General features: G+C 37.6%; 1 protein-coding gene and 1 long non-coding RNA gene across 4 annotated transcripts; both read right to left on the bottom strand.

The window, feature by feature from the left end:
- Positions 1-35,889: 35,889 nt before the first annotated feature.
- On the bottom strand, positions 35,890-41,899 carry LOC129451196 (uncharacterized). 3 transcript variants are annotated; one of them, XR_012357684.1, is made up of 5 exons: positions 41,717-41,899; positions 38,564-39,000; positions 37,184-37,333; positions 37,004-37,092; positions 35,890-36,917 (listed from the first exon to the last, which is right to left on the bottom strand). It is a non-coding gene; the product is annotated as an uncharacterized lncRNA (long non-coding RNA). The 3 variants fall into 3 exon arrangements; XR_008646660.2 differs by lacking the exon at positions 38,564-39,000 and having other exon boundaries at positions 37,168-37,333; positions 41,717-41,877; XR_008646661.2 differs by lacking the exon at positions 38,564-39,000 and having other exon boundaries at positions 41,717-41,874.
- A 24,980-nt stretch (positions 41,900-66,879) lies between these two features.
- Positions 66,880-67,803, bottom strand: rap2b (RAP2B, member of RAS oncogene family). The gene has a single exon (XM_055174455.2). The coding sequence runs from the start codon at positions 67,460-67,462 to the stop codon at positions 66,911-66,913; it is 552 nt and encodes a 183-aa protein (XP_055030430.1). The 5' UTR covers positions 67,463-67,803; the 3' UTR covers positions 66,880-66,910.
- Positions 67,804-72,089: the final 4,286 nt, after the last annotated feature.

Here is a 72,089-nt window from a genome sequence, read left to right as displayed (position 1 = left end):
ACAAATCTTTACAATGCCAGGGCAACACCAGTGCCATGTGGTTCGTATTATGTTGGCACAGTATTTGGTTGCTAGGGTGTTCTGGGTGGTTGCTAAGTGGTTACTTTTTGGCCTAAGGCAAAGGAGCTATTACAGTCTGTTCATCTCTACAATGAAAAAATGGCCAAAATATTTGGGGAAGTACCCCTTAAAAAGGTCCTAATACATACATTTGATGTGCCAATATGTACCCCCGAGGTACAAATATAAACCTTTTAGCTTTTGAAAGGGTACCACACCAGTGACTGCTGGGGTATATATTTTGACCTTTTTTTGCCGGTGTATGGGTTGGTTTCTATCTTTAATGTAAATGAAAATTATCTTCTTTATTGCCCACGAGGCTAAAATGTAGTAGCAGAAAAATAGCTTCCCACATGTCTTCATCACAGTTCTAGCTTTAATACTTTCATACTTAAGGATTCTGAGAAACATCCAATGAGCAATTGTGCTTTAGCAAGCATCATACTATCAATGTTATTTTGTTGTTCGCTTTGTAAGTCTCCTCTGCTCTTTTTTCACTCCCTTCTCGGTATATCATTACCCAGAATTCCTCAAACCCTTCCCATGTTTTACACCTCATTCTTTTATACAGTGTGATGTCTAATTGCTATAATTAAAATGCAATCTTTGCTCATTTTAACCCTATTTTGAGGATAAAACTGGCTTTATTTTTAAGCAATTACAGTCAGGAGCTTTAACACATCCCCCACTCGCGCCAGGCAGGGTTGCAGTGCACATTAGTGCCATGTGCCCCATGCCCTTTAGTGCCAAGCATGACTGCACACTGTACGACACACCAGCTTCAGCTGAAAACATATTGCAGAAACCATGGTAACGATTAATGTGCCATCTGGAAGTTGGTTAACATTATTTCACTGACCTGCGGTTGACATTTGGCACCCAAGTTGCTGCTACAAAAATGTCATATTCCCATACAGGAAAGCTTGACTGCACACGCATGATTATGACATTATTATTACAGATGATCGGTCAGCTTGTGTGTGTGCGTGTGTGTGTGTTTCTTAAACATGCATATGCTCAGGAATGCTATGTATTTTATTATATGCCTAATAAAGGCCTATAAATTGCCTTCAGAGGTAGCACACAATGAAAGATGCAATGACCTTAGAGATACAGCATGCAATGCACCACAGTTTAAAGGCCAGCAGGGGGCGTACTCACCTCTGGACTCTCACCCTGAAACATTACAGAGGATGTGAATTTTGGGACTTGTGGTGCAAATGAGCAAAAACTGCTGCTGATCTTTTAATAAACATAAATGATATTGAAACCTGAGTTGGAATAACTAAAAAAAAAAATAATAATCTAGCTTAATGTGTGAGACAACACAGGTTAATTTCTATAGAAAATATGAAAAATGTGATTCTTTATGTTCAAGTATCCTAACCAGCCCAACACATCAACATTGGCTAAACCAAAAACATACATTTGATAGAGTAATATGTGTTTGTGGAAGACAAATGGAGCATTCTTTATTGTTGCTATTCTGATTTGTGACACTAGTTGTACAAAAGTTGCACACTTCAACTTTAAAGGTCAGTAATTGCACTTCTGCAATCTCTCTATGCCTCTCATTCACCATTTTTCTCTCTAAGTGCCAATAATCATGTGTGATAAATTTGTAATACTGGAACAGAAACGTGTGTGCGTTTGTATAGCTAGTTATAGATAGTTATTTTTTCATTTGTTTTAAACTGACTAAAAAACATCTCTTCTCTTTTTCAGCTTCACATCTTTCAGTTTCTGGTGAAGACAAAGACTCTCAGAAACTAAAATATATATTAGGCTGTTGGAGAAGACGACTGAAGTGTGAGAAATCATGTATATGTTAAGCCAAGCACACAGGAAGTAGGCTTTGAGACAAGTTGGGTACGACTTATGGATAAGACTATTGCAACATGTACAACTCTTCTTTGCAAATGAATGACCTCTGATCTTCGTATGTTGTTTTGGGGTAAAGCTTCAGTGAATTGTGAATTATGAAATCTGTCTGACAAGAAAATTGCCAAAGATTTGGACATGTGCGTTTTTACATATTTTCATGGAACAACATTTTGTAGTCTTATAGCTTCAGGGGGAAGGGAAGTGAATGAGTCGGGTGAGAGAGTTCATAATACTGGTATCAGTTAAGGTTGCTGGGGGCTGAAGCTACCAAGTTTTCATCATAACAATAGCAGAGTGTGTTTGCAAATGATCAGTCAGTGTGGCTAAACTCAATAAAACAACCGCACTGTGGTCAGAGACCGTGCCTTAACACATCCTGAAGCATATTCACTGTAATCGATAACAGTTTTTTTCTCCTCAAGTTCCTGTTATTGTGCAGAACAGTGGCATCTTTCAGAACAAAGCATTACTGTAATGTCCTGCCAGTGAGACTTACAAAAATGCATAAAAACTGAGTGCCTTTTCAGCATACTGTGGCAATACCCATGGGTTTCTTGTTTATGGGAGAAAGGCCTGCTCATTGCCCACGTCCTTCCCTCCCTCTGCTTTACAATAATTACAGTTCTTTCAATCCTCTTAAAAACACTCTTAATTACCCCCCAAAACTTGCCTGCTGCCACACTTCACCACCCCCATCTGCTCAAAGTCAGTCACTCCTTCCACTCCACAAAACAATATATCACACTTACATATAGCTGCTTCTTCAACGATGCATGCATACATTTGTATTTAGATTTTTTTTGCTCTGTGCCTTCTTTATTACATTTTAGATGTGTTTTATATATAAGTTTGATTGTTTTCCCTGTTCCAGAACTTTGGCTTGAACAACCTGTCAAATTATGGAAAAAAGTGTTAAAATATTATTAGTGTTCTTTTTGCGATACAGTACACTGGCTTAAAAAATGGTGATAAATGGTCCTTACCCTTTCAAAAAGTACACCTTTGCACTGAAAGAGTTCATATTAGTAACTCAAAGATACTGTACTGTACACCAATATATACATATTTGTTTCTACATAATTATCCTATATAACAAATATATATAATATAATTTGTGCCCCAGTGCAGTGACAGCGTGGGACCGTTTTTATTGACACAAAAATAATCCCATAGCAAACACGTGTTTCAAAACAGCCCAGTCTCACAAAGTTATGTACCTACAGTCGCATACATTTCTTATTCTTTTTCGTGACCGTATCACGAATTTCTGTTTACATGTCATTGTCACGTATTGGTTATACAACTGTTTTGTCCTATTTTCTTACCATTTTTGCTTTGGTTTAGGGTTAGATTTACATAAAATGACATACTTACCCAAACCCAACTCTAACCCCAATGACAGGCGACGATGGTTTAAAAATCAGAAAATAATAAATCAGAAAAATAGTATAAACCAATACTTAAAGTGACATCTTAACGGAAACACCAAATCTAACCCTAAACCAAAGCGACAATGGTTTGAAAATAGGAAAAAGTAACCAATACGTGACAATGCAACCCAGTCTCACGGCAAGTCGTGTTATAGTAACAAAAATTTTGATTATTTATTTGTGTTCGATGACACGAATTTCCGCAGTTTTTCGTGTCTCTGAAGACAAATGTCTTTTTCGTCCTTTCTAGCACAAATTTCTATCAATGTCTGTGGCACGGCTTTCTTTTTCGTGTCATTTTATATTTTGTTTTCTCATTGTTGTTTTCTATTTTTTGACCATTGTCGCTTGGGATTAGAATCACTTTCTGCGACTTCCTAACCCAAACCCCAACTCTAACCCCAACTCCAGGCAAGAATAGTTTTAAAAGCGGAAGAAAATTTTTTAGAAACCAATACATAAAATTACATCCTAATGCAAACCCCGAATCTAACCCTAACCCCAAGCGACAATGATTAAAAAATAGGAAAGAATGATGAGAAAACAAAATATAAAATCACACAATAAAGAAAGTCGTGCCACAGACATGAATAGCCATTAATAGAAATTTGTGCTGGGAAGGACGAAAAAGACATTCGTCTCCAGAGACACGAAAAACAGCGGAAATTTGTGTTTTCAAACACGAATAAATTAATCAAAATTTTCGTTACTATAACACAACTTGACATGTTGGACAATGACACGTAAACAGAAATTCTTTATATGGACACAAAAAAACATGATAATCAAATTTATGTGACTACAGATACGTAGATTCGTGAAACGGGTTATTCAAAATGTTTAAAATTTAATTTCCATATATTTAACACCCATGTATTTATGCCTACACTATCTACTAAGAAGAAAAGGCCAGATAAACGCAGCATTCAAGTTAATTTTATCAAAGCTTCTACTTTTGTTTGCTTAAATAGATCTTGGCAGTTGCATGCTTGGCGGACATGTATTTGGTTTGCTGGTAAGAGAAAAAATAAAAGAGGAACATTTCAACAAAGCACTTCTTTTATTCCTGCCAGTCATAAGACTTTTGCTCTGGACATGACATATTGTGAAAAAATTGTTTAGCTCCACAGGCAGCGTTCAAACTCAAAGTCTGTTGTAAGTGTTTTTAGTGAGTGGAAAGAAAATTATTAATGGTTTATGATTTAGTGACCTACACTTTGATCTCTATGTTTCCACGAGGCTGACCAGAACGCGTTCCAGTGTGTCCACCAGTTGTAGTATTTCAGACCTATTTTCAAGTCATGTTGTTTCTTGGCATGCAGTTTTTTCACAACAAAGAGGGCAGTTATGGATAAACTGGAGATGCACTTTTAACTGTCACCCAAACATAACGCACATAAACACACGCTGTTTGTAATACCAACACCCAAGGCGTTGCTTAGAAGCTTGACTGTTAACTGAATAACCTCAACATACAAGCCTATCCCAAGGGTTAAAGTTCACAGTAATAAAGATGTCGCGAGTTTAACAGCCATGAACAGATGAAAGCATTTGTGTTAGCAGGAAAGGAATTTTTCTACTGTATGTTGCTTTCAAAATCAAACTACACTTAAAGCTAAACAAGCAGTTTACCATAAAGCAACCTGACAAAAACAAAACCTATTTAAAGAGTTCAGATATAGTAGATTCAAAGTTATGACAGTCATCTGCAGTATAACCCCTGGTTCACATCAGACGCTTGACCTGAAGTTTTTTTCGAGGTTACACTTGGGGTCAAAGTGGGTGCTGTGAAGCATGATCGGGTGTCTATTTCTGCTTGGTTGCTTTTCACAGACAGACAGGAAAGAGGAAGATGAGAGGGCATAAAAGACTAAAGGCCAAAAGTTAATATACTTTAGAAATATTTGATTAGTGCTTTTCACATTCATTATATAGCTTTATAGTCTGACTGTATGTTATCTTTAGGAACTTTAAGAGATGCATCTGAGACAAAGTTGACACTTAAATGAATCACTGAAAAATCTGAGAAAAGCTTCTACAGTTTTCTTCAGAGATATAGGCGAAAGGAGGTCTGCAGGAACATTACTGAGATCATCTTCTTACATTAACACTACAGGAGCAGGGACCTGCATTGCTGCATCAGATGTAAGATACAAATTGATATCATCTTATCTGTGCCACAGGGATTATCGTGTAAATCTCAGTATTATCAGAGCTCTCCTTTTCATTGGCGTGTTCCTACTGGCGCGATTCATTATTTTATTTATAGTGGTGCTTTGTTCAAATGAGTGTGTGGGAGTGTTTGATCTCTCAGTTCTGAATGCTTTAGATGAACAGTCGCTGTTGAGTTTGCAGAAGACAGAGAAGTTCACGCATCATGGGGTGACGGTTACAGAGGAAGAATCTCAGGGGTGAGAAAAAAATGTTTGAGAATGAGTAAATTAAAAAAGAAAGAGGGAATCTCAGGGGGCAGATGGTTTCCTTTTAAAAGGTTTACCACAAGATTCCTGAAACAAGCTGTGTCTGCACTGAATGTAAAACTGTAAAACTTTTTTGAAAATATGCTAATTTTCCAGCTCCCTAATGATATTACGCAGCAACCGAAAATAGTCTACTTAGTATCTTTCAATAGCAGGGGACTATTTTCAGGCACTACGTAATATCATTGAGCCTCCTGCAGCAATGTTACGGCAGCAAAGTCCTTTATTATTACGCCTGAATGAGAGTATAGTTTCTAGCCATAACTTTATATTTTCCATCAGTCTTACTACACGATAGCCTGGGTTTCCCCATGATGCCTTGCGTGCAAATTTATTCACGCTGCAAGTCTAGCATGGAAACGATGGCGCTTTTTTGCCCCTGAAATAGGGAACCAATCACAGAACGTGGAGGGGGCAGCAAGACAATGATGATGTCTATGCGACACACCGAACAGTTTTGTTATTTGTTATCACACGGCAACAGACGCAAAGTTACTTTTCAATGCAGCCTTAGATAATGTTCGAAGTAGTTTTGATAGCAAGTTTATTTAAAAAAAGAGCAACTTTTGGTGTTAAAGAATTTCATATCCAAGAAGGATGTTTGTATATGGCAAGACATGATAACCACAGAGTTTGATAGGACCAACCTGCTAGGCATCGTCGTCGACGAAGTACAATTAACTTATAAATGTGGTATTTATTAATATCATATTGTCATTATGCCTGTACTGTGGTTGTCATAGTGCCACTAAAATGTTTTGCTTTTCAATACAATATACAGCTACCGGTTTAGTCGCATAGCTTTCAGCTGCACTCTTACCCAATAAAAGTCGTTTACTTTTAAAATTATTTCGCTCTACATACGTCATCTGTTATAATTGAAAAGACTATGAGCTACGTACAGACGTATTTGATAGACATTCGTAGGGCCCAATAAAAGGCTCTGAGCATTCGTAAACCACGCCTCAAATACAAGAAAATGAGCATATGGTTCCCAGACGTCTCATTCTCTATGAGACTGGTCTGGTGTTAGGCTACACAATGTAATTACATAAGAATCAAGTTTTAAATAGGAAAAATATCGAAACTCTTTGGTTAGTTTTAGGTGCGATGCTAATGGTCTAATCAGATTCAATGTATTGTGCTAAGCTATGCTAAAAGTGCTAGCGCCAGACCCAGAGATCGGCTGAATGGATTTCAAAACGGTAAAAATCAAATGTTTAACTCTAGGGGAGCTGGAAAATGAGCATATTTTCAAAAAAAGTGGAGTGTCCCTTTTAAAACTTTTACAGTAGCCTCATGTAAAATAGTGTCCATAGTGTAAAATATGATGTAACATCCTACTACACAGTATTCACTTGTATTTTATTAAAGATGCATAAAATGCATGTTGTATTGGTGTATTTGGAGTATAAACTGAAGTTCAGCTTTGAGAATAATTTAAGGAGGCACTTTTGCAAAGTTTATAAAGACATAGCCCAGAACAATGCCTACAAAATATTACCACAAAAGACGATCAACAAATATTACTAATAACAGACTATTACGTTATTTAAAAAAAGTTGTAGTCCATTAGTCCATACAGAAACATTTGGACCAATGAGATAGTGGGGAACGGTATCAAACATTATGCCACAGAAAATGAAACCAAGCGATTGACAAAATGTCACATTGCTTTACCAATGCAAAGATTGTAGGTTTGATTCCAAGGGGACAATTAAAGAAAATGTGTACATTAAATGTAATATAACTTTGAACAAAAGCATCTGTCAAAATGTAAATTAAAAAATCTGATTTACATAGAAAGTCCCAGTGACATAACATGGATCACAAGCTGTTGACTGCAACTACATGTATGCATTCCTACTAAACGGTGGTGGTTCTCTGGTTGGTTCACTGTACGCACCTCCACTTGTTTTTATAACATTACAGTTGTGTCATACGTGGTTAAGATGTTATCCTCTTCTGTAAATCAAAAGATGCTAAGATACAGTATGACTGAGAAGTTGCCTGCCACCACATGCAAACGCACTTTGTTATTTCCTACGAGCAAAGATGTTTCGGCTTCTCATGCAATCAAATTTCTTAAAAGTGCAATTTGGAAGTGGGAGAAATCTGAGATGTCACACCATTAGTCTACAGGATTTCAGAAAAATGCTTTAACAAAATAACAAACACATAACAAGCGAGAGAAAGAGATCTATTATTGCCTGACCCACATACTTCCAATAAAAACACATAAACTCAAAAAGAGTATACTCTGGAAAAAGTGTATTAACAATCACTAGTTAAAAAAGGCACCACATAGGAAAACAGGATGTCATGATAACATCACTTCCTCCTTGATAGCTACGTGGTGGGGCAGTAATGGAGTGTGACTGTGGGAAAACAGTCCAGAAAGACAGAACATTACAGATAAACAAAGTGAGAGAATTATGCACTTTATATCACTACTCACTAGATTTCACATCACTGCAGTTCTCCCAAATGTGACTGGGTGTTTGCTAACAAACACAATCTCAATTGTAAACCTTTATGGCATAGCTGCATTCCTAGGATTTCCCTTGGTGCAATTCTTCAGCTTCTCTTAATTGCACCTTTAAATTCCTCCCCTCCCTTTCAAACTCATGGTGACTCCCTCAAATCTGCCCATTTGCTTCAACAGCAGATAAGCAATGTTCTTAGTTGAATATCTCTCTAAGTGAGAATATCTACATTTAAGTGTTTCAACCTTTTGGCTGGGCCAAACACACACACGCCGGATACTTTTTCTATGATTACAGACAGAAATTACATCTCATTAGCACAATCACATGAGCTATCAGCATGCACAGTCTTTACAGAGATAGGCTGTTGTATGTCTTACTATAGCTCACACACACGCATCTACAAATAAACATGTCATGTTTCAATATCACACTGGTATGCATAAACACTTTAGTGTAGTATTTTTTTGTGAAGTGACATCTGCAAACTCATTTTGCTTGGCAACTAGAGATTTCACTAAGTGTGAGAAGCAGAAAGTGTTTTAAGGATTTATGATATTACTTTTAAATGGCCACTTTACACTGTCAAAAATAAAGGTACAAAAGCTGTCACTGGGGCAGTACCCTGTAAAAAAGGTCCTAATATGTATCATTTAGGTACAAATACAGTATGTATCTTTGAACTACAAATATGTACCTTTAAAGTACTAATATGCACTCTTTGGGTACAATTGTGTACATTTTTGAAAGGGTACTGTCCCAGTGACAACTTTTGTACCTTTATTTCTGAGAGTGTATTATTCAATGCATTACCAGTCAAACTAAAAGCCTGTTCACATCAAGAACAATAACTATAATGTAACTATAACACATACTACATTGCACTTTTAAATGTTAAATGGCCTTTAAATTGAAATGGATTTTGTTTGGCTGTCAATGTTTTTTCTTTCATTATCTTCGATATCTATTAATGTGTGATTTATCATTCATCAGTTGGGAAAAACTCTTAAAGTAATCCCAATGATACACTTTAGACTTTTTATTGTATATATGCGGTAAGTCACTGGCAACACGTGTAACTGCCCCATTACAGTACCATAACTGTACATGTTTTTTACAGTATGATGCTTTACCGCAGTTCCATTTTTCAGTATTATACCCTTTCTGTAAACTAGTTTAAAAAAATATATTGCCTTGAAGGGAAATCAAACCCCGGTCACCAATGTCGTAGGTCTGTAACACTACCACAGTGCCACAGGGTCACTTGATAAAAACTTGATTCAAATCTGACGGTCAAGCATTTATCCATAATCTCTTTCTTGTTTCTATCTACAATTCTCAATAAATTATTTACACTGCTGAAAAACAATTAACATTTTGAAATTTGCTTCACTGCTAAAAGGATAACAAATCAAATGTATTTCATTTCATAGATATATTTTATTTTATATGCTTTTATAACACTGTCTGTTTTATTCGACTACAGTAGCACTACTGCTGTTGTTTTACAGCAGTCTACCGCAAATTCAAAACATACAGTAAATTACTGTGAATTAAATGTTAATACCCATAATGCAATGCATATTACAGTAATGAACCGGAAAAGAACATGATGGTATTTTACTGGGCATTTTGTGGTAACTGTAGAAATTACAGTTAAGTCTAACAGTGTACCATTCCTCTGTATCTTTATTGTTACATTAAAATAAGAAAAAAAATCTAAATATTCAAAAATATATTAAAATTCTTAATAATATATTAAAAGTCTTTTTTACTTTCAATTTTAAATACATTTTTTTTTGGTGATTTAAAATATCTCTTATTTGTACAAGTTATTTAATGTACCTTATCTTTTTCCTTTTTGATTTTTTCCCTTAAAGGTCCACTGTGTAGATTTTAAGTGGCATACAGCAGTTAGATTAAGAGTGTCTTGGCTTTATATTCCGTGTTGGATAAATAAATAGACTTACACTTTATAGCCGGCCTTTATTTTTTCAAGTCAAAGTCCACACATTTGGTCAATATTGATTGTAAAGTGCATTACTCAACACCCTTTTCAAGAACCAATGCTTTGTCCAATATCACAACTTTATTTTTTTACGATTTGGCACTTTTATAGGCCTATGTTATTTGCCATTTCATCTAAAGACAGGAAAAGATTAATACTTTGAGATAAACTGTGGGAGAGAAAGGACTTTAGTCTGTGATGCTCTGTATCTGCAAAGTTAAAAACCCCTTTGCATATTAACAGGAAACTCTGGTCATTAAGGTAATTATGAGCCCACTGAGAATGTGATGTGAGGGTGGGAGGGAGATAAAGAGAAAAAGAGAGGAAGGAGCAGAGGTGAGATATGCAGTAATGGAGAATCTAATTGTGAAATTTAATAAGATGTAACCTGAACCATACATTTGTTTCAATAGCTGACAAAGTGTGTTTGTGTATGTGCTGTAGATGTAAATGAGTCACACAGTCAGTTTACAGCTCTATGAGTACAGCACACTGCAGGCTAAATTACTCACGGTTTGTGACACCTCTTCCTCCATCACTCCAAAGAAACAACCCCCAAACAAGTTTTGTACAATGTTATAAAAAAAAATCTATTTTTTTTACTTCACAAGATGATATTGTAGTAGTGTAGTCAGATATTTACCATATCTTTGAGAATTACAAAAACACAGAAGGGAGGATGCTACCATACCTTTACAGCTATGTGATTTTGGGATGTGTGCCATGGTAATAACACAGGTATGATATTATTTAAATTAAATATGAATATTGTGACATTTCAGGCATATATTAAAATATTATGATTTTCCATATCCTGTACCATGGTACCACCACAGTTTTGGTAATAGTGAGGATGCAGGACTGATACTGCTTCCATGGTGCTGTAGACTCATTTAAAGGTCACATTCTTCCTGATCTCATTATTTAAACCCTAGTTAGTGTGTAATGTTGCTATAATAGCATAAATAATACCTGTATGTAATTTGCCTTTCAAAGCCTACAGCGAAGGGCCGGTTTGGACTACAGCCCTCTACTTCCTGCTTTAATGATGTCACCAGAACAGTTTTTTGACTAACCTCTGCCCACAGGAATATGTTAGTTGCCAGCTGAGCTAAAGGCAAGCTAAGCTGCTATCGAATCACAACACACTAAACAAGCTACACAATAGCCCTTTTCACACAGATATTCCGTAAGATACACGGGACAGGCATCCTGGAATTTTCCGGGACCGTTTGATATTTTATTCATTCACATTGACATGATTACCCGGTCCCGGAAAGACACGTGACCTGTTGAAAGTCCCGCCCTCTCTTCTACGCAGCGTCTGAAGTTTGCATATTATTTATTATTTCTCTCTCCAGAAACAACTCGCATGCATTTTTGTTTATGATAAGACTACAAAGGATCGCGTGAACGCACAGTTCTATTCTGGTGAATGATCTCAGCTTCAGAGGATATTTGACGAGCTCCCTGATTTCTGCTTTGATACAGTTTTCAGACATTTCTCATCGTGATTGTTTATATGCATTTAAAACCCGCATTTTGAGGAGCTGAACGATATATCTTGTTGAGATGACGCGCGGGTATTTTCGTTTATTATAGCTCAAATGAGCACGTGACGTGATATTCTTTTATGCTGCTGAATGATCTCTGTTTCAACGCAGTAAGTAACGAGCTAACTTACCTGATATCTGCTTCAGTCCAGTTTGCTGACATTTCTCGTAGTGAATGTTGTAAATCCCTAATTTTAAACAGTTGAACCAACTTCATGTTGCCATGACACGCGCTTCCTCACTACGGCACGTGCGTCATTGTTTATGCGTCTCATTTTTAATTTCCTGATAACTGCTTCAATCTAGTTTGCAACATTTCTCGTGGTGAATGTTTATATGCATGTTATCTCTCATTGTAAGGAGCTGAACCATAACTTGTGTTGTGATGACGCGCGCGTCCTCACTTCGACACGCCCATTACGGCATTCGTCCGGCTTCTTGTTCACACAGAGGGTTACCCGCGTATCTTACTAGGTCCTCTTTCCGGCAACGATCCCAGAAGATTAACGGAACGAGTTTTTGTTCACACAGACGCTTGTCTGGCAACCAGAGGTCTGTGTGAATGGGGTTAATGAGAACTCATTACGTATTTCTGAAGGAGGGACTTCATAGAACAAGGAAGACATCAGCCCATTTTGAGGACAGTGAAAACAGCGCTATATATACGTTTTTTACACGTGAAACATGAACACGTGTTATATTGCGCACTGTAAACACAATCAAAGCTTCAATAACACAGAAAGAACGGGACCTTTAAACTTTAAGCTTACTTTGGACAGCACAAGCTAAAACAACAACCTTCATGAACAGGCTATGGCTTGATGCCTGCATACCTGATTGGGGTAAATGATTGACATATTGAAGTAGAAAGGTTTTCTGATTGGCTAGAAACAGAATGGGCAACTCCCCTAATTCATACAGAACCGAGGTCACAGAAAGATCATATGTAAGGGCTTTATCTACAGTATGAAAAAATGTGCTCACAGTATTCCAGATTTTATGCAGGTGCAGAATTTCTGGGGCAATGAAGTGGAGGTAACCCCTTCCCATATTTACACAATGATTTATGAAAACATATCAGTGCTTTAAGTGGCCCAAAAGAGGTGCCGGTACTCTATTATTTTCTTTTTTCTTTTTTAATTTTTTGCTGACGTGACTCCTCCCCTAAGGTACCAACAACTATATTGAAGGGGTTTTATATACAGCAGTCAACAGACGACCTTGTTAAAAATAATAAATCCTTATATAAGTTTGTGGATTTGTTAAGCTAGAAATAGCTAGTGAACATAAATAAAATGTGCAAAAGGTATGCAAGTAAAATTTTCAACATGGTTAAATGCTAAAACTAGTTGTTCAGATAGAAAAAGCTTGAAAAAAAAAAACTTTACAATGACACCAAGACCATGTCTATGGGTTCAAGAATAACAAAATACGGTCCATTTGAAACTCCAAAGTCATCACTTTATTTTGTCCCATTGTTTTCCATTTGGCAGGTGATAAAACTCCTGTGCGTGTCGTTCAAATTCATTGAAATTTCGTCTACTTGTAGTTTAGCAATTAAACTAAAAATATAAATATATTACAATTTCAATAATGTTTTTACTCCGCACATCGCCTGAGGAAATCCGAAGTTGCGTCAAGGGAAACCAAACTGACAGCTGCCACAGTAGAGATTGTCACGTACCTACAAAAGGGTATCGGAAAAAACTTGCGTCTGACCTGCAACGATATTGTTCTGGCTTGATGGGATGTCAGCCAGCGAGTCCTCTGATTCTGACCTTGTTCTTTTACTACTCATAGTCTAAAACCAGGAGGGCATATTAAGTGTTCATTGTATTTTCATTTTAACCGAGCAGCAATGGTTGCGCATTTCACACACAAACACACACCTCTCCAGACCAGTTGTTGAGTTGTTGACATTGACATCAGCAAAAGCGACGCATGCGTCTTTAACTTGTAAAACTCAAGGGTGTATGGGTAATGTAGTCTCTGCTCTCGGTGGGACAAATTAGGAAGTGTGCATTGTGAAGGGCGCTCTGAAAAGCGGCAGCACAGCCAGAGAATTAAATTAAACCTCTGATTTAAACAGATGTGCAAATGAGCGTTCCGGTACACTAAAAGCACGTTCTGGATGCACGGAGAGGTGGTGGTACGCTCAAGAGCTATATTTGGAAGTAGCGGTACTATACCGGCGCATACCGGCTCACTTAATGCACTGAAACATATGTACAGTTGACACATTAACTCCCCCAATGTTCAAACCAAATCTATACCCTTCATTTTCTGCTTTTCCATCCTTCTTTTTTTCAGTAAAAAATAGACAGAGATAAAAGAAGCCTTTTCTCAGTTGAGAGTCAGTGTAGCAGGTACGGGACTGAATGCAGCTGGCCAGGAGACAGACTGACTTATCAAAAGAGAATCTCTTTTATTAACCTCAGAGATTGACTATCAGCATTGGTGCAATGGGGCCTAAGGCCTGACCCACTGAAACCCTCAAACACAGCACATCACACACCCTGAAACAACCCTAAGGGCTCTGTTGCTGTCTGATTGTAAGTGAAGAGATTAGACGATGGGGAGACAGTCAAACCCAGAGAGCACTTGATTAAGTCTGTGAAGTAATCAGAGAAGTAAACGTATTTTTTCAGTCTTTTAAAGCAAACAGTGGACTCTTGGGAATATATCTTCAGAGTCACGTAAGTCACATCAGAGTCAAATAGGCACACTCACCTACACAAAGCCTCTCTCTATGCTTGCTGCAGGGCAGATGGTATTTCTTACAAAGCTGACAGGTATAAATGGAAATAATCATGACGTTCATTCTTGAAAAACCTGTTTTGTCAGCATAAATTCTTTACTGTATCACACATACACACATGGCTGCTGTAAGGGACACATAATAGGTGCTTTATGACTCAACAGAAACTCCTTTACTTGAAAGTTAAATCAACACATTAGGTTAATTAACACATACACTGAAATCCTGGTTGTCTTCGATTTTAATCAACTTGGAACTCAATAATCTTTTATCTTGACTAGCGATGAGCTGCTGTAACTTAAAAATAGTAAAACAAATTTAAATTAGCTCAATAAAAAAGTTAAAAAGCTGAATTAGCTCAATGTTCAGTTTTATTTGATAAGTTACAGCAACTCCTAACTGGTCAAGATAAAGAAAACGTTAATTTAAAATGACTTCAAGTTGATAAAAGTTAAAAATTTGAGGCAACCAGGAATTTTTACTGTGTAAATAAAATGATAAAAAAAGAGAGAGAGAATAAGGTACACAACAGGAGAGATGTTTTAATAAGCACATATCTAAGTGAATTCTCAATCATATTTTTCATATCCTACCTCAAATTTGCACTTTGATAGGGCATTATATGAGGCATTGCATTATGTATTTTTAAAGTCGTCATGAAAATAAAATGAAAAACTGTAATTTGTTTAGAATATTGTGGAATTTTTTACAAATGACTGTGAGAATAGAGGGTATGCACGTGACGTCACCTTCTGCGAAAGTGCCTGCGGTTACGTCCACTGTGTGGCAGAAAACAGAGCGGCAGCATTTGTACAGTGTGAAATCAGCGAAAACACTGGGAAAACGTGTCTAAATGGAAAAAAGCTGTTGTGCTATAGACTGTAGATTTAACAAGAATTTGGAGCTATCGTTTTACAGCCAAAAAACACCGAAAGGAGAAATAAATAGATCGTTCATGCCAACGTCCAGACCACAGGTGGGTTGACAAGTTGCTAGGGTCACTATCAAGCAGAGGTTTTACTTTCAACTTAAAAGTTTTTTTTCAAGTATTTGTATTATATCAGTGTTTTTCTTTGGAAAACATACATTCCAAAACCTATTATCATAAGTTTTACTCTATTACAATTTCATTTCATAAATACAAGTTTTTTACTTACATTTAATATTTAAGTACATTAACGTACTTCTACTAAAGTAAAAGTACACAATTTTAATGTAATTAGGTATTAAATACATTTTAATATGCAATATAAAAGAATACACAGTATGATTCTATGTTTTAGAATAGTGAAATACATTTTTTTCCCAATCTTGGGAAATGTAATTAATGTAACTAAGTATTGTCCACCTCTGCTATCAAGTCCAACTAAATTCAATTTAAGCTGATAATAGTCAGTTTGACTGCCATTTTCGCAGCAGCCGTTATGAAAAGCAGCCATTTTGTTGAACATTTGCCACTCGACGGGGCGAGATCCGGCGTGGTCACATGGAAAAGCGACGTCAATGCATACCCTCTATATCGCTGCGATTAGCAATTAGCAACACAACCCAACTTCAAATGATCCAATCAGATCTCAATGGACAATTTCAAATCCAGCCCTACCTTATTTAATTTCAGAAGCCGGTTTCACTCGGATATGTCACCGTGTGGCAATCACTACTTCCGTTTCATAGCGACTTTAAACACTTTGAATATTTTAATAATTTTTCGGTTACACTTTATTTTATGGGGTCACTGTTACATTTCTATAATACTTATAATTAACAACATCCAAATGGGTTTGGTTTAGTCGCATGTAATTATACATAATTTACTATATATATATAATATTTACACGTAATGTGTGTAACAAAGGCACTAAAAAAAGTTTTTATGATGGTGTAATAATAGTTTGTTACTGCATAGTTGTCATGACCATCTTTGCTTCCTTCTTGTGACAATAATTTATGTCATTTTGTTCTCAAATTTTTGTCGCTTTCAATTTCAATGTTTTTTTATGTGGTGAATGTACAGTATTTTCAAAAATTACATTCAATGTGGTTGAAAAGGAAAATGATTTATCACTGTGTGTAGTTTTGACACCACAATTGCAATTTACTTAAAACTATAAAGCAGACATAAAGTTTCCATTTTAGTGGGTGGAAATTTGTTACAATGTGCTCTGCTCTCTTAATTGGAATGTTGTGGAATAAAAAAATGATGTAATGCTGAAAAAAGTTTCAGTCTGCTATTTCTTTCTTATAATTTTAACTCAAATCTACTCTCTGTAATAAGCAGGACAACATTAAGTCAACATTAACCCAAAAAATTTACTTTTATTCAAATTAACTTATACTGTATTCAATCCCTTTTTATGTCCTTTCCCTAGGGATCGAACCTATGACCAGTGTGTTGCCAAACATGATACAATTTCACTGTAATAATCACTCTCTTTGGTGTATTGTGTCACGACCAGCTAATTGCACCATTTACTTATCTAATTTTCTGTTAACAAGTTTTTTTCCACTGAGATAATATATGTCAAAATACAAAACATACAGAGAGAAACATTAATGTGAATTGAACCAAAATGGTCAGAATGCTACAAATTCAGAGTGTATTTTTCGTTTACACTTGTGTGCAGATTATTAACATCTGAGCAATGCGTGCAGTTTCATAGTCTTACTATAAACTGTGCCAGACTCTGCATTCCAGCTCTAAACAACAGCAGAAACACACACACACCAACAAAGTTAACTGATTATGGTACATAAGCAATCGCACACCCATACAAACCTCTTCACACATATGGTGAAAGTTTCATAAAATCTAAACGATACAGAGCAGAGCCATTAAGCTCTTGTGTACAAATGAGAAAGTCTTCTAATGACAGGTCTGTTAAGAAGCAGCCCACATGCGCTCACACATGCAGTGGGGAACTGAACACATGTTTGCTCACATAAAACACCAGATTTAGAGAACGCTTTTATCCCGGGGAGAAATGACGATATGGAAAAGACTATAGTAAGAAGGAATGCTGAATGTGCTTATGGGAAATGTCCTCATGAGCAGGGGTTAAATTGGGCTGGAATGATCCTGAATGGAATTTTAGCACCTTGGATTCAAAAAAAGAAGGACTATCATTGGCTGTTTGTCAGTCTGCTATGATGCAGTTTGATAAAGAACACAAATTCCATAGCCATTTAGTAAGAAAAAAAAAAACATTACATTGTTTCCCTTTAGTTTATGGCTAACTCATTTTTTGTTTCCTAGCAAATATACTAGTGCACTTCAACAAAAGGATTTCAACAGTTAAGTAACGTATTGCCTCAGGATCAGCACCAGATTTTAAGATTCTCCCACCTCCATATCCCAGATAAGGCACTGCTCATGATGGATCAGAGGACTGAACATACTGTGCTGGTTTGGATCTTGTGGAGTCGTGTGCTGTTTTTTATTACTGCATGTTAGAATGCTGTTCCACTGCAATTAGCATCTTAGTCACACTGCGACAGTCTATTTTGGTCTGCATCCCCCGTTCTCTGCTCTTCTCTCCATCCATCTCTCTTCTGATGTCCTTCATTACTAATGCCAACCTTCATTCTTTTCTCTACATTACATTTCTATAATTATTGTAATCAGTTTTACTTTCTAACGATAAATCTTTGTCCTGATCTCTTACATTTTACAGTAAATCCTGCACCTCATAATGACATTAAATATTACATATGTGCTTTCTGATTGGCTGATTGTGCAGCAGATTCACATACAGTTTGGACAGATGTCTTTACCGCTGGAAACTTGCACATGTTAGGACACAGTGGTACAAGTTTATACAGGAATGGTGGATCATCATAAAAAATCTGAAATTACATAAGTTGTATTTCTGACTAGGGACAATCCAAAAGTGGAGAGGAGGACACAAAATAAATGTAACAGGCCTCTCTTCGGTATTTTATATGTAACCCTGGACCACAAAACCATAAGAAGATTTATACATACATCATCAAGATTATTAAATAAGTTTGTTATGACAATAATACTATTTGAAAATCTGGAATCTGAGGGTGCAAAAAAAATCTAATATTAAGAAGATCGCCTTTAAGGGAATTCAACCAAAAATGAAATTAAATTCTGTCATCATTTACTACCCCTCATGTTGTTACAAACCTGTATGAGTTTTTATATTTTAATGAACACAAAAGAAGATATTTTGAAAAATGATGGTAAGCACACAGCTGCTGTCACCATTGACTTCCATAGTAGGAAAAACAAATATCATAGAAGTATTGTGATAAATGATGAAAAATATATTTTGATAAATGATGGTGAGCACACAGTTGATGGTACCCATTGAATTCGGTCTAATTGTTTTTCCTATTATGGAAGTCAATGGTTACAATCAGGTGTGTGCTTACCATCATTTATTAAAATATCTTCTTTTGTGTTCATCAGAAAAAAGAAATTCATATGGTTTAGAACAACATGAGGATGAGTATATGATGACAGAATTTTCATTTTTGGGTGAACTGTCCCTTTAAAATTGTCCAAATGAAGGAACTGCATCCACTTCCAAAAATAAAAGTTTTGATTATAGAAAATTTATAGAACATGGTATTTACATAATATATTAAAGCAATAAGCCCCAAGAAGCACCCAAGAAGACGCTTTGCGTCGTGCCTAACAATGCCCCTTAGCTGTTATAAAATGCACTGTAACCCCACTGCTTCACGGGGGTTATTGCTTTTATAAAACGGTTACTTCATATGCATAACTTTAGCGGGATTTTATAACATAAAACACAAATAAGCTGTAATTATACACAAATATTACTCTTCCGCCAAACAAAGTAGTTCCTCAGAATCAAGTGTGACTGAAACAGAGCGCAGTTCCCAACCAACACAGATGCAGCAAAGACACAATGAATGTCTTGATTTAAGACTGTGGTGTTTATTTTTATAAATCAACATTCATCTAATTCATACATTAACATTTATATTGTGCAACTGTTGAAGTGATGATCAAATATGCTTGGAAGCATGATGAACTCTTTCCCCGTCAGCGTTTTTTTTTTAAGTTGCCACCCAGTTTAAGTTTAATGCCTTGCAGAAAAATTATCTTCTTTAAGTAAACATAAAATATTAAATGAAAGAACAGACCATCCGCTTTCAAACAACAACAAAAAACCTGTTTCATCCTACCTTCATTTGTTCTCTTATCACCTCTCAGATTTTTTAGCTAAAAGCGGAGATAATTTCATTTATGTGAAAAACTTTAGTAAGAGATCAGATTCAGAGCCTGATCAAAACACGCTGATTTTGGTGTTGAGTGAATGCGTCAGTGTTTAAGTTGGGTAAGATCGCCACCCAGTGGATAGCGGAAATTTGAATTTGAGGTATAAACTCCTCAGGGAGCGTTTCTCTTTATTGATTAGATGACTCAACAATATTTATTGACATTTATCTGGATATCGCCATAATTGTCCAAATGATTTTAAAAATATGATTAAAGACTGTGGTGTTTATTTTCATAAATCAGTACGCAGCAACACTGGCGCAGTGATACACGATCAGAACTCGATACGTTTTTCTGAAGAAGGGACTTCATAGAACAAGCAAGACATCAGACCGTTTTGAGGACAGTGAAAACAGCGCTATACAGATAAGTAAATTGTGTGAAAAATACAGCGTTTTTTACACGTGAAACATGAACACATGAAATATTGCCCACTGTAAACACAATCAAAGCTTCAAAACCACAGAAAGAACAGGACCTTTAAATGGCTAGTTGTTGCTTAAAACTAAAACATAACATTACAGAAACATAAGTCGCAAAACCATTTTTGACATAATACTTGAATACTTGACCTAAACATTGAATAGATAGATGCTTGGGTATGTGCATGTGTAAGTGTAATACATAAATCTGATCACCACATGTTAACTGCGGAATGTCACGATTCCAATAACATTTGGTTTCCATAAGTAAGCTAACATAAGATGCAACACACATTCGTACAGTGTGTGGAATGCTTTTTATCACAAGAACACTAACACAAATAGTCCCACACAAACCACGGTTCATCCAAAACACTGAGTGGGCTTTAGATGAAACCGGGTCTTTTTCTTTATGAACAGACAACAGGCTGTTGTATCAGCTTATGTGTGAGGCTGCGATGAGCTGCTGTACAGAAAAAAATCCACGGCATACAAAAGGTCAGCCATGAAAATAAGTATTAACTTGACAATAATTGTGACTGACGTAAAGTGGCCGGTGTTGTCACGGTAACTGTACTGTGAATCTCTCATTTGTGAGTTTGTGTGCGTGCAGTTGACTCTGGTCATCTTGGTAATGAGACAAATGTGTGTGTGTGGTGCTGAGAAGTCAGCCCACCCATATGCCAGTGATCATATTATGGGTCAAAACACGGTCATTCAGGGTCAAGTCTTGGTTAGCCTCTGTTAAACACACACCATCACAGATTGAGAAATACATTTACAGTAGTAGGCTATTTGTTTACACCCTTGTTTTTCTATCATAGACTTTCATTTGATTGTTCTATTGCCCTAACATACACATTTTAATTAGGACATTTAATTAGTATGTGTTGTTTCCTAATGGCCTGTACCTAATGTTTAGGTTTATCTGTGCAGGATGACATGTGGCTCCACTGTTTCTTCACTGCATGACAAACAAATCACAGTTGGAAATGGACACTGTGGAAAGATGGACCAACTTATTCTCCTCAGAGAAATATTTCGCACGCCTACAGAGTCTCACACATACATATCAACACCTAGTGTATTTTATGATCCAAACACCACCACACACACCTCTTGTCATTGACGCTGAGTCATGCTATTGGAAAATTCTTCGGAAACCTTGGAAATTCTCTCTCAGCCCCTCCGGGTTCTCACTTACTGTTTAACTTCCTCACTAACAAACCCAAATGAGTAATTCACATCACTCAGAGAACCAGTTCTGTCCATTTCTCTCCTCATTTTATCCATTAGTGCTGCTTGCTAAAGCTATTACTGTTTTAAAGGACCAGACTTACGATTTTGCCTGACAGAATGTAGAGTAGTGGAGATCCTATGCCATTTCCAGGGACAAGAATTTAGATATGGGGTGCGTTTGTTGGATTTTGGCCAGAAATATTCATTCAACATCCTAGATACCACATAGCGACCAGCAACATGCTAAAACAACACCTTAGGAACCTACACTCAAAAAAATGTTGGATAATGTTCAACCCAATGTTGGGTTAAAAAGGGATGAACTCACTTCGGTCGGTTGTGATTTAACATACACTTTAAATTCTGCTGAGTTATTTTTAACCCAATGCTGGGTAAATATTGGACAGAACACATGTTGGGTTATATGCTGGGTTGTTCTTAACTCAACCATGAGTTGAAACAACCCAGCACTGCATTGAAACAACACAGCACTGGTTTATTTAATAACCCAGCAGAATTTAGAGTGTATGGGTAATTTCAACTCAAAATGCTTGGTTTTTTTAATCCGTTGTTGAGTCAAATATAAAAAAAAATCTGTGTGACTTTAACCTAACGGCTAGGTTGTCCCTTTCTGACCCAGCGCAGGGTTGAAAATAACCCAGGATTTTTTAGAGTGCAGTTACCTATAGCACCCTAGTCTCATGTTGCCTGACCTTCATACTGAATGTCTGGCTCCCAATGCAACTTACAGTGCATTATAAGGTATACATTTATTATCAGTATGTGTTTGGTTTGAACTCATAACCTTTGCACTATTAATGCAACGCTTTAACTGGTCACAGTTAAATATATTTTCATGTTACCAATGTTTTGTATTATTGGTAAAAAAAATACTGTCACACAATATTTAAAAAGTGGGTAAAACATGGATAAAACCAACCACTTGGCTGAATTAACTTTTTTTAAGTTTAAACAATTTAAAGTAAATATCCAGACAGAAGACGACCTTTAGGTCAGAGTTTAAAAAAATAATATGGCAGGGTACTGATTACCAGCTTATCCGTTTCAAATGGTCTGAAAGTCTTATACTGTAGGAAAAGACTCATTGGCATCCTTAACACTAGGAATGTGCATCTCCATAACTGAGTCCGATGCGATACGCATCTTGATGCATAGCCCAGGTACGATACATTAAAGATAGATATGAAGCAGCCAGCTACCGATGCGATTCACCCCTTTACAGTGCAGTGCAGTCAGATGCAATGATAAAAATATGATGCTATGCTATTTAATATGGTACACTGTTAAAACGGTTGTTTTAAAACAACACATTTTGTGTCGAGTTAAGCACAACACATTTAATGTGTTGTCCCTAAACACATCTTTAGCAACAAAATCAACACACAATGACACACACCGTGTAAAAAATAACAAATAATCTGTTAAATAGTATAACACCAAACAATGTGTAAAAAATATCCCTTTCTTAGAGTGTACAGATTGTTTCATAAGATTTGTACACGAGTGTCAGACCACTTTTTAAGACTAATAATATTAAATATTGGACTCACTCACTTTTCCTCTAATTTAGTGCATTTTTCTGTTCACTTGTCAGAGTGCCGTCAATCAAATCCATTCCACTACAGGAATGCCTTAATAAATTAAACTCTGTTCTGCGTTTCAGCTACAGCCTTGAATTTCCCACTGCTGCTTCCTCATATCCATTCCACTTGACTCATTTAGAGTCCATATAATCTAAACTCCATCTTATGTTTTTACTACTTTTGCCAACTGTAGGCCTACTCCCGCGACACAACAAGGTAAGCAAAGCTTTTGGCTACAAAAGCAATTGTTTACTTAAAAGGCACCAGAATACAAGAAAATGGCTACTACCAGTAACTGCTTTGGACCCACCCACATTATTTTTTGCTGCCGACGTGGATTTGTAATTACTTGGTGGAGGATAGCTCCATGATAACGCCTCGGTTTCTGTAGTGTTGTGATGCACCGAGCAAATCAGGGAATCTTTTTTCCCTAATTAACACACAAAACTGTGACTCAAAATACTTTATAAGTACAAACTTCGTACAAACGAAGACGTACATATATCAAAGGAAATGAAACTCAGCAGTCAACGAGTAATTCCCGCACATGCCTTAAGCAATATATTACACAATTTTCTTTTAAAATGAGCTTCATGCTCACTTGCGCAATAATAAGGTCCGTCTTTAAAAAGCATACAATATACAGAAATAAGGTTTTTCAAAGAGAGGATTTAGCAGACTCAGTGGAACTGTATTACTCATCCTGACATCATCACTGAAGTGCCGGCACTGTTGTCAAGCACCTTTAGACAAGATCACCATCAACCAATGAGAGAACAACAACCTGGAGGACTGTTTGGAGATCTCTGTAATGTCACTGGATTTGACACGACATATCTGCTCTGATCAAAATTGGCAGTCATATTTTACAGCAAGTAAAGATTTCCTAGTATTTATGATTATTGGCTGCAATAAAAAATTTGTTACTGTCAGTTTATTCAGTATATACAAAGTATATATTGACGAACGGTCAAGTTAGTCAAAATATTAACACACTGTGGTGGCATCAATATACACTCACATATATTATGTTAACTTATACGGTAACACTTTACTTGAGGGGTTGTTCATAAGACTGACACGACACCATAATCATGACATGACAAGTGCTATGAACATGAAGGAGAGATTATGCACATTTATGACAACTGTCATTAAGTGTCATTTGTTCAATTATGTCATTTTTAATGCAATACTTACTTACTAATTATTAGTGTTATGATAACTTGACATGAACCAATCATAACTCGACTTCACAACATATATTTTTTTTAAATACATAAAAACTGACAACTAACAGAACTTGTTCTTCCTCACATAGAGGCTACTGAAATAAAAAAGTAATTAATTTAAATTATGTAACATTAAATTAACGTTTTTGCAGCGATATGGACCAAACGCTGCATGGCTTAACCCACCATTGTTCTGTTTTCATTTAATTCTCCAAATGCAATAAATTATAATTGTATAAATTTTAATAATAATAATAATAATTATTATTATTATTATTATTATTATTATTATTATTATTGGATGATTGATTTTATTTCTCTAACACCTGGTGGAAACAAAAAAATATGAAATAAAGAATATTCATGAAGCTGTTTGTAAAACTATTTGACAGGGTATTAACCCTTAATGACATTTTAATGACAAATTTAATGTGTACCACTGTAGTTGAGGTCAAGAAAAATAATTATGACACTGTTACAAAACTATTTGACAGAGTATTAAAGGTCACGTTCTTCCTGATCCTATTTTAAACCCTAGTTAGTGTGTAATGTTGCTATAATAGCATAAATTAAAGCATAAAGTTCACCGCCAGGCAATATATTTTCGTTAACAGAAGTCTCCTTTCAAAGAATACAGCGAACGGCCAGTTTGGACTACAGCCCTCTACGTCCTGCTTTATTGACATCAGTAGAACAGTTTTTTGACTAAACTCCGCCCACATGAATACGTCAGTCGCCAGCTTTGGCTCAAAGGCTAAGCTAAGCTGTGCGAATCACAACACACTAAACAAACTACACAATCAGAAGTCGTTACATATTTCTGAAGTAGGGACTTCAGAAATAAAGAACACAATGGCCCGTTTTTAGGACAGTAAATTGTGTAAATTGTGTGAAAAATACAGTGTTTTTTTTACACGTGAAACATGAACACATGTTATATTGCGCACTGTAAACACAATCAAAGCTTCAAAAACACAGAAAGAACAGGACCTTTAACACTTACTGATTTTTAATGACAAGTTCAATTTGTATCACCGGCAAAAGTGGTCTGACACAACCAATCACATCTCAGTTTATTGTAATGTTAACCCATAAAGCTAGGTAGTTTCTTAATCTTGATAATTTATCTGCTATGTCATGTTTATGACATATTTATAAGAAGTTATGTTGTCTTGGTAATGTGAAGTTGTCTTGACAAGTTATGATCTATTGGTTCATTTTAAGTTGTCATAACAAAGACATCTCAAACAATGTTATCTTTGCATTTAAAATGACATAATTGAGCAAATGACACTTAATGACAGTTGTCATAAATGTGAATAAAATCTCCTTCATGATCATGAAATGTGTCATGTCATGATTATAAAGATGTCATGTCAGTCTTATTAACACCCTTCAATTAGACCAGTAATAATCACTGTATTGTTTGTAACTAGGGCAAAAGTCAATTTTTTTAGTTTATGCTCATCAGCTTTATAAGAATGTTGTTTATTTATTCTTTAAGCCATTCCAGTGTCTATGACTATATTAATGGCGAGAACTGGTTAATCCATACACTGAGTCTTAAAGAGATAGTTTACCCAAAAATCTGTAGGCGTCTTTACAAACAGGTTTGACAACATGAGGGTGAGTAAATGATGACAGAATTGTCATTTTTAGGAAGAACTATTCCTTTAGGGCTAGATTGTCAAATCCAAATACTAAAAATTCGATCCAGCAATACAGACACTAGCCCAGCCTTATAACTAAAAAATTCACATGACTGATAACATATTTTTGTTGTCGTAGATCCCTCAGCACTATCCACTGAAGATTATTACTGATATCTTTCATCCTAATGAGTTATTGTGAATGTGTGTGGTTCTGATTGGACGTTTGCCCACTAACCCAGAAACCTGCAACCTGGTCTCATGGGAAATACGTACCTCTGTACACTTTTTTGCAGGACCACAAATATGTACTAACAGGTACGTATTGCTACAGTTTTGAAAAATAAACGTCCACTGGGGTCGCTAAAGAGAAGAACTCCATGTGACATAATTAGGAGTTGCATTACATTACATCGCGAGATTTAACAACGCATGTTGGTAAGTTAAGTCTCTTTAATTCGATATAAAGTTTATTACTCTATATAAATCAGGTTAAACGTGTTCAATTCAATCGCTGTTTTATATCTGTCAGTTCTGCTTAGGTTTATTGTATCTCAAAATGATTTTAAATCAGCACATCGTAACTAAAGCGATTAAATGCCATCTTCAGCTTTTACGTGACGTGATGCAGATTCGACCAGTTTATAATAGTCATATTAGGATAAAGGTAACGCGATACGCGTCGAGTTTACCATGCTTTACCACGGTAACAGTATATTTCGGCTACTGCGTGCCAAAATCCGATTCGCGTCGAATTTACCATGCTTTACCACGGTAACAGTTTCGGCTACTGCGTGCTAAAATCCGATTCGCGTCGAATTTACCATGCTTTACCACGGTAACAGTATATTTCGGCTACTGCGTGCTAAAATCCGATTCGCGTCGAATTTACCATGCTTTACCACGGTAGCAGTGTATACTCTCACCTCAGGGCCCCCCCCTCCCAGAATGTTTTAGAGGTCTTCATATATAGCACCTCCCTTACGAAAACTAACCATGGTTTTATTGTGGTAAAAGTGTAGTAACCATGTTTTTTGTGTATTGATTACTATGAGCAAAACCATGGTTTTTCTACAATAAGCATGGTTAAACTATGGTTTTTGAAAACCATGGTAACTACAAAACAACCATGGTTTTGACAAACACCTCCACTCATCAGTCTTGTTCCAGAATGTTTAAAACGTTCCTTAATTAACACACTAACAAGCTAATGAACTGAATCAGCCCTTACAAAATTTAACCATGGTTTTATTCCAATTAAAACCAAAAAAAAACATGGTTACTGTAACTACAATAAGCATGGTTAAACTATGGTTTTTGAAAACCATGGTAACGACAAAATAACCGTGGTTTCAAAAACCATAGTTAAACCATGGTTATTGTAGTTACTGCAGTAACCATGTTTTTTTTTTTTAATTGTAGTAAAAACCATGGTTAAATTTTGTAAGGGCTGATTCGGTTCGTTGGCTTGTTGGTGTGTTGGTTGGGGAGCGTTTTGAACATTCTGGAGCGGGACTGATGAGTGGAGTCAGGTGTTTCATATGGGGAGACATTTAAAACATTTTGGGAGGGGGACCTTGAGGACTGAAGTTGGGAACCACTGACCTAAAGGATTATTAGGAACACCTGTTCAATTTCTCATTTATGCAGTTATCTAATCAACCAATCACATGGCAGTTGCTTCAATGCATTTAGGGGTGTGGTCCTGGTCAAGACAATCTCCTGAACTCCAAACTGAATGTCAGAATGGGAAAGAAAGGTATGGCGTTTGATCGGACCCAGCACACACAAAAACCATGCGTGAGTGAGAGATACGAGCACGCGAACACTGTTCGAGCCCTAAAAAGCAGAACACAATTGTGTAGGGCGTCCTTGCGGGGGCGCACCTCCGCTCGGCGCGCGCGGGTGCGGTCGCGCGGGCGGGGGCTTGGATGGGCTTTTGCACGACTCTGACCCCCCAGTCACATTAGCTACAAGCGACAGAGACAGAGCGACAGGCTACCATTCATTTTCAATGGAAGTGGCCGTTTGCCAGCGACAAGCTCGCGGCTGCGCGAGCAAGGCGGGGCCAAAATAGACAAGCAGGCTATTTTATGCAAATGCTGAGCGATGCGACAAAGCGACTGCCAATCAGAGTGAAGGAGCAGCGTGACGTAGGTCTGTGGTCGAGTCTGAGAAAATAATTCAAGATGGCGGAAACTGCGTATTTATGTATATATCTGATAAGTTTGGCATTTTATCTCATATATTTTGTTACTTTTATCGAGAAATAAATGCTTTTAAATCCAAAATCACCGTTATTGTAACTTAACAATACATCTAAAGTGACTTTTGATACCGCTTTGAGAAACTAGCCAAGGAACGCCCATCAAGCGAGTGCGTGTCGCTCGGTGTCGTTCACTTTTGTAGCTAATGTGACTGTAGGGTGACTCTCTCACAGCTGTACCACACACGCTCGCTTGATCGATATGGCTGTTGGGTCTTTGGGGGCGGGACATTGACTGATGTCTTCGTGCCTGTGATTGGTTGGTTGATTTGATCGGTGATTCGTTCTCAGATCTTCTGTTCTCAATTCGTATCCAGTCAATCTAGGTAGAGAAGACACGTTTTAATAGGACCATTATGTTGGAGCACGTCATTTTAGAACATTGTCTTGTTTGATCCATGCAATAGGCTGCAAACCAAACAATAATGCCAATTTTATTATATATTTTGTTTACTGTTTATCATCCTGCAATATATACTATAGGCTACATATTGACATTGTCAGGTTACAGAGTTGGTTCAGACTTAGCATTAGCAAACTTTAGTATAGTCCTGTACATATATAAACAAACTAGATTTGAACTCCAATTATATATACTCCAATATATATATATATATATATATATATATTAGTTTTTGTAGCCAGTCTGTATCTTTTCAGGGTTAAAATAGCATTTAATTTTACTTTGTTGTTGTATTTGAGTTTCATTTCATTTGCCATAACAACAAAATTTTGTTTGTTGTTTAATATCTACATATTAAACAACAAACAAAATTAATACCTTAAAAAGGGGCATATTGTTTGGTTATGTTTGCATGGTTTAAACAAGACTAATGTTTTAACATAGATTACCTACTTCGACATAGTGATCGTATTGGAACGTGTTTTCTCTACCTGGATTGACTGGAGATGGATTGTGGAACAAGAGATCATGCATGTCACTAATCAAATCAAACAACCAATCACAGATGCAGAGACATCAGTCAATGTCCCGCCCCCAAAGTCGCAAAAGTAATCTCGAGCGAGCGAGCGCGTGTGGTGCAGCTGTGAGAGCATAGAGAGAGTCGAGCAAGTGCTCATCCAAACCCTTGCTCACGTGACTGCATTTGTGCGCGCTGAGCGGAGGGGCGCTCTCGCGAGGATGCTTTTTCCGCGTGCGAATAGTTTTCTGCGCCATTAATCTCTCCCTCGCGCGTGGTTTTTGTGCGCACGACTTTTGGGTCTGATTAAACGCCACAGAAAGGTTTTAAGGATTTAAGCAATTTTGAGTGTGGTATGGACTGATTCAAGCTGACAGAAGAGCAACTGTGACTGAAATAACCACTCGTTACAACCGAGGTATGCCGCAAAGCATTTGTGAAGCCACAACATGCACAACCTCGAGGTGGATGGGCTACAACAGCAGTAGACCCCACCGGGTACTACTTATCTCCACTACAAATATGAAAAAGAGGCTACAATTTGCACGAGCTCACCAAAATTGTTGAAAAATGTTGCCTGGTCTGATGAGTCTCTGTTGAGACATTCAGATGGTAGAGTCAGAATTTGGCATAAACAGAAGGAGAACATGGATTCATCATGCCTTGTTACTACTGTGCAGGCTGGTCGTGTAATGGTGTGGGGGATGTTTTCTTGGCACACTTTAGGCCCCTTAGTGCCAATTGGGCATCGTTTAAATGCCACGGCCTACCTGAGCATTGTTTCTGACCATGTCCATCCCTTTATGACCACCATGTATCCATCCTCTGATGGCTACTTCCAGCAGGATAATGCACCATGTCACAAAGCTTAAATCATTTCAAATTGGTTTCTTGAACATGACAATGAGTTCACTGTACTAAAATGGCCCCCACAGTCACCAGATCTCAACCCAATAGAGCATCTTTGGGATGTGGTGGAACGGGAGCTTCGTGCCCTGGATATGCATCCCACAAATCTCCATCAACTGCAAGATGCTATCCTATCAGTATGGGTTAACATTTTTAAAGAATGCTTTCAGCACCTTGTTGAATCAATGCCACGTAGTATTAAGGCAGTTCTGAAGGCAAAAGAGGGTCAAACACAGTATAAGTATGGTGTTCCTAATCCCTTAGGTGGGTGTATTTACTGCGATGTTTGAAGTTAAAGCCTGATAAGCATTGCATTTACCATGCGTTTACCACAGTAACTGTAGATTTAGTGTGTTATTTTTAGTTAAAGCCTAGAAAACACAACCTGTATCGTGCTGCTACCATAGTAAAGTTATTTCTGTTGTGGTACATGTGCTTAATGCATAGTACCAAACCCTTTTTTTAGTAAACACAAACCTTACAATGGTAGGTCTACTGTGGTATATGGTACAGTAAGCATTGCATATATGCTTTTAGCACAGTAACTGTACTAATGTGTTGTATTCAGTTAAAGCACAGTAACACAAACCATTGCCATGGTTTAAACACAGTCACTGTAGTTTAGCCTTTTAATTTGTAATAAAAGCAGCGCTATCACAACACTTACCTATCTTTTAATACCTTTCATGTCCAATCATTGTTTTTGTCTTGCAGTTACTCCATATCAGTCATTTGATGGACAGTGGGCAACCAAATAAAAAAGATGGCAATTTCTGCAAAATGATTAATTCTATAGACTTGCTGGTAAGTTTCATTTATTTCAATATTAATAAATAGATACTCATATTTGCACTACATACTTATATTTGTTTTCTTATTATGTTTGTTTGACTGGATACTCTGGTTTAGTCTATTTTGTTTTCTCTTCTCAGCTCCACAAGTTGGAAATACTTGGTGTCTTACCAATGTTATTTATAACTTTGCAGAGAATCCTGCACCACTCTACCAAAATTTAAGGTAAAAAACGTATTCAGAGCCATCTTTTAATACCTATCATGCGACTATATGAGGCTGTTTTTGGAGGTTGGCCAATGTATTTATACATTTGACCACCTATTAACTTGTTTACCTACATGTTTGCCCTTGACCCTCCAGAAAATGTTGGTTGTATGATGTTTTAGTAATTGTTTATTAATTATATGGTTTAACTCATGGCAATGTGGGCGTCATAACTCAATGTAACACTAATTTGACTTTTTCATTATACACTATTTTTGTAATTGATATGTCTAATGGTTCTCTGCAATTTTCTACAGGTTGCCCCTCTAGAGTCAGTTGCCCCACCACTATGGTCAGAGACCCCACCGCTGCAGCCGAAGACCCCGCCTCTCCAGTCAGCGACCCCACCACTGTGGCCAGAGACCCTGCCATTACCATCATAGGCCCCACCACTACAATCAACCACCCTGTCACTACAGTCAGCGTTTCCGCAACTGTGGCCAGAGAGTCCACCACTACCATCAGAGGCCCTGCGACTACTGACAGCAACCCCGCAACTGCGGCCAGAGACCACAGCTGTGGTAAATTACTTTTATTTTAATATTGATAGTTGCTAAATTAAATCCACTCGAGTTTACTGGTTATTGGTTATTTAGGGCGCACTCACATTATCCAAACCAAACCAAACCATGCCCCAGCGCGATTGTCACCCCTCCCTACTCCCCCAGGTGCACGCGCTCACACTGTACTTTTTGTCAATCCGAGTCCGGGCGCGCTTTCGTCATTAAAATGCGATTGTTTTGAAAAAAGCAGGAAGTAACACTGGAACCCACCATAATAATAAGTCTGTGTTTTTTATTCGGAGTCGTTTGGTGCGCGATTACAGACAGCCTTCTCACATGTCATCATATTCCTTAGTTGATCTGTCAGGTGCGCAGCTCGGACATTGACGTAACCCCGCTGCGCGCATCAAAAGGTTTTTACGGCGGCAGATGAAGGTGAGTGGTCGCGCAGCTGACGTCTTCACCTTTTGAATCGCGTTAAGGCGCGAATGCGCTCACACCACAGCCTTCCGCGCCTGAGCCCAAGTGAACCGGGCTCTGGCCCACCTCTGCAACCCGGCCGTGACGCGATTAACCAATCCGTGCCCGGGCGCGAAACAGAGCAATCACACTTTTCAAACAAACCAGGCTTTGGGGGTCAAACGCGCCCGAGCGCAGTTTGGTTTGGATAGTGTGAGTGCGCCCTTAAACGTTCATGGACCCCATTCACTTCCATGGTAGGACAAAAGAATACCATGAAAGTAAATGTCCATGAATGGTTTGGTTACAAACATTTCTCAAAATATCTTTCTTTGTGTTCATCGAAACAAAGATGTTTAAACAGGTTTGTAACAACATGAGAGCGAGTGATGACAGAATCTTTTTAATAGTGTGCTGCAGATATAGCTTATTTTGTAGCCTAACCCAGAAATTAGCGGGACACTGGTTCCCTCAATAAAAAGCCTATTCATATTTGAATCAAAAGTCTATGGGATAATGAATGGGCTTTTTAGAAAGGGAAACATTGTACTGCTAACTTCCGGGTTAGCCTACAAAAGTAGGTCACCCCTGCGGCACTCTGTTTTTTTAAACAACACTGTGTACAACTAAATTGTTTTTTTTTTCCTTTATAGTGGCAAGAAGTTCCTGGGTGTCTGAGGATGCTGTACAGTAGTATGTGTCTGTTTAAAAACATGCCATTATACATATCAATACAGTATTTGTCATCATAGAAAGTTATTCTATACATTTTGTTTAACACTTTAGTTTGTCTTATTCTTGAAGGTCTGTTGTTGTCAAAATGTATTGATATTTAGATATAAAAATCAGGGAAAAAAAGTTTTGTTGTCAACACATCTACACATGTTGTTGTTACACTAATGTGTGGTGAATACTATGTATTAAAGATGTTTATATACAAAATTGTATAAATAAGTTCTTGTGATTTTTATTTCATAATTTATTTGGATAAAAAGGAAATACAAATTTCCTTCTCCTAGAAATGAATATTTAAGACAATAATGTGCTACATACTACCTACATGAACTCTGAACCTTGTTGTTATATTGAGTGGCCTGGTAAACAATTAAGTTTTACATGTCTACTGAATGTTTACATGGTTGTCTTTATTTACCGTCATCTCTGTACTCTTGATTTTGTTCTACAGATCATACTAATAAAATAAATGATGAAACCTATTTTAAATGGGCATTGCTGTTGTTGTTGTTTTTATGGGGGGGGGGGCACTGTCATGTAATAGTAAAGCTGGAACTGAGGTGATAATAACACCATTGTCTTTTTAGATTTGCTTTTAGCTGATTAAAATGTTTCATGATTGATAAACATTACATGGCAGTTTAATTGAACTGAGTTAACTTTTAAATTGCTTCAGCTAAATTCACACTATATCTTCTTGACAATAGAAATTGTTTTGTAATTGATCTTTACCTCATTGATTGCTACTTTGTAACTACTTTAAAACAATATTTAGTATAAAAATAAGGGTGACCTGACTTCTTATCCTGTTATGACAATGAATTGCTTAAGTATTTACAATTTTCTCGTTGCCATTTTGTAAAATATATATATATATAAAATATATAAACAAAAATCTGTGGCCTAGCCATACTGTTTATTTCAAAATTACTGACAAATACATCATATAAATTCACAAAACACCATATAAAACCTAATGTGATCTTAATGTAGGAATACTCTCAGAAGAATAAAGTCACAAAAGCTGACACTGGGGTGGTGCCCTTTCAGAAACTACACGGAGTACCTAAGGAGTGCATATGGGTAAATATTGGTACCAAATGTGGATAAATCTGTGTGCATTGGTTTTGGAGGGCCACTGTCCTCCAAGTTTAGCTTCAACCTTAATCAAACACACCTAAAAGACATTTCATATTCATCCTGCAGTCTTTGATTAGAACTTTCAGGTGTGGTTAATTAGGGTTGGAGCTACACTTTGCAGGACCAGGAATGCCCACCCCTGGGACCTTTTTAAAACGGGTAGGCAACATCAGTCTGGAGTGCTGATATCCTGCAGAGTTTAACTCCAGCTCTAAGCACACATGAACAACTTATCAAGGTCTAAAGAGTCATCTTAAACTACTTGTAGGCAATGTTTTATCAGGGTTAGAGCTAAAATCTGCAGGACATCGGCAATACCGACCTTGCCAACACCTGTTTTGAAGGAGTTCTGTCCCAGTGAAAGTTTTTGTACCATATTTCTGAGTGCATAAAACAGAAGAAAAAAGGAGTGTTATAAATGTGACGCAGCAGAGTTTGTTGTCTTTTATTATGCAAATACATCTGTGTATGTTTTACTGCCCTTTCACACCCAAGTGCCCAGTAGGCCTAAAACCTCTGTAAGAGGACAAAAGCCTATTTCAAAAGTCTGTAAATCAATGTCTAATTAGTGCATCAAAGTGAAAACTACTTATGCTGTGTTTACTAAATAATGTTGGACACACTTTTCAGACATACATGAAAAGGTAGTATACAGGCATTTTAAGACATGTTAACCATACCAGATTTTAACCTGCCCTGCCCCTCAAATATGACATATACAGAAGTTTGCATAATGAACATATTTGGATAATCATTTAGTGATTAAAGGTAATATTTATTTAATTTTAATCCCTAAATGTGTTAAACTACATTATCCATAAGTCTCCCTCATATTATTGCTGACAATGGGGAAAACATGGTGCTGACATTCTCTGCTGAAAAAACAGCATACCAGCAAGACCAGCATATGTTGTGGTTTGGTGCTGGTTTGCTAGTGAACACCAGCTAAACTAGCCCCAAACCAGCATTAGCACCAGCTAAACCAGCACCAAACCAGCAATAGCACCAACATCCCATACTATGTTGTGTTTTGGTGCTGGTATGCTGGTGACCACCAGCTAAACCAGCATAGACCAGTATTCCCATGCTGGTCCGCATGCTGGTTTGATGTTGTTTTTTTTCAGCAGGGTTTGTAGTTCATTGAAATGGTTATGCTTAGGGTTGAAATACAAGTAAAGGAAAAGTTTTCTCAGCTAAGAAACGCGTTATTGTTAGCTGATAGCATTTCAAGTGTAACAGTAGCACCAAAACATCATTTGCGACATGGAATACTTTTTTATATGGGTTAAAAGAAGATTCATGTGGCGCTGCGAAAATCCAATTGTCGTATGACATCAAAGTATCGCGGGAGGGACTCGAAAACACGAAGAGCAGTCCGATCTCGCGGCACTTTGATGTCATATTGTAATTGGTCTGCGCAGCGAAAGAACACCATGACAACTTAGCTGACCAAAGACCTCCCGTCCTGTCCATAAGTTTTCGAAAGGATCTTTTAATTTTATTCTGCTGAATTGACACGTGTCTATATGTTCTGTTTAATATTGATATTTTTTATTAAATATAATACTAACATTTTCGATGGTAGATCGATTTGTTTGGTTTGCCTGGCACATAGGCTACTGTAGACTGCCATCATAACCATTATCCTTTTAGGCTATCAAACATTTAGTCATAAAGCGTTGACTACATGTCAATCAAAGAAATGAGCCTGTGCAAATACTTTAATTACAGATTTTTATTCTAGAGCAATGAAGTTTGTAACATTAAATATACATATCATAATAGTACAATTTATGATAAAAAACGTTTTCACGTGAATTTGGTCAATTTTATTTGTCACTTTATGAATAACAATGAAGGCATTTTACAACACTGTCCAAAAAGTCATAAATGTTACATCAGTAATAATAACACTAATATCAGCAACGTATTACAATATCTAATATAAAAATGATTGGACAAACAATATAAAATTACATATTTTCACAACACCTTTGTAATGTAAATGTAAACAATGTAAAACATTACTAAGATAAACATCACAGCATACAGTCTTGTTTAATTAACTGAAACTAAAAAAGACAGTCTATATTTATGTGGTGGAGTCTATATAGCCTACCGTATGTGATGCTTAATATTAAAGGAAAAAAGGTCAACTGGCAGTTTCAGTAATATACACAAGATAAAATACAGATATAATCACATAGATGACATAAGGTAACTTGGGACGTGGGGAAATAAGATGAACTATTTAACTATTGGGAGACAACTTTATCATTCTAAACAAGTTTTCATCCACTACACTAGTGAATTGCAACTTCAATCGATCACAAGGCCTAAGCCTAGTCCCAAACTAAAATGTATATTTGAGCTGTCTTAACAAAAAAACAACTTTTCTGACATATCTTTAAATATATCAGTGCCATAATTTTGTCTCAAGATGCACATCAGTAAGTTTATTTGTTAGTCACATTTTTAAAAGTAGTGTAAATGTCCAATTTTAGCTAAGGCATAATCCTGGTTTAACCTTGACCTTGTCTTTAAAATCTGACTTGAGTGTACACTTTATACTGACTGAGGAAACAATGACTTTTCATACTCATCCTCATCATCATCATCATCATCACCACCACCACCACCACCACAATAGTGGATATCCTCCTCATCCATGTGAATTTCCCTAAAGTAATCATCATCTTTTATGTTCCCAAACAGCTCAGAAAAGTTGTCAAGCACAGTACAGTACAACTGGCAAACAGAGGAGATGATGTAGTATTGTCTTTTCTTTAGCAGGAAGTGAAGTCCTAGAACTCCACTGTCAGAGAGCCCACACTCCTGGTCTGTACCTATCAAACAAGAACAACAAATATTTAGTAATTAATATATAATTGTAATCCATGCTCTGCAGAATTTAGAGAACCATACACTTTACCAGTAGGAAGCAGCAGTCATGGCTAATTAGCAGAGGTTTCATTTAAAATCTGCAGAGACCCCCCATGACCAGGATTGGTGACGACCGTCCTACAGCATGAAAGTAAAAACATAAATACACATTATACTAAATATATTTAAATTGGAATGAGTAACAAGACATACCATGCTCATTCCATACCCATGGCCATGCGTAACTCCCAGATGCCAGAATTGTATCAGCTGACAGCAGTTTTTCAGGTGCTGCCCTGTTATACTCATCTATAGTCACAACGAATTTGGCCTTTTCCTCCTAAATCTTTCGGTGAAGTTTGTCTTCTCTCTTTTCCATCTTAAGAAACAAATGTGATTTGTCATAATCTGTACAGTTTAAAACTTCATCTTAAAATGTTATATAAATGCATTTATGTATGATACATACAAGTGAATGATCAAAGTATATTTTGCACAAATGTATGAATATTTAAATTAATGCTGTCCAGGGTTGAAATTTGTTAGAAGTCGGAAAATTATTTAATGATGATTTTGAGGTTAACCTGTTTGTCGGTTGCTTCCTCTGCCTGATGCTATTATAATCATTTCACTCGCACTCTGGAGCCGCAGAGTGTAAGAAATTCAAGTTTTGATGGCATTAAAACAAAGCAACAATGCAACATACATGCTTTATCTTAAAAAGCATGGTAACTTCAATGCGTATTGTTTTAACTACAAATAACACAGTAGATCTATAGTTACTGTGGTAAAAGCATGGTAAATGCAACGCTTATCATGCTAGAGCTACAAACAACGCACTTAATACAATCACCTAAAGGATTATTAGGAACACCATAGTAATACTGTGTTTGACCCTCTTTCGCCTTCAGAACTGCCTTAATACTATGTGGCATTGATTCAACAAGGTGCTGAAAGCATTCTTTAGAAATGTTGTCCTATATTGATAGGATAGCATCTTGCAGTTGATGGAGATTTGTGGGATGCACATCCAGGGCACGAGGCTCCCATCCACCACATCCCAAAGATGCTCTATTGGGTTGAGATCTGGTGACTGTGTGGGACATTTTAGTACAGTGAACTCATTGTCATGTTCAAGAAACCAATTTGAAATGATTTAAGCTTTGTGACATGGTGCATTATCCTGCTGGAAGTAGCCATCAGAGGATGGATACATGGTGGTCATAAAGGGATGGACATGGTCAGAAACAATGCTCAGGTAGGCCGTGGCATTTAAACGATGCCCAATTGGCACTAAGGGGCCTAAAGTGTGCCAAAAAACATCCCCCACACCATTACACGACCAGCCTGCACAGTGGTAACAAGGCATGATGAATCCATGTTCTCATTCTGTTTACGCCAAATTCTGACTCTACCATCTGAATGTCTCAACAGAGACTCATCAGACCAGGCAACATTTTTCAACAATTTTGGTGAGCTCATGCAAATTGTAGCCTCTTTTTCCTATTTGTAGTGGAGATAAGTAGTACCCGGTGGGGTCTACTGCTGTTGTAGCCCATCCACCTCGAGGTTGTGCATGTTGTGGCTTCACAAATGCTTTGCGGCATACCTCGGTTGTAACGAGTGGTTATTTCAGTCACAGTTGCTCTTCTGTCAGCTTGAATCAGTCCATACCACACTCAAAATTGCTTAAATCCTTAAAACCTTTCTGTGGCGTTTAATCAGACCCAAAAGTCGCGCGCACAAAAACCACCCGCGAGGGAGAGATACAAGCGCGCAGAAAACTATTCGCACGCGGAAAAAGCATCCTCGCGAGAGCGCCCCTCCGCTCAGCGCGCACAAATGCAGTCACGTGAGCAAGGGTCTGGATGAGCACCTGCTCGACTCTCTTTATGGTCTCACAGCTGCACCACACGCGCTCGCTCGTGATTACTTTGGCGACTTTGGGGGCGGGACATTGACTGATGTCTCTGCATCTGTGATTGGTTGTTTGATTTGATTAGTGACATGCATGATCTCTTGGTCCACAATCCATCTCCAGTCAATCTAGGTAGAGAAAACATGTTTTAATATGATCATTATGTCGGAGTAGGTAATCTATGTTAAAACATTAGTCTTGTTTAAACCATGCAAACATAACCAAACAATATGCCCCTTTTTAAGGTATTAATTTTGTTTGTTGTTTAATATGTAGATATTAAACAACAAACAAAATTTTGTTGTTATGGCAAATGAAATGAAACTCAAATACAACAACAAAGTAAAATTAAATGCTATTTTAACCCTGAAAAGATACAGAATGGCTACAAAAACTAATATATATATATTGGAGTATATATAATTGGAGTTCAAATCTAGTTTGTTTATATATATGTACAGGACTATACTAAAGTTTGCTAATGCTAAGTCTGAACCAACTCTGTAACCTGACAATGTCAATATGTAGCCTATAGTATATATTGCAGGATGATAAACAGTAAACAAAATATATAATAAAATTGGCATTATTGTTTGGTTTGCAGCCTATTGCATGGATCAAACAAGACAATGTTCCAAAATGACGTGCTCCAACATAATGGTCCCATCAAAACGCGTCCTCTCCACCCAGATCGACCGGACACGAATTGAGAACAGAAGATCTGAGAACGAATCACCGATCAAATCAACCAACCAATCACAGGCACGAAGACACCAGTCAATGTCCCGCCCCCAAAGACCCAACAGCCATATCGATCAAGCGAGCGTGTGTGGTACAGCTGTGAGAGAGTCACCCTACAGTCACATTAGCTACAAAAGTGAACGACACCGAGCGACACGCACTCGCTTGATGGGCGTTCCTTGGCTAGTTTCTCAAAGCGGTATCAAAAGTCACTTTAGATGTATTGTTAAGTTACAATAACGGTGATTTTGGATTTAAAAGCATTTATTTCTCGATAAAAGTAACAAAATATATGAGATAAAATGCCAAACTTATCAGATATATACATAAATACGCAGTTTCCGCCATCTTGAATTATTTTCTCAGACTCGACCACAGACCTACGTCACGCTGCTCCTTCACTCTGATTGGCAGTCGCTTTGTCGCATCGCTCAGCATTTGCATAAAATAGCCTGCTTGTCTATTTTGGCCCCGCCTTGCTCGCGCAGCCGCGAGCTTGTCGCTGGCAAACGGCCACTTCCATTGAAAATGAATGGTAGCCTGTCGCTCTGTCTCTGTCGCCTGTAGCTAATGTGACTGGGGGGTCAGAGTCGTGCAAAAGCTCATCCAAGCCCTTGCTCGCGCGACCGCACCCGTGCGCGCCGAGCGGAGGTGCGCCCCCGCAAGGACGCTTTACACAATTGTGTTCTGCTTTTTAGGGCTCGAATAGTGTTCGCGTGCTCGTATCTCTCACTCACGCATGGTTTTTGTGTGTGCTGGGTCCGATCAAACGCCATACCTTTCTTTCCCATTCTGACATTCAGTTTGGAGTTCAGGAGATTGTCTTGACCAGGACCACACCCCTAAATGCATTGAAGCAACTGCCATGTGATTGGTTGATTAGATAACTGCATAAATGAGAAATTGAACAGGTGTTCCTAATAATCCTTTAGGTCAGTGGTTCCCAACTTCAGTCCTCAAGGTCCCCCTCCCAAAATGCTTTAAATGTCTCCCTATATGAAACACCTGACTCCACTCATCAGTCTTGTTCCAGAATGTTTAAAACGTTCCTTAATTAACACACTAACAAGCTAATGAACTGAATCAGCCCCCACAAAATTCAACCATGGCTCTTACTACAATCAAAAAAAAAAAAACATGGTCACTGCAGTAACTACAACAACCATGGTTTAACTATGGTTTTTGAAACCACGGTTATTTTGTCGTTACCATGGTTTTCAAAAACCATAGTTTAACCATGCTTATTGTAGTTACAGTAACCATGTTTTTTTTTGGTTTTAATTGGAATAAAACCATGGTTAAATTTTGTAAGGGCTGATTCAGTTCATTAGCTTGTTAGTGTGTTAATTAAGGAACGTTCCAAACATTCCGGAACAAGACTGATGAGTGGAATCAGGTGTTTGTCAAACCATGGTTGTTTTGTAGTTACCATGGTTTTCAAAAACCATAGTTTAACCATGCTTATTGTAGAAAAACCATGGTTTTGCTCATAGTAATCAATACACAAAAAACATGGTTACTACACTTTTACCACAATAAAACCATGGTTAGTTTTCGTAAGGGAGGTGTTATATATGAAGACATCCAAAACATTCTGGGAGGGGGGGGGCCTGAGGTGAGAGTATACACTGCTACCGTGGTAAAGCATGGTAAATTCGACGCGAATCGGATTTTAGCACGCAGTAGCCGAAATATACTGTTACCGTGGTAAAGCATGGTAAATTCGACGCGAATCGGATTTTAGCACGCAGTAGCCGAAACTGTTACCGTGGTAAAGCATGGTAAATTCGACGCGAATCGGATTTTAGCACGCAGTAGCCGAAATATACTGTTACCGTGGTAAAGCATGGTAAACTCGACGCGTATCGCGTTACCTTTATCCTAATATGACTATTATAAACTGGTCGAATCTGCATCACGTCACGTAAAAGCTGAAGATGGCATTTAATCGCTTTAGTTACGATGTGCTGATTTAAAATCATTTTGAGATACAATAAACCTAAGAAGAACTGACAGATATAAAACAGCGATATAATTGAACACGTTTAACCTGATTTATATAGAGTAATAAACTTTATATCGAATTAAAGAGACTTAACTTACCAACATGCGTTGTTAAATCTCGCGATGTAATGTAATGCAACTCCTAATTATGTCACATGGAGTTCTTCTCTTTAGCGACCCCAGTGGACGTTTATTTTTCAAAACTGTAGCAATACGTACTTGTTAGTACATATTTGTGGTCCTGCAAAAAAGTGTACAGAGGTACGTATTTCCCATGAGACCAGGTTGGAAACCTTGCACACACCCATTCCCCCACGCATGCTGGAACAAGACAACACTGTTAAACTCAAGAGACATATGAAGAGTTTGGTTCCAAAACGCAATAAACGCCATTTTTGAAAAAAATGAGTTACTGCCAAAATCAGTATTATATCAGGTCAGTAGTTAAAAGTAAATTCTTAATTTTACGCAAAATCCAATATCCGCCGTGTTATTCTGTCATCTTTTCTCCCTTTTTTCCCAAAATGCGACAAACGCCACTCCCACTTTTTTACAGAACGCAATAACTCCATTTCTGATATTACAGCCCACCGTTCACGCAATGTAAACAAGCAATGGCGGACGCGCGTAGTACACGGAGTCCTGGTTTTCCTCATCTACTTTGTACTACGTGATCAACAAACAAAACAAAATAATACTTTAATTGCATCGCTAAACCTGTGATGGTTTTCTGTGATGGGAAAGAAACGTAAGCCATCAGCATCTAACAATTTCCCTGAGAGGCACTTGGGAGACGGGTGCTTGTTCTCCCGACAGCATCAAGCTTCTCATGCTAACACATTGACCCCAGAGGATCTTATGAAAAACTGTACATAATTTTACTCAAAGTCAACGAAAATCGAGCAGGACCAAAAACATTTTACAGTCGATCGCTGTGAAAGACGTTAAGCGAAGACGTCAAGTAACCGCAATGACAGGGTTCTTAATATGACAAAGTAAGTGTTTTGATTAATAACATTAATGTTTATATTTTTAATTAGTGTGTACAACTAGTCAACTAAATGAATATAACATGGCAAAGATGAATGCACATTTATATAGGCTATTGATTAAATAGATTTATAGCATTTTGAATAAAAACGTGTCATGGATTTAGTGCATTTTGTGGAAAAAATAATCCGTTTTTATAATAAATCTTTGAAAATCAACTTATGGATTTGAATTTTTTATGTTTTTATAACCTAAAGATGCTGTGTGAAAGTTTGTAACAGAAAATAGTTGTTTTCATCTTGTCACTTTCTTGGTATAGAAAACACGTTTTTACCAAAATTTGTCAAAATGGATTTATTGCGTTTTGGAACCAAACTCTTCATATAGTCTTTCATTCAAAACTCCCACTGTCTGTGTATGCGTGTTAGAGACAAATGAATGTTTGTGACCACTGGGGTAGTGAAGCTGCAATTGGTCAGAGTGAGAAGGGCCAAGGGCAGATTGTGACGGCTTTGAGCGAGAGATGTGGAGGAAAAAGAGACTTTTATTCAAGTTTGGGACAATAGTGCCAGCCAGCGAGCAGCACCCCACAATTCTCCCCTCTAGCTCTGCATTGGCCTGGCATTACACGCAATCTTCTCCTTTTCAGTACATTCACATAGAGGTCTCACCATCTGATGCCTCCTTCAAACCATTTGTTAATTCCCTTCCTCATACAGACGCTCACAGTCTAACCCAGACATCCTCGATTCATTCGAGTGCTCTCAATAGTATCGGCTTGCAAGCAACCCAGCCCTATCTTATCAGCTGCAGGCCAAAAAACAGACCTACTAGAAATACAGTCAGGGTCTTACCCTCCCCAAACAGCTCTATTTAGGAGAGAAGCATGAAGACTGAATTCACCATAAAAGAATGTGCAGCTGAGAGAGGATGAAATATTGTGTGTATGTGTGTGTGTGTGTGTGTGTGTGGCCAAACTGTTTAAAGCTTCCCACCCATTATACTAACAACATGTGTGAATGTAGTTGTGTTTCACTAAATTAAAAGTAATGTGTGTGCATTTTTCAATGTTAAAATACTTTAAATGTACAGAAACAACAAGTACAGTAATGAATAGGATTAGGGTAATTTAAATATAAAGGTGCAATGTGGAACTTTCAGAAATGCAATATAATATAAGTGGTGTATAGACCTAAAAACACTGGAAAAGAAACGGGCAAGATAACCCACTAGAAAATGTTGTGTTGTGCGGTGTCAGAATAGAAATGCCAAAAAAAGATGGCCTTCATTTTTATTAAATACCATCAAAGACACCAGGCCCTTAAACGGACAGACTGAAGTATTAAAATCATGCAGAATTCTATTAATAATTAAAATAGAAAATAATTAGAGAAGGTGTGCATTGTTCTGTCGAAGCCTGTTCCCTTTTTGTGTTTCTATAGTGTTTTCATCAAGTTATGTTTATATTTTATTTGGTAACACTTTACAATAAGGTTCATTAGTTAATATTAGTTAATGTATTAACTAACATGAACAAACTATGAGCAATACATTTGTTACAGTATTTATTAATCTTTGTTAATGTTAGTTAATATAAATAAAGCTTTATTTGCTTGTTCATGTTAGTTCACGGTGCATTAACTAACAAAATTTTAATAAAAGTATTAGTAATTGTTGAAATTAACATTAACAAAGATGAATAAATGCTGTATAAGTGCAGTTCATTATTAGTTCATGTAAATTAATGTAGTTAACTAATGTTAACTAATGAACCTTATTGTAAAGTGTTACCTTTTATGTATTTAGAAAGATTAAAGATTTGAATGGGTTATGCTAAGAAAGCAATAATATAATTTATTCGGTAATGCAATTTATTAAATAATTGATCATTTTTCTATTATTTCTTCTTCATTTTTGTCTCTACTTTTTGTTCTAAAATTATTATACTTACATACTTAATAAATATATAAATATAGCACACACCCACACACAATGCGAAGTGTTATTAATATATAAACGATGCATTGCCTGTGCATATTAATTTGTATGTAAACATAATGGTTTTATAATAGTTTTAGAACAAATATGTAGGCAATAAATATAAGGAAGATTATAAAATATTTAATAAATGGTATCATTTAGAATACATGATAGTATTGCTTTTATATGTACTTTAGTGATTCATACTGTAAAAATTATTGATTTACCAATAAAGAACAATATATACATTACATGCATGCACACATATCAGTAGCCAAGCCATTTCAACTTTAAATCTATGTAAAAAATAAACGTAACGTGATTAAAATGCTATAAGAAACATTACACAAAGGGAAACAGACTTCGGCAGAACACCAGATCAATAACAATCACAGTTTAACGCTAACACTTCACACCGCCTCTGCATAGCTGTCACTTTCTGCCACCAGTTGGGCTCCGCCCACAAAATATGTCATCTCTGTTTACAAACACGCAATAGGTCTATACAGATCTTACATAATGAACTGTATTGTTTTTATTACCTAAGAATAAATATTTTTATCTACATACACTGTGGGTTCCCTTACATGAAAGTCACCGCCATGTTTCTACAGTAGCACTAAATGGACAAACTGTTCTATGGAGCGCATTTCGTCCCTATACTCTAAAAATTACTGGGTTAATTTTGACTCATAATGGGTAAATATGGGACAGAACAGACTGCTGGGTTATTATACCCCATGGTTGCATAACAACAACCCAACATTGGGTCATTTTTAACCCAGCATAGGGTTATTTTTAACCCAGCATGTGTTCTTTCTAATACCCCTGTGATGTTAGGGTTATGGGTGGAGTTAGGGGTGAAGTTTTGTTATTGGTTTTTATGGCAATCGTACGTTTTTGCATGTTTACCTTCATACTAATATTCATACAAATTAGCCAACTCGTGAAATATGTACAAATTCTCTTGAGATCAGGCTGGTTTGTCCTGCGGCAGCTACTGTAGCTTCTTATTGTGTTTTGAAATTAAAGTTGGTTGCAATTTGCAAAAAAACTCACCCTACACCTTTAAAAGTTTGTTCTCTAAATAGTGTTAACACTGTAATTTTTAAAATTTTCATAATTCTTTCTTACAAAGGTTTCCGGACAGGGATTAAACTAGTCCTAAAATAAATGTAAGAGCTGTCCAAACTGAAAACACCTTGCACTGACATATTTTAAAATACATCAGTGTTTTGCAACAAATTGCACACCAGTAATGTTTTTAGTAAGGCATGTTTGTTAAAACTATTATATTTCCTAATTAAACTAAGGCCTAGTCTTGGCTTAAGATAATCCCTGTCCGGGAAACCACCCCTATAATTATTATTGCAAATGTTATTGTCCTAATAAAAGTTAAAATATTTTTCTGTTTGTTTATGAGCCTTATCAAGAGGCTGACAGTACCCTAAAAACAACAACAGCGACCTTGTACATTTAAAATAAAAAATGTAATGTTTCCCTATGTGTTATACAGCATCTATCAGCTCAGAAGGGGGTTAAATGGACCATGTAGCCAATCCCTGACCCTGGAATAAACCAATAACAAGAATTTTTGTGGCGAAACCCCATTGTCCAAGCAATATAAGATGCACTCTAAAAATGGCTGGTTTATTTTTGACCCATAATGGGTAAATATTGGACAGAACACATGTCGGGTTAAAAAATGACCCAAATGCTGGGTTATTTTAACCCAACTGCTGGGTTATTATACCCCATGGTTGCATAACAACAACCCAACATTAAGGTCATTTTTGATCCAGCATGGGGTAATTTTTAACCCAGCATGTGTTCCATCCAATAATTACCCATTATGGGTCAAAAATAAACCAGCCATTTTTAGAGTGCGGAGAAGTGTCTGGAAATTTTGTAAACATTTTGTTTGGTGCCACTAGTGGCATTACACATCAGAAATCAACCACTTAGAAAGCACCTTAAATGTGACATTAAAATTTGACAAATAAAGGTGTTTTTGCATACACACTTCAAATTAAAAGTGCTATTGATCTATGAGTGCATCATGTAAATAGTCAGAATAGTTGCAGTATATTAGGTAAATGAGGAATGTGAGTGTGATCTGATGTGTAAATACCACATTTTATTTCGGATGAGACAGGACTTTTGCTGAATCACCTGTTAGTACAAAGGCATCTTTGATTTATTTTTTCTCATATTAAAAAGTAAACCATGCCTTACCTTTAGCAGAGGTCCATACACTGTTTCTGTTTCCATAGGGAATGCATGATAATTATTTCTACATTGACATTCATAAACTTATACTTCATAGAAAAGACTTTCAGAAATTCCCCCACTAATTTTTAGAAAGGATACAGGGAACATAATATACATGAAATAATTTCTTTGCTAAGATTTCACACATAGAGAATCTGTAGCAACTTCCTGTGAGAACTTCATATTTATTGCCGTCGCATGGTGTTATTATTAAATGCGTGTGCTTATTCTCTTATGTGCAAATAATGCTAGGTTTGCATTTAGCACTTTAAAAATACTGTATAGCTGTGGAATTAAACCCACAGAGCGCCAGCCATGTTAATATATCCCCAATTTTTTCTTGCATGTCTATATACGAAAATCTGTATGCACAATGCACCAAAGGCCGATTTATTTATTATTAATGTTAATCTAACACTCAATAGTCCCTTTGCAATATATATACAGTAGTGAAAGACAGTGACAGGTCTTCAGCCCCTCAGCTACACAGTGTGTGAAATACATTACCATAGCAACCACCACAAGAACCTCGGGAATTTTGCATTAGACAGCTTTTCTATTTGGTTTCCATCTCATCGCTCACCTTTCTGAAATATAATACAGAGTCAAAGAGCGAAATCCTGTTTTCTCTGTTAAAGACCAATGACCTCACACTGCTCTCTTTCTCTGACCTGCCAATCAAAAGTTAATCGGCACTAAAAGGGTAATTTGCTCTGATTAACAGTTATTAGTCTCATGATAATAATAGCCGATTAGATTTGTGTGTGCGCTCTTTTGAAGTGTAAAGGTTTTGTGGGCAAATTAAACATATATCCTGAAATAATTCTACTTCATTTGTTTAACAGAGATAATTGGTTGTCAGCGTGGTTGATATGTATTCAGAAGCTTGCAATGCATGGCTCACTGGTTACATGTCACCAGAGAACCTTTGGTAAAGTGTGTAAGTTGATTAAGCCACATTGAGCTGCTCTCTCAATGCAGAAAACACAAATATATCTCTCACTGGATATATTAGGGACATTTTCTTTGTTGCACTCACCTTCAGCTTTTCGGGTACCATCTATTTTTACATACACAGAAATACAGAGTGCAGAAAACTGAAACATCAAATGGTTGTTTTGTAAAAAAAAACACAACGTCCAATCAATATTTAAAGAGTTCAGATGTCTTCTTGCATGCGTTTAATCAGGCTCGTTCACTTTAATGGCAATAAAAAGTTATTATTCAGTAACAAAGGTATTTGAAGAAGATATAATACATGCCAGGAGCATTTGGTCAATATGTCCTTTTTAAAGGGATAGTTCGGCCAAATATGAAAATTACCCCATACCTTACTCATCCTCAAGTCATCAGAGTTGGAAGAGCCATTAAAGACATTTTCAAAAATATCTGAATATGTGTTTCTATGAAAAAAGAGGTACATATGTAATTTGGATGGCTAGAAAGTGAGTAAATCATGGGGTAATTTTCATTTTTGGCCAAACTATCGCTTTAACAGGAGTGACGTTTTTGAATCTGAGCTCCTCATTTATTCATATAGCCAATAAGATATAAACATTGTTTTGTGCACTATGCATACAGCTAGCTTTTAAGGCAAAACATTAAATTATCCTTCATTTGTTGGTCACTTTGGATAAAAGTGTCTGTTGCATGAATAAAATAAACTTTTAGTCTTAAATTGACAACCACATAACATCTCCATTCTCATTCCATTTGAAGATCATTGGGTGTTGCAAAATGGCAAGATGAAATAACAATCCACTGAGATGAGAGAACTGATGATATTGCCAAAGCTGTTAAGCTATCTTCAGTTTATCTTCATGGGATTGCATATTAGTCTTTTATGGGATACATATGTGTCTGCGAATAAACTGCAAAGTGCTGTGCAGAGAAAACCCATCACATGCTATGAGTCTAATAAGGCAAGTTCCTTGAAGGGCCACCGTATTGGTCACAAGACATGTCTAGACATTAAATGTCATAGAGCATGCTTGTTTTTGCAATCAGTCGCTTTTCCTTTATTGTTGAAATGATACACATGGCTGCTATCAATTCTCTTAAAGCTGATGTAGCCAAAAGAAGCAAAAATCTGTTTATTTAGAGGCTTTCAAAAGACTAGCACAGAAAAAATAAAATAAAATGTTACCTGTTCCTGCGCAACGAACAAATGCTTAGCACTTTGCATCTTGAGGGATAAGCCTTTACTAATTTAATTTTAAATATCTTGTACATGTGCAAGAATGTTAACCATTGAACTCCTGCACATAGACTGTGAAACTGACCTTCAAATAGCAAGCAGTTGTTTATTGCAAGTCTTCAAGCATTGCATTCCTAAGGCCACAATTTTACAAACATCACTAAAGGTTTCACAGGATGATCTGTGAAGTACTAATGGTTGTTGCTTGGCGACATACTAAACTTGATTTGTTTTTGTTGGCACACTTTTGTCCTAAATAACTCAATATTTTTAACACATTTACTTTTGTATGTACACTCTTCAAAACAAAGGTGCTACATGATGCCATAGAGAACCTTTATCAACTGAAAAACTTCACGAAAGTTTTTTGTAGTGGAAAAAGCTTCTTTAGATTATCAAAAATAACAAAATGGTTAGGAACCTATGACTGAATTGTTCTTTGCGGGCCTAAAAGGTTCTTGTATCATGGTATTGCTGTAAAGCAGAGGTCTTCAGCTTTTTTCACGCCGAGGATAAAGGACCCCCAGTACGTTTATCAAATTAAATGGTTGTTTAGACCTGGTATTAAGATGCGTTTTGGTCGATCGTATCACAAGTGAATGAGAGGGAGACATCCTCGGTTACACCTGGGGCCTCATTTATAAAGCGTGTGCACAAAACAGGGCTGGAAAGTGTGTACGCCAGTTCCCACGCAAGGTTGTGATTTATAAAAAAACAAACTTGATGGTAGAATGCGGGGTGGGATATTAGGATGATTCATGTCGCACACTTGCAGGATATCTGTGATTTATAAAGGGAACATTGCTTTGTTTTATAAGTCTTCATATTTTTTGGTGTATGCCATTTTTTGGCTTTTGTGCGTACGTAGACTTTTAGTAAGGATCCTACACACAGTTTTATAAATGAGGCCCCTGGTCTCTTTTGTCCACTTTCGACCGCTTTGGTCCTCATTTTCTGAGGTGGTGGGCGAGTCCTTCTGCTTTCGTTTAAATGCGAGCGAATGAAATGACGGGTTTAAATTGACGTGCACTAATATTACGTCAGGGTCTGCTGCTTGTGTTGCACGTACACATTTTATACATGTATACGTAAGAGCTTTCTCTGATATTTCAGAGCAATTGATGAAATAAGACTGCACAACTTTCAAAGGCTTGCAAAATGAAACAAATGAAAGAGGTGGAAAGCACACACTTTATTTTTATTAATAAAAGCCTTAAGAACTTGCTGAACACCATGGATTTGCGCTAGAAATCATGTCCAATAGAAAAACATTGTGCTCAGTAGGGCTGCACAATTCGTGCTAAAATGTGAATCACGATTTCTCTCCATGGGAATTGAGACCCCATTCTCTCAAACGATTCTCAAATTTTCAACAAAAAACATTTATTGCACTCAAGTGACAAAAAAGTGCTACACCAGACTTTTAGTTATAATAAAGTGTCTTTAAAGTCTCTTCCTTATTTTAGAAGATGAGTAACTTAAAATTTGTTAGCTGTTAAACATAAACAATAGAAGGTTGACACTAATAAATAAAAGTAATTTTATTTATTTTAATCAAACTGGTCAACCTTAAAACTGTAAAATCACAAAACCTTTAAAGAACTAAACGACGATACAGAGGCCGTTTCTCAATCTGAAGGCTGCAGCCTCCCGGAGGTGGCATTTCTAAGCTGCATACGTCATCAAGACAATTACTATTCTTAGTTAATCGTAAATTGTTGTAATACGTTTATGACTTGCGAATGTAATGCTCAGTTAAGTTAAACCAGGCTCGATGACGTATGCAGCCTGCATATGCAACCTACGAAGGCTGCAGCCTTCCGACCGAAAAACGGCCAGAGGTAACTTATTTCCTTGCCTTTTTTCAGAACCAATATTGTTGCATCGTCACTCTCTCCGTCGCCACTAGGATTATCTGCAATGGCTCACATTTTTTCCTCTCATTTGTATGTATGTATGAATCGAGATCGTGACTCTTTATCGATTAATCGTGCAGCCCTAGTGCTCAGTACATTAGATCAATAGGTGGACATAGGCGGTCTCCCGTGGCTGCTCTTGGTTTTCGAATACCTCTACATGTGGTCGAAAGTGGACGAGCTCAAAATGTTTCATACCTGTATTTAGCATCGTTTACTTGTGATCCGATTAACCAAAACAAATCTAAATACCAGGTGTAAACAGCCTCTAAGACTGGATTTACAATGTTATGATGGCATTTTTGAAATATATAGTCAAATTCTGTTAAATTACTATATAACATTTTTAAGTTACTGAATAGATTTTTACGTGGGAAAATGCCTATTCATGGATTTTTGATTTTTTTTTTACTTTACAGTACGCTTAAACTGTTGGAGTTGTTTGGGCCAGCAAACCAGCCTCAAGACAAAGTATGAAGTTGATCACAACCAAATGTGCTATGTTTATGCTCTTTTAGACGTAGATCTGGGAAAATCTGTTCTTTAGGAATCTTCTCTCGCAGGGCCATATGGTGCCTGCTGGGCACTGATAAACCTCCCAGACAGACTCCCCCCAGACACACACGCACACACACACACACACACACACACACACACAATGAATCAAATAACATTTCTAAAGTAAGACTGAATAGGAATTTTTCACTACATTACTACAGGCCATATATGTACAATATTTACAATTATCTTATGATACAGCTCAAACCGTACATTACAGTCGGAAATTGTGTGAATACTGTTGGTTGTCTCGATTGTTGAGATCACAAAGATGTTCCTGCAGTGGTAGGTAGACAGAAATTCCTACTTTTAAATACTCTGGATCAGAACACGAAGACCCATCTGTTCCTCAAACCCGATACACTCTCACAGACAGCCTGTAGACATGACACTGCCACCACCTTACTTTCTTTCTCTATTTATTCTACACCATTCCAGCATCTATGGCTATATTCACGGTGAGAGCCAGTTAATTCATACACAAGTTTAATCCATACAAGTTTATTCATTCACCAATTAGAAGAGGGGCAATTTGGTATCTCCAATTTCACCTAACTTGCATGTTTTTGGTCTGTGGGAAAAAAACAGAATACCCGGAGTAAACCCATGCTGACACATGGAGAACGCCACCTTTACTAAACACAAAGACATGCCAATATAAAACTATTTAGATTAGGTATACAATAACGTTTCAACACCTTAAATAATTCTTCAATACTTTAAATCCAAGCCCATCATAAATATGGGACACTTTTACAGCAATAATAACCCCAAATCACAATAACTTCAGACGGATCAAATCTAACCTGTTTTTGGTCTCACATTTGAATAGCACTTGACCACATTATTGGCCAGGTTTAAGTTGATCCAAAACACATTGCGATTACAAACCCCCTACATTTCTTCATGACACTTCTGCTCATGCAGGTTATGACTTGGCCCATCAAAGATGAGTATCTAAAGCAAGAGCCTGGAGGCAAAACATACAAGGGGGGAGGGTGAATTTACATGGCTCCTTGTTCTTGCATGGGAACAAGCCTGTTTGGGGGCATTTCCTGCTCTGAGACCAACTGCATTTTATGGGTAAATAAATGTAGAGTCATGTGATCCACCCGCACAAGCAAATGAAATTACCATAACTGTGCAGAAAGATTTTACAGACTTACTTTTCTTATCCCATTCCCAAAGATGTAATTCACATAGATAATCCACAGCACAAAGATCCAGTCAGTCAGCAATAAAGGAACATTAAAAAACTATCTATCAAGCCAAGTTACTTAAACCAGTTAGCACTAAGTGCTCATGCATAAAGTAGGAATGTTTGTTTTTAATTAGTAGAGCAGTAAATATTTTGCCACAAATACAATCCGTCTGAGTCAGAGGAAAGCATTCTTAAATGTTTAGTTTATTCCGCACTCAGGATAGTCAATACATTAAATATACAAATTATTTATGTTGCTTTTGCTGGTGATATAAGACTAAGAAACTTTAGGAATACAACACTAATTTTGGTTTATCTGTTAATCACTAATAGAGTTTATATATTAACTATTCTTGGGGATTATCTATTAATTATTGTTATAAGTCTATAGTTTCTAGTTCTTAAATTTCTCACATATAGTATACAATAGTTCACATAAGAAACATCACAGATGTCCAAATTTCTCTAAGACTACAAAATATTAAATAAACAGCAAATGGAAACTCCACATCTTAGTAACTAAGAAAAAACCTACACTGTCAGAAAAAAAGTCAAATACTGGTTTACCAAGCTGTCACTGAGATTGTGCTCTTTAACTTTATCTTTAACACTAATCTTTTACATTATAGCGATGATGCTGGTAGTGACGATTCTCTCAGACCAATCAGTGATCTACAGTGTTTTCGCGTCACGCTTTAGTATCAGCTCGGGTCTCTTGAAACCCCAACCGAGGTGGTATTAAAAAAGTAGGGTACAATGAACTGAACCCAATGGAAAAGCTGATCCGCACTGACCCAAACCAAACCGTGGAGTACTATGCAATGGAAAAGTGCCATTATGGCGCTAAGAGGGTCCTATTATGTACCATTTAGGTACAGATGTGTATATATTTGGTACGAATTTGTACATTTGAGGTACTCATATAAGCTCTTTAGGTGCAAAATGTGTAGTTTTTGAAAGGATCTTGCCCTAGTGACAGCTAGGAACCTTTTTTTCTGACAGCACTACTGAAAAATTCTGCAAAAACCAGCATAAGCTGGTTTAAGATGGCAGTAGGCGGTCTAAGCTGGTCCTTCCAGCCTGGCAAAGCTGGTGATAAGCTGGTCTTCCAGCATGACCAGCTAAGTCCAGCTAGACCAGCTTTTTACACCAGCAATACCGGCTAAAACCAAGCTGGGTGACCAGCCAAAACCAGCTCATCAGCCCACGCTGGTCTTAGCCGGATCCCTCAGTAGGAAGTGTTAAAAACTCACAAATGTCTCTATTTTAATTTGACTAGTGATAATTTTAGCTGTAGGGTTTCATCGGACGCACGTGCGCTGACGCGATACACGTCTGGATCCGAACTTTACTTCTGGTTTCGTTTTTTTTAAATGGTCTGACTAGTTGCTAAACTGATCTCTTAAACAAATGCCTTGTCGAAAATAACAAATGTTTTGGTTTCCTAGGTAATTTAGGAGTTGTTTTTTCCTCGTATAAATGAACTACGTTTAAAGAATTTTGTTGTTATTTATTCTTAGCGGAGTTTACCGGAAGTTACGTGCGGACCACGGCAGCCGCATGTTTATGTTGTTACTGCTGAAACCGTCTGTACAATCTACATTCATTTTACAGCTTCATACTTCTAATGTATTTTACAGTTGTCTCATATACTTTTTTTGTATCTTCTAAGCATTTTAGGAGAAACATCTCATCAATAAATATAATCTGTGGTCTGAACAACAGAGAGGCTTTTAGCCGTTTCACCCAGCCATATTGTCTGTCTCTGTTTAGCTCAGAAAGTTTCCACAGCTATGCTGCAAATGTTGTTTTCCTTGGATGCCTCTTTAAACATCATTACACTATGGGTTCAGTGTGCGCACGTGACACCGCGGAGGCAGATAGCAACGCTATCACGAACAACCCCCATTCAGAGTTTCAACTGACCTTTAACCTTTGAAATAAACCCATATTCAGTTAAGCAGCCCCCCAAGAGATGTAATGTTTGGGGATGATGAACACAAGACTTTATCCAATGACAGAAAACAATGAAAGAGAGAATAGTGCAGGAGAAGAGCTTTACAGTTAGTCACAGCATAAGACAGGAAGTCTCAAATGGAACCACCCTTCCTTCCTGCCCAACGCTGGGATCACAGGCAACAGTTCATGTGACACACACACACACACACACACACATACACACACACACACACACACACACACAGTGCTGGTATTGTGAAATGCAAATCACAGATCATGCTTTGATAGATAAACCAGACAACACATGGAAGAAACCAGGAAAAGCAATGGAAGAAATGTGCAGTTGCTATTTACAAACCGTTTCATAGCAATTAGACTGCATGTAGAGACAGAACAACTCTGTTAAAACAAAGGGTCGGCTAGGGTTGACATGCAATAGCTTCTCATCGTGGCATGCACAATGTCGCAAAAAACGCACTTCCTCTTTTCTGAAAAAACAGGACATGGTGCCCCTCATCCGATTCCCAACTAGTATTATAATAATGCACCCCTTTAATGTGTATCTTTTATAAATATCAGTGAGGCCTATGAAGAAGATACACGTCACCAGTACCAGTAAATATTAAGACATTACAGTTTAGTCCTTTATGATGACAAAATATTGTATTACAAGCTATATCATTCTGACCAATTTTATACACATACAAAGTAAGCAATTACTTTAAAGTCTATATAGTATGATTATTGAAACTTTTGTTTCACCAGCACACAAGGTTAGGGGTTTGAGTTCAAATCCTGATAAAATGTATAGCCTGAATTCACTATAACTTTGGATTAAAGTGTCTATGCACTTGCATAAATATAAATAAGACTATACAAACTCTAGATTAAAAAAGGGGAGGCTGTGCTTTTAAAGTAATACAACATTGTGCTTACTAAGATGTTGCAAGGAAATTTCCACAGAGAGTTCACATTCACGCATGCAACAATCTCATTTAGAGAAAACAAAAAGTGAAAAGGTCAGTCATGCCAATCTTAAAGCCGCAACTACACCGAGTAAAAACCAGCTGTTTCTGTTAAACAGAGGAAGTGGTGTCACATGCATCGATACAAAGACACAAGTTATCAGTTGCAATCACAGTTCACACCTTTCGGCAATGTGTTTTCTTTCACTTGTTTTGACAGCAATTCCCCCAGTGGCTTTTGCTCGGAGTGTGACATCCTCTACCATCTACATGGACAAGGCTAACCACAATGTTGGAAACAAGCGCACACACAGGTAAACTCAGATTATGACTGATGGAAGATATCACTTCCTCTTAAAAAGAGGGCATAGTCTTATTAGTATGGGTTAGCTGACAGTTCCTCAATGAAACCGTAAGCTTTGTTCACACACAACAATTTCATGAATATGGGAACTGGAACATTGGCATTACTCAGTGCTGTTACCCAGTTTAACCAGTTTCGTTTCATTTTTCACCTTTCACCTTTGTGACCCCAAAACAATCAACTGATTACAAAGATAAAGGTATCTACATTTTATAACATGAGGTGAATTTAAAACCATGGTTGGGTCAAATATAAATAAACCAAACTATGTAAATTTTCTAGGTTACTTTAACCCAGCAGTTGGGTTTGTCCATATTTACCCAACTGCAGGTTTAAACAACTCAGCATTTTAAGTGTGCATGAATAAATGATCAGACGTATTTTTATGCACACACTATAGCATTATATAGTAAGGACTGTTCCTTTAATAATATCCACCTATTTGATTTTGACTAAGTCAGTTGTTCTCAACTCCAGTCCTTGGGACCCACTGCTCTGCACATCCTGGATGTCTCTCATATCCGACACACCTAGTTCAGTTCATGGAATCTATCCTAACAAGCTGATGATCTGAATCAGGTGTGTCAAATAAGGGAGACATGCACAATATGCAGAGCAGTGGGTCCCGAGGACTGAAGCTGAGAACCACTGGACCTAGGTCACAGAAACATTGGTAATACTTTTGTTAACAATTAGTTTAGATAATGCTTTAGATTATGCTTTAGATTATGCTTTAGATAACAAGAACTAACAAACAATACTTCTACAGCATTAATTCATTTTAGTTTATGTTAAGTTCAGCATTAACTAATACATTTATAAAACCAAGCGTTTTAACTGTTAACATAAACGAGCGCACCATAAACTAACATGAATAACTCTATTGACATAAACTAACATTAACAAGAATTAATACATGTTAATAAACTATACTGTTCATTGTTTGTTCATGTTAGTTAATTCAGTTACGCATGTTTACTTATACAACCTAATTGTAAAGTGTTAATGAAATATATTTTTTAAATAATATAAAATGAAAATAAAAAATATCACTCAAGTAATATAGAAGTCAAAACTATCAAACTAAAACTAAATAAAGTCTCAGTCACTCTAAGAGCTTGTTTACGCCTGGTATTAAGATGCGTTTTAGTCGATAGTATCCCAAGTGGACAAGAGAGACATCCGTTCAAACCTGGTGTTATAATCCATCTCTTTTGTCCTTCAACCGCTTCTGTCCTGATATTTCAAGGGGACAATCTACGTGCGAGTCATTAAAACATGAGCGGAACACTTGACGGAATATCGGTTATGTTGGAAATATAGGTTAGTGTGAGGGTTTTGTGTTGTGAATTATCTAAAGAGCATGAGACAATACAAGATCTGCAAAGTGAGAAAACAGAACTTCTGCTGGAAGTGATACAGAAGAAAAGAAAGGGGAAATAGGAAGCAGATAATGATCCCCGTCCAAAAAACATGACACAAACTGCTCACTCTTCTGTCTACAGGATACAGGCCTGGGTTTACCTCACCGCTCTGCAAAAACTACCGACTGCCAGTATGAACATAAACATCTCGCCAAAACCTTCATTTTCTCAGGCGGTTAACATTTACACAGGGAGGCTTAAGGAAAAAACCCGACGCATTCAGAGAAACTTTCTCTTGAGAGAATCTGAACTTTCAACAGGCGGTTTACAGAAACATTATTGCGAAAATGTACTCGTTTTGTGAAAGAGCAAAATGGCTGTAATGGGTGAGATTAAGACAGAAGAGACACGCGTCTCTTTTTTTAGCTGTCTAGAAGCTTTCACCTACATTCCTGTCTGTGGCTTAACAGCAATAATGCACTGCATTATAATAATACTTCCTTGTTTACCGAAACCTGGTTCGCAAGAGGTCTGTGACTAAGAATAACAGATAAGCCATCAATTATAACACTATTAGTTTAGCATTTACATAATGTTGAAGAATATTACACATTTTTTGCAATGATTCAAATAAAGTTTTGATAAAATTACTTAAAGTAGTGTAAAACAAGACAACGGTTACTGATGATTACATAATGTACAAAGCAACCTTAACCCTCTCTACACTCTAAGAAAGGATGTGTTAATTTTAAACATTGTTTTGTGTTAAACTATAACACATTGTGTGTTATTTTAACATATAGGGGGGGTTTCCCGGACCAGGATTAACTTAATCCAGGACTAGGCCTTAGTTTAATTAGGAAATATAACTAGTTTTAACAAACATGCCTTACTTAAAACATTACCTGTGTGCATTTTGAGGTAAAACAAAGGACACACATGTATTTTAAGAAATGTAAGTGGAAGTTGTTTTCAGTTTGAAGAGCTCTTAAAAGTGTTTAAGTCTAGGACTAGTCTAATCCCTGTCCGGGAAACCGCCCCATAATGTGTCATTTCATGTTGATTTTGAGTTCAAATAAATAAAAAGGACAACACAAGATGTGTTAAAACAACACAAAAGGTGTTATTTCAAAAAAAATAACACAGAGATGTGTTAAGTTAAGGAAATCACATTAGATGTTGTCACAAGATGTGTTAATTTAACACATTCATTTTAAGAGTGTATGAAATACAAAATAAAATCTTAATCTAATTAAGAGATTAGAGCATGAAAATTTTGATTTCAGTCACTGATTTTAACCATTGACACAACCTTAAGGGGGTCACACAGCGGACGCGCAGCTCAGTGCCGCGGACAACTCGGAGGTATCGTAGAACCGGAAACGCACATTAAATAGCGCGAGCTTAGGGGCTGTTTACACTTGGCATTAAGATGTGTTTTCGTCGAACGGATCACAAGTGGACGAGAGAGACACATTACGTTTACACCTGGTATTTAAATTTCCGTCTCTTTTGTCCACTTTCGACCGCTTCTGTCCTGAATACTGTGAGGGGGCGGTCTGTCGAGACGGTGGCCGAGTCCCTCTCCTGTCATTTAAGTTATGATGAGTTTATATGGACGCGAATTAATATTATGTCCACTGCTTGTCTTGTAAGTAAATATGCTGCACAGTGTTTTGTACATATGTTTCTCTGAATTTTCAGTGCAATTAATGAAATAAGATGGCGCAACTTTTACACGCTTGCAAAATGAAACTGCAGAGTTCAGCCGCTTTAGTTTTATCAATGAAAGCCTAAAAATAGCGCCTTTCACCGTGTGTTCGCGCCAGATGTCAAAAAAGACGTAAAACATTGTGTTCAGTACCTCAGATTCGATAAATGGGCGGAGAAAAGGCGGTCGTGTGTGACTGTTCGAACACATTCAACCACATGTGCGTTTACACTACTAAAGCAATCTGATCGAAAGGGGTTTTTACTACCTCTGAATGTGGTTTAGAATGGTGCGGCGCTGCGCGTCTGGTGTGCGACCCCTTTACAAGATCAAGGATATATTTTCACAGAATGAGCTTTAAATTATGAATAAGAATTTTATGTAGAAAACCATAACAATTACAAAAAATCCGTACATCTATAACTATAAACATAGCTGCATTTCCAAAATGTGGTAGGGGAGAGCAGGGGCCAAAGTACCATTTTTCAGAAAACCCATTTTTTAAAAGAATGTTTTAGACAAAGATATATTTTTAGTGTGGTCTATCAATACCAGGTGGAATCTTGACCAAATGTAAAACGACTTCAGTATAATTTTATTTGAACTTAAGTAGGGCACTGTTACTTTCGACCCAGTCAGCTGGGACGAACGTAACACACGGGTGGGTCAAAAGTAACACAACATTAAGATAGATTTTTGTGTTACACTTGTTTTTAGTAAATATACATGACTATGCAAATGCAGTCAGGGCTCTGAGAAAATCGCTTTGTTACATTCGTCCCACGTTACTTTCACCCTGGTTCTCCCTTACTTTGATGTCATACACCGAAAAGACTGCACAGTACCGAATGACGTTGAAAACACCCTGGCCCCTGCATTTCGGGTGCTCAAGGAACAACAACTGACTGAAGGTGCTGATATTATTATTGAGTCATGTGATCTTCAGAATCATAAGAATGAAGAAAACATGGACTGTGGGAAGAGGCACATGATTCTGGGCATGTCACAGCATGTCGGGCAGTAGTTTCAGCTGTGTGCTCACCATCTCCAGTCACTGGGTTTCATGAGGAAGTTAGTCACATGACCCAGTGCCTCAGGGTCAAGATTTGTGGTAGGCAAGTCACACTTCCTGTGACAGAAGGTTGACATACCACATGCCATAATGATACCATACCTGAAACTCTTGGTATGCATCGTTTTGTTGCAGATTACTGACAAGACAAAATGCAAGCAAAACTATTGTTCATTGATAGCAGGTGTGATACTTCGTCTAAAGAATTCCAGAAGCTTACCGAACCAAAAGGACAATTTAATGCAGTAGGAAAGTAATAATTAATATCACATTACTGAAGTAACATTTCCTAATACATTAAAATGACCATCTGAATACCTTTTTAAGTTAAAACAACTGCATTAATGAGTTCGTAAAGAACACGGTGTGGGCTTCAGTGGAAGAAATATTGCCTTAATGGATCAGTACCCTAGAAATGGCACAGAATATTTTATTTATAATTTAAAATGTAAAAAATATCTTAAATCACGAGACGTTTTGTGTGTCCTGAAATTTAACTACAGTTACGGACTTCTGAACCCCACTGTATACAACCAGCTGCTGACAGGATATTGTCTCTTAAAAGAAAGCACATATTTATCATTGAGGAACCACACCCTCTATTGAAACCTGCCGCCAACTAAAGCGAAACCAGAGGGCACACGAAACTTCAATTTGAATCTTTTTTTAATCTCTCACTACGGATGAAGGCTTTTCCCAATTCATAAAATAAAGTACGTAATCATTATAGGGCGTTCGTGTGGCATATAAAACCAAATATTAGAACAAAAAGACTTTCCTGAGCTCATCAGAAATGTAAACACATAGGAACCTCCACTGCCTCTACAGCATTTTAAACAAAGCAGCTCTGTGCACTTGACAGTAAAACAAGCAAAAAGGTAACCATTTTGTGTAAGAGTGGTGTGTCTGAGCTCTGTTTGGACAGGCCCCTCTCCTTCTTTCGACCGTCTTCAAGACAAGCCCAGACCGCACAGCAGCAGGAATGAGAAAAATCACCGGAATCCGAGGGTATTCCCAGAACTAGCCACGGCTACGCCTGTAGGCACGGCCGCCTCTGTCACTCTCTGTCGTGCACCCGCACACCCCACCAATCACCTTGCCTCTCTGATGCCCTGGTTGAAAGCACACCTTGAGGGATGAATAATTTAAACAGGCGTGGAAAAGGTTCGTTGTCATGTCTGGATGCAACTTAAATCGTGTCACTTACCAAATAACACTGCTGCATGCATACATAAAACTTATATATAAAGAGAAAAACCTTTCATTCGCTTATGACAACAGCTACATTGGGATCATAATACAAGACGAAGTGCCAAATTTAATAATCTTACACAAAATAAGCCAGCATTAAGTAGCTACACCCAATCCCATTTCTCCGTCCTACTCCCTACCCCCTAGTTCTGCATGTACAAAACCAAGGGGCAGGGACAAGACAAAGAAAAGGGACTGGGTCATAGACCCATCTACATGGTTTTGGCAGTTTTGTGCTCAATTTTGTCTACAAAGCAATGCGGCATTAAAAGCAGACTCAGTTATGTCTGGTCTGATCCAGCTCAACGCAGTATTAGAGATGTCTTTGTTTACATATGTTAAAAAGGTATGATTACATATGTTTATTCATTTCATGTGATTGTATATACACCCTAAAAAATATTGGGTTGTTTTTAACCCAGGGCGGGGTAACTATAGGACAGAACAAATTTTTGTGTTAAAATGACCCAAACAATGGGTTGTTTCAACATGGTTGGTTAACAATAACCCAGCAGTTGGGTTAAAACAACCCATTATTTGCATCACTTTAACCCAGAAATGTGTTCTGGGTTAAAGGACAAGTTCTGCATTCTACACTTAAAAGGATAGTTCACTTTGAAATTAAATTTTTATATGTTTTAGCTTACCTCAGGGGCATCCAAGATGTAGGTGTCTTGGTTTCCACGGTAGTTTCACTTTTGCTATTTTTAGGTCAAACCGTTGTTGTCTGTCAGTCATATAATGCAGGTCTTTGGTCACTTACTAAACGTTACCTCAACGAGCATGCACAGAGAAGTCCAAATTCAACAACTGTCCATCGTAAGTACACATTGATGGCCTAAGACACGAAACGAGCGGTTTGCGCGAGAAAACAAACAGTATTTATATTTATATTGTCTTTGCCCCCTGTACACAACCACGCCTGTGCTCAGTCCGCGCATGCGCCGGAAGTGATCTCCTGGATGAGTTCGCGCGAGCATACGTAACTGATTTCTTTTACGTCGGTTTAAACATCACGGATAAGTGCAAATTAGTACAATTTCTATTAGCTGTCTTACCTACAATCTCTGTTCTGTGTAAACAATGAGTGACGTACACGCTTGAGAGATCACTTCCGGCGCATGCGCAGACTAAGCACAGACGTGGTTGTGTACAACAAGAAGCAAAAACAATATAAATAGTGTTCGTTTTCTTACACAAACCGCTCGTTTCGTGTCTTAGGCCATCAACGTGTACTTACGATGGACATTTGTTTAATTTGGACTTCTCTGTGCATGCTCCCCGAAGTTACGTTTAGCAAGTGACCATAGACCCGCACTACATGACCGACAGACAAGAACGGCCCGACCCAAAAACATCAAAAGAGAAACCACCACAGAAACAAAGACACCCACATCCCGGACGCCCCCGAGGCAAGCCAAAACACACGAGAAGTCAACTTCAAAGTGAACCATTGCCTTAAAGCCCCGCTTTCAGATTGTCCACGCCGAAACAGAACAGTTTTGACCGAAATTTGGACATATGATGCTGTCCTGAGAATTTTCGTGTGTTTGTTCTATCACCCCCCACCTCCACAACGGCTGCACAGGTGCACTAGAACAATCCCTTTTCCAAAATGCATTAAACTTTCATCCACAAAGACGCGAAACTCACAGAGATATGCCCACACAAAAATCGCCGCAAAAGATGCTTTCCAACAGGTGTTTTAGCATTCGTTGTAAACTTGTGGACCTATTTTTCCAAACGCCTCACACCCGTACATTCTTCCGTTGAGAGCTTGAATAATAGACACTCTAGCCCAGTTGGTGGCGATAATCCGCCTTTGCCAATTGCAAGAATACAAACAAAGTTCCCGGCGTGGAGTAATACCGTACCTCACAGCACATCTAATACAAGTCAATGGAGTTGGACAAAAACTACAATAAAACCTGTTGGAAAGCATCCTTTGCAGCGATCTCTGTGCGAGCATATCAGTGAACACTCCTGACCACTCTGCGAGTTCCACGTCCCGGCAAACGAAAGTTCAATGCACCTTGGGAAGGACTGTTCCAGTGCACCCACACAGCCACTGCAGAGGTGGGAGGCGATACAACAAACACTCAAATTTCAGTCAAAACCGTTCTATTTCTTCATAAACAATCTGAAAACAGGGCTTTAAGTGTAAAATAACGAACTTGTCCTTCAAGACCAGACTATATTATGCCTGCTCTGATCCAGCTTAACGCAGTATCAGAGATGTTTTTGTTTACATATGTTAAAAAGGTATGATTACATACTTTTATTAATTTCATGTGACTGTAATTACCATACTCATTACATTAAGCATTATTTACATACAGTTGTAACTTCTGTATAAAAGCACACGCTGCCTCCAAGCAGCATTGAACGGCCATATGCAAAGGCATGCTTTACCATGTAAAACACCTTTAGCGGCAATCTGGATTTAAATAGTTAAGACGACTGCTGTTGATAAAGCCAGACAACAGACACTAATACAGGCACATTTGAACTGACACACAAACAAACACACCACCCACATGCACTCAAGCTGTGGTGCAATACTTCCTTTTACACGTTTGCAACCCTCTCTCGTAACAGAGCGTTGGCAGAGAATTATAAAAGGCCAAATGGGTTGCGGGACAATCACTATAGCACTTAAACTAATACTGGAAACCAACACGCTGAAGCGCTCCATTACATATCTTAAACATGAAAACACACAAATCAATATATACACAGATTACCATAAACCTTGAGAGTAATCAATAAGCTCCATGCCAAAACCAGTCAGACTCAAAAAGGCTGCATCAGATGCCAAAATGCACAAGTTTGACGTATGGAGCTCAAGAGGCACTTTAAAATGCTAAGTATTCATTGTTTTTAGTAACAAGGCTGCATTGCAAGGCACAGTGAAAAATCAATAGATAGCACTGCAGTCTAGGCCTAATAAGGGTCATATGGTGGCTCTTAATCCCCTTAAAACATACAATCTTCACATAGCAAAGCCTCAGGCTGCTGTCTCTATGGCAACAAGATCACATGATACTGACACCAGAAGACCTGTGATTGCTCAGTCACCGGCAACTAACTGACCACAGATCAGCTGAAGACAACTTACTTGGCAGTCAAAGAATAAATATCTAAAAAACATTTGCAACTGTTGAGGAAGTGAAACTTTCACTATTTGCAATAAGTAGTTAAAAGGAAAACAGAAAAGAGGTCATAGCATTCCCCTAAAAGTGACACTAGAAAAATATGCTGACAGCAAATTGAATGATCAACCACAGAAATTTAAAGGGCAAACAGTCATGTAAATCCTGTCAAGCTCAAGTTTGTACAATTATGTATGCTAATTAACAAAAGACAAGTCCTTGACTGACAGACAAAGACGACAAATACTGACTTTTCCAAGACGAAAAGCCTAACAACTTCCACTAAAGACTTAAATTCCTAAAATTTAGAAAGACAAATTGAGTAATACCTTAGAGACCACATAATATCCCACTTGGGAGGCAGGAATGAAGCATAAAAATAGTTTATACATATATAATTATGCACAGCGGGCAACGCCTGACTTTAAACGTGGCTAAAAAATGTCTGCCATTTGTCTTGACCAAACATCTGTTTTAACCCATGTTTTACAAAAACTTTAAGTACAAATCCTGCATTTTCCACTCCAGTGTGTCTTTTAAGTTATCTCCATACAAACACACTAGCCAGTATAACATTTATACAGTCTAGAATGCAGCTGTGGAATGTTACCCTCCTCCTTCAACTCAAAGCATGCCCAGGTCACATGACACAGCTTTTGCTACATGACCCCATTACTGTAACTCCACCCTTTAAAGTTTCATTACAAAGTTTCATCTAAAATCCTACACAAGTGTACCTATTTTGTTTACTGCCTCATGAATGTGTGTTACGCAGGGTCAATCCCAAAAACAGGACCTGTCAAGAGTAGTGCAAATTAGCATATTTGGCAGTTGCTTAAGGTTACTTACTCATGCCATCTGAAAAACAGCACACATTGTAGCTCTGCACTCATTGCACCAAAAACGCTTGATCGCATAGGAAATGTTGACAGTTTTTGCGACCGTAAAATAATATTTCAACGTTTCTATTTTTCGCATCTGTGCAAACAAAAAGAAGGGGAAACACTGCTCATGTTTTTTTAAAAATGCAATCTGTATTAAAAGTCTTTCTTTTAAAACAATCAGACTGCTGTTAAAATGCTAGTCTGAAATTAAACGTACAATCAGATTAGAATTTCAATGGTACATCACATTTGTTAAAAACAAAATAACAAAAATCTGATTTAACTGGTCTAGAGAGACAGTGGTTTGTGGCTTTGAGTCTGGGGGCTTCGGTACCTGCGTTTTAAACTATATTTGGCCAAACCTAGACCAGTTTTAAAAAGATTTTAGTCAAAGGCCAAAAACAAAAAAAGACACGAAAAAACGCCATTCCATTGACAATAGGCCTTTTAAACATTGTTAACCCCCAAAACAACCAAGTGTAACAGTTAAGTACTTTGTGGATTGCCAAGAACCGAGACTCCTTGCAGACCATTGCAGGTTGGCACTAAACTCTCGAACAGCTTTTTGGAAGGCACTCGACGCGATGACGTAAGCTCCGACGTCCTCGCGTCACAACAGTAAAGTCCTCGCGCACGCCGGAGAAGGATAGGGTAGGGAAGTGGCACGTGAAAGTGGTTTTCGATTGTGTTGTCATCCGCCGACAAAGTAAGGAAAAAAATGACGCAACACTTTGAACGACTCACAATAAGGGTCGCCAAGTCCTCGCGCTCCAATTCACGTGCAGCAAATAAAATAGACCCAAATTTCCCGTGAACTCCTTCCATGTCTCAGTTTTCCACGTCTTGGGGGTTTAAGTTCCAGTTAGGAGTGCAAGCCGAAACGGGCGTCGTGTTGACATCAATGCTGTGCATTAAGTGTGCTGCAGATACTCCAAACCTAGCGAGATTCCTGAAGAGTGATCCAGAGGGTCTCCTCCTCCCCCTGAGGAACTCCTGCTCCAAAAAGCCAAGGCCAAGGGGAGACACGTAGCTCAATAGTACAGAATTCCTGCAACACACCTCTAAAATAAAATAAAAACAAAAACCAATGTATTACTACCGCTAGTTTGTGTTGCAAAAGACAATACCGCACAGCCCGGCACGTGAAGACGAAAATAAAACTAAAGAAAAACTCAAGTGCCTACGATTTAAACGTGTCGGTTTGTCTATATCCCAGAACATTCAAGTATTCTGTCGTGTAAACACTGGTTTCAATATTCTTTTGTCGTGTGCAAGACATGATAGGACACTTTATAGGAATACTGATGACAGTTAACACCAGAAATAAGCGATGCTTGTCTTGTTGTGTGTTTGTCCTCGAGCAAACTCGTCTTAGTTCTTTTTAAGGAGTCATTATTTACGTGTGGCTCACTCACTCACCATGGCAAACGAGAAAAGGAAAAATAAATGCTTTTCTTTTTAAAGAATAACACAAGACGAGCAGCACTGATCGTCTCCGTTTGGTGCCGAGGCGTAGTTCATTTGTCGGACAATTTCTGCAAACAGTTCGTCCACCGAGCCTTTATTTTTGGCTGAAGTTTCCATAAACGGGCAGTTCCACTCATCCGCCAGGGCTTTGCCTTCCCCGGAAGAGACTTCTCTCTCTCCCTCCAGATCCACCTTATTCCCCACCAGGATCATGGGCACTCTCTCGTACCGTTTCACGCGGATGATCTGATCTCTCATGGGCTTGATATCCTGGAAGCTTTGCTGGTTGACCAAACTGTAAACGAGTATGAAGCCCTGGCCGTTTTTGATGTAAAGATCGCGCATGGAGGCGAACTGCTCGGTCCCCGCCGTGTCCAGGATCTCCAGCACCGAGGGAGACGAGTCCACCTCGATCTCCTTGCGGTAGAAATCTTCTATCGTCGGATCGTATTTCTCGATGAAGGATCCGGTGACGAACTGCACGGTCAAAGCCGATTTTCCCACGCCGCCGGATCCCAACACGACCACTTTGTATTCTCTCATGGCTCCTAAAGCACAGGCAGTCACTCCCTCTCTCTCTCTCTTTCTCTAAAACGCGCGTGCACCCGCTTCGAGCCGCCCTGCTGTGTTCAGTCCGCCGTCCTTCCGTTCACCGCCTGAATCCAGCCCGATCTCCGGGTCGGGGCGGGGTTGCTGCTGCACGATCTGTGTTCTGGACTGAAAATGGGCTTGGTTCCGACCGTGCCCCAGCATTAGAAACGCATCATGTTGGACCTTGTGCGTTGTCTGTGCTCCGGGAGCGATCAATGCGCCTGTCTCTATCACACACGCGCGCACTCTTCCTGCCCACAGTCTACAGCGCGTCACGTCCTCACGTCACCAACACAGAGTTTCTTAAAGGCGCAGTCCCCTTTCTTCTACTACACCCTTGAAGTATTTTTTAATGTGGGTAGTGTACCACGCCTAGGTAAAAAATCGTGTCGCAACTGCATGAGTCATGGTTGAATCTGGCCAGTGAGAAACCATTTAAGGTTTATCGTAAAATCATGTTATATAATTTCCGTAAGTTAGAGTGTTTGAAAATAATTCAACAGCTGACGTAGTCAGGGTGGGTCAATGTAGATTTAGTTTTGTTGTGTTTGAATTATTGAAAAGGCTGTGTTTCACTGATAAACCTTATCTGTTCTGTTGGCTTAGAACAGCGGATTTCAATTTTTACCAACCCTTAACCCCTCAGCAGCAAACTTAGAAATGCCCATTAAAATAAAGCAATTTTTTCCTGCATGTATTTGCCATGGACAGTTTTATACAAAACAACAAGTGCATTTAATAATAATCCATACATTTTATAATTTACCTTTTCATCAGCCAGCTTTAACAAAGCATGATAACTTTTATTATGAATGTTAACAAAATTACAACATGTTTGATTGCTTGAAGATAAAGTTTCCAAATAATGTGCAGTAGTACAACATATAATTTCAACATAATTTTTCCGCAATAGAATTGTTACAGTGTATATGCTGTGTCAGCATAATTTATTTGGTAAGACTGGATATTTCCTATTATTGTGACAGTCAGATGATTCTTAGAATATGTCAGGCATGATTAAGAAAGACTAAAAATAACAGAACACATGTAACACAGATATGACTCATACATACTTCCTGTGTGTCAGGAACAGGCCTAAAGTAACAAGGTAAAACAGGTAACAAAAGGCATCCTTATATCATACAAGGATGGCGTGGCATGACCTGTTATCATAGTGACAGCATTGCCTTATCTTACTGTAATCATCATTAGGTCAATGTACTGAAAGACAGATGGAAACTTTTGTTTTAGTTTTTAAGTGGTTGGTACAAAGGGCACCACTATCACAAATGGTGTTTATAAGAGAATTTCTAGAATTCACACATATTTATGACGTGTTTTCTAGTAAATTTCAAAATGTAGCTTTGAGTTTCATCATTTTAGAAAGGGTGGCCATTCTGTCCTTAGATTCTGTCCTGTCCTTTATCTTCAGTTCCCCATTGTATAAAAAATAGCGCAACCCTCTTGTATCAATCTGATCGCCACTGGGTCAAGTGTAGTAATAATCCTACAATTGGATACCCTGGGGTAAAACATTGTAGCAGTCGGTACCATAAACACTCAGTATCAGGAACAGTGGTCGGACCAAACGTATACTACATAAGATCCTGGTTGTGTTAAAAAAATATATATATATTGTAAACAATAATACACATTATTCATACTGCTCACCTTTGAACTCAGGTGAGATGTTTATATGAATGGAGTCTGTGATTCTAGACAGCAGACAGTGAGGGAAATGCAATTACGTTGTTTATAAGGACATTGTTTATTTCCAACAGGTATGCAGGTAACTAATCAACTTAAGCCATCAATGATGTTGTCTTTGAACCAAAGTCATGCACACCCGTGTCTATTGTTTTCATTAATTGCCACAGCAGGCCACAATCAAGTTGTGAATTTGCCAGAGGTCCGTTTAGGTGTAAAGAACATAGGATGCCATCACACCTTCAAAGTTCATACTTAATAACTTTTTTTATCATACATTAAAGGCAAAGTATTTGTGAAATAATGTTATTATATTATTATTTATATATATTTAAATTGACAAAGAATCGTTTAGCAAATTTATTTATTTAAAGCAACTTACAAAAATGAGGAAAAAGTGTAGCGATACATCCTAGCAACACAATAATATGAGAAGTGCTACAAAGTTACAAAGTTCATGCTTTTATCATTTTATCTTTATGTATGCTGAAACTAGTTTGTCTGTACAGGCCCACGTGGAAACAGGTTGTAAATTTACTGAGTACAGGATAACAGGCAGGGAATTTACATAACATGCTCAGCTGTGTGCATTACCAAGCTGTGCGTTCATTCGCCGACTGATAGACCTGTTTAGTCACCATTGTTTTGGGCAGACTGTCACGGATCAATGACAATAGCGTTGGTGCATCAGAGGCTTTGATGTAACACAGACAGATCAGATGAATCATATGGATCACAGTCATCCACTAAGGGCATTGCCCTGCATTTGGCCTGAATGCGAATAAAACTGTTGACTAAGGCTGACTAATTAATTACGTGTATTGCAACTATGCAGTCAGTATAGATTTCCTGCCTGGTATTTAATCATTCTCTTGGCCCTGCTATAGGACGATTCTGGGTATTTTCCCGCAAGTGCTTTAAGATATTCTCTTCTTTGAAGTAGCATCAGACATCTTTGTTTTAATAAAAGTCAAAACCAACTGTGGGACCAGCCTGTTTTTGATTTAAATAATAAAACATTTTAAGCTGATACAACTGAAGGGAAATAAAAATATTTATATTATAAATGTATGCTGTCTATTGGTGTTGCATACACCAATAAATGTATACAACAATCACTTGCTAATCAATGAATATGCATGAATATGACCAATGAAAATGAATATGAATATGAATATTACAAGGCATGGAGAGATCATCACAATGTATCTAAGCAAAAACCAGTAAAATTACCATGGTATTTGAATAATTTAAATACTATTAAACCATTGACAATAAAATCTACTTAAAAATAACTTGTGTAATATAGACTATTAATAAAGGCTATGCTTATTATTCCACAATCTAACTCTGATTCTTTCATGTTACTGTGTGCCCAGTTTTTTGGTTCCCATTGGGGGCAGGTTATAAATCAATCTAATTGTTGTTTATTTGAAAATGTAATAATAAAGTAAAGTTTTCTGTGAGGGTTAGGAAAACCTGTGTGTGTGTGTGTGTGTGTGTGTGTGTGTATGTGCGCGCGTCCTGCGTGCGTGTGTTTTGGGTACAGTTGTGATTGCAAAAGCTGAGCTGTAGAGACACCTTGTGGCTGAGCAAAGAATGACCTCCAATACAAACATTTTCATAATTAATTGTGTTAAATAACATCAATTACACATGTAAATTGTTTATAAACATGTCATTGGCACATTGTTTTGATGTCTTTAAAATGTATTGCGTCATAATGAAAATTTGATTAAACATACATAGGTAAAAATCCTTGTTATGTGGAGCATTCACCACAAGAGGTCAGTATGAATGAGCTTGAGAACACTAATTTATTGCAAGAGAAAAGTTATCATTGTGAGGTTTGTTTTGAAATCTTATAGTATGTGTGTCATTTATGCACATTTGTTTGTTTGTTTGTTTGTTATTGCAAAGCCTATTTTGCATAACAATACAGGATAAACAGGCTAAGCAGCTTTGCTTTTAGCTTCTTTAGCATTTCTTTATTAACGTAGCAGCTTAAAATGTTCAACAACTGTGTTTCATTATGCCTCAAGTGTTAGAAATAATTGCCTTTTTATTGCTTTAATAGGCATATGTCTGCTGGTTCGGTCACATTTTTACTTTGATTAGTGCATTTTTGGGCCCCTATAAATGAATTACAGTAAATGCTGACTGAGCTTTCCTGCTTCCACTTTAGGGGAAATAAAATAGAGAAACGGTTGAACAAGGCCTGGTCATGTTCTGCTGTTAGTCTAGCCCCAACAGAACCAAAACAAAAGAGACGTTTCATTCTTTTGGCACAGTTCTCCAATCACTAGCCAGACTGAATGTGGCCGAGCACTGTCAAGAGTTTTTTTTTTTTTGAGCAGTCTGCACCTCACAGCTACATGATTGTGAGGAGCCGTTGACCATCCGAACAGCCGGACGCGCTCAGACAAGAGGAGAGAGAAAATCAACACAGACTCTTTCACTCTTCCCACAATAACCGCCTTTCATGGCTGACATTTCACAGGCATTAATAATACATGCAAAGCTGTGGATAGAGAAACCGGGCAGGGGTCGGGGCCATTACCACTGAAAGTGTGTGTTCAGGGCCAGAAGAAGAGTACTCTGCAACGCTCTACACATCCTGTCATAGGAGAATGAGCTGTGGTAAGGTTAAATGGCTAGAAAGTCAAGCCACTTTAGCGGAAAGCAGCATTTGTAAGTATGGTTATAAACACGTAATCTAATAGGGTTCAATGAGTTTTCATACACATTCAAATACATTTAGGACTCCATTATTTATGTTGTGACTCATGTTTGAAGATGGATAATCAAATTGTACATTTTGAATATCTTCACAGAGAATGTATACAAAGGCTTTTGGGATGTTTTACGGTCA

The sequence above is a fragment of the Misgurnus anguillicaudatus genome, chromosome 15, assembly GCF_027580225.2.
Source record: "Misgurnus anguillicaudatus chromosome 15, ASM2758022v2, whole genome shotgun sequence".
Classification (NCBI taxonomy): Eukaryota; Metazoa; Chordata; class Actinopteri; order Cypriniformes; family Cobitidae; genus Misgurnus; species Misgurnus anguillicaudatus.
Note: the sequence above shows the minus strand (reverse complement) of the source record. Positions and strands in the feature narration are given on the sequence as shown.

Coding starts and splice junctions, on each gene's coding strand:
- rap2b (XM_055174455.2), bottom strand. CDS start 67,462: ATGAGAGAATACAAAGTGGTCGTGTTGGGATCCGGCGGCGTGGGAAAA.